Here is a 72089-nt window from a genome sequence, read left to right on the forward strand (position 1 = left end):
TTAAGAGGGCGCATGGCCTGTCACCTCCAACTGCTCCTGCCACGCTTGGTGTCAGTCCCTGCCACATTCTGGCAGAAGGGAGTGGGGACATTTAATGCACGGGTCCCATCCCGCGTCATCCGGCGCGCCTCAGGATAGCATCGCAAGGCCCGAGGCGCCTCGCCTGCCGCCCTGCTGTGTCAGATGAACAAGACCGGGCGGGCACGCTGGGCTGCTCTACGGCTGCCCGGTGGGCCCTCTCCACGGCGCCCGTTTCCAGCACCATCATGACAACCGAAGACAGGGTGGGGGCGCGTTTTCAACCCTCCATCACTTCGCGCAGAGACCATGATGAATGTCTTTCCATTTGTGGCGCCTTGGAACTCGTGCCCTCCCTTTCGGGGCACGCTACCGTCGGCGAGTATTTAAAGGAGCCGGCAGGCACGGACAAAGACAACCCTTTAACGGAGGAACGCTCGAACTCTCAGACGACGCTCGAACAGAGGAACTTTTAGAGAACTCAGAGACACTTGCTCAGAGACCGAAGAACACCTTCGTACAAGCATAGAAGCCGAGACCACCGAAGAACAAGGAGCCCGAAGCTCTAGGATAGACAAACATTCTTGTAACCGGCAACATTCCTAAGAGACATCCTCAGGGTATTTATAGCATCCACACAGGAGTAAGGTATTACGCTCAGTGCGGCCCGAACCTGTCTAAAAATTCCTCCAGTGCATTTACTCCTTTCTGCATTAGATCATTCCACCCCACCTACCATTGCATTTACATCCATTTATTTCTCCCGCAAATATATTCAGAATCATCCCCCGGCCGAATCTCAAAAAAGGGGTCCCTCCGGATCCCTGCGATAGGAGTTCACCCTTCGACAATAGCCATTTACGTCATATCCTTGGAATATGAGGATTGAAGTTGATGATCCATGTGCCAACACGTTCAACTGAGCACACTCTATCTACTTATCCATCACTTGTCTACGTAACCAGGCACCAAAATGATATCGTTGCTCTTGCGTGATCCAAACATCGGACTTCCATGGGTTTCTAGTGTATAGCATCTTCTAGTGTTCTTCGACATACGGGTCCACTACAACTGATTGTTGCAGAACTGTGAAATATATTTGTGTGAATGAAACAGGGTCGTTAGTGTGGAATGAGTTTGTACCTATCATTCCTTTCCCCTGTAACCTCCCCTCATGGCGAGATACAGGCACACCAATCAATTTGAGATTCATGTAGTCGATGCAGAAATCAATGATCTCCTTAGTTCTCCAGCCCTCAGCCATACAGCCTTCCAACCGGTTTCGGTTATGAAAATATTTCTTCAGAACTCTGATAAACCTCTCAAAAGGGTACATCTGATGGAGAAACACGGGGCCAAGAATCCGTATCTCTTTCACAATGTGAACAATGGGATGCACCATGATATCAAAAAATGATGGAGGGAACAATACCTCAAGCTGGGATAGAGTCTCAACCACTTCTTCCTGCAGCTTATCTAGCTTGGTTGGATCGATGACCTTCTGTGATATCGCGTTAAAGAATGAACATAGCTTTATGATTGGGTTTTGGACCTTCGACGGCAGAATACCTCTAATTGTAATTAGAAGCATCTGTGTCATCATCACATGACAATCTTGAGACTTCATGCCAGTTAATTTTAAATCTTTCATGTTTACTAGTCTCTTTATGTTGGCGGAGTAACCGCATAGAACTTTGATTCCATGTAAGCACTCACACATTGCAATTTTCTCTGCCTTGCTCAGACTGTAGCTAGCGAGACCAAGATATTTGTCGCATTCTTTCGTGTCTGTGGGATGTAGATCATGTCTGAGTTTCAAACATTTTAGGTCCTTTCATGCTTGGAGTGTATCCTTTGTTTTGCTAGGTATGTCTAGTAACGTACCAATCAAGCTATCACACACGCTCTAAGATTAGATTTCGGAACCAGTGTACTCCCGCGTCCCTTTCCAAGGATAACCCTATGTCTCTTTACCATCTCATGTACTTGTCTCCCCGTGCGATGCTTACGAGAGATCGAGTTTCAACTTTCCCATCAAAAGCTCTCCTATTGCTACGATATGGGTGATCCTTGCAAAGAAATTTTTGATGACCTAGGTACACCATTTTTTGGCTATTATTCAGCCACAAGCTCTCTATTTCATTCAAGAAATACACACATGCACAATAGCCTTTTACAGTCTAGCCCGATAGTGCCAAGGGCTGGCTAATCCTGAATTGCTATGAACAGCATTCCGTGTAGGGTGAAGTTCACTCGTTTGTATGCATCCCATACCTGCACACCATCGTTCTATGGTACTACAAGATCATCCATTAATAGTTTTAGGTAGACATCGATATCATTGCAAGGTTGCTTCGGCTTTGGTATCAGCATCAACATCATAATATACTTTTGCTTCATACACAACCAAGGAGGAAGGTTGTAGATACATAGAGTCACAGGCCAAGTGCTATGACTATTGCTCATGTTGCCGAATGGATTCACCCCATCCGTACTCAACCTAAATCTTATATTCCTCACATCTTCTACAAAGAGCTCCTTGTATTTCCTATCAATGTTTCTCCACTGCGTAGAATTAGTAGGGTGTCTTAGCATTCCATCATCCTTGCACTCCATGGTGTGCTATCACATCAATTCAGCATGTCTTTTGTTCATGAATAAACGCTCCAAATGGGGGACTATAGGAAAATATCGCATCACCTAGACGAGAAGCCTTTTCTTCTTTCTTCACCATCAATATCATGACCGTCGTGCTTGTACCATGCTGCACCATAGATGAGACACGCTTCCAAGTCTACATGCCCTCTACGATACAACATGCAATTGTTTGGACATGCATGTATTTTCTGCACTTCCAACCCCAATAGGCACACAACCTGCTTGGCCTGATACATGTTTTCTGGCAGCACATTTTCCTTTGAAAGCAATTTCTTCAAGAACAGTAATAACTCTATGAAGCTTTTATCATACCACCTATTGCTTGCCTTAAATTGTAGCAGTAATAGCACGGTACGTAACTTTGTATGCTCTTTTTGTAGCCTGGGAACAACATTGTTTTAGAGTCCTCTACATATACTGGAACTTTTGAAACTATTTTTCATTGGTGAAGTTTCCCTCCCCATCGCCCAACATCTGCTCTAGATTATCGACGTTAGCATCGGCCAACATCTTCTCTAGATCATCATCGACCAACGTATCTCTATCAGGTGGCATATCGGTGCATTCGTCGGTCGACTATCGGTGCACAAGTCTTCATCTTCTCTGCCAATGTATTTCCCTTCCTATATGATCCCAGCTTCACCGTGCTCGGTTCAACGGGTATAGCTAGGCATAAAGCCCATTGGCATCAAGTGAGAATGTATCTGCTGGGTGGTGGAAAATCGCTTCTTGTTTTCGTAATCGACGCATGGACAACATATATATTAAGACTGTGTGTTTGACTTGTATGCCGTGATTGCTACTAGGAAACACTTCAAGCCATTCTTGTACTCTGCGCTCAGACGGCTTGATAGGGGAAAACCCGTGGGTTGGCCCGATCTTCACGGCAGTAGGTACGACAAGAGATAACTTGCTGAAAAATGCAGTGGGATAACTAGCTTTATACCTGACAAAGGTTGGAATGTGGCCAAGTAACGAGGAGAGAGGCACCGAATCCTTGGACTCGACTTGATCTCCATGAACTCAAGAACACAAACCGGGTAGCTTTAGACCTGGTCAAGGTTGGTTGCGACCAAGCGACGGGGTGAGAGGCACTGAAACCTTGATGGATTTTGACTCGATCTCCGAACGACCGCAGAACCACAAACCGGGACTAATCCACACAAAACGGTGCAGCCTAACTGGAAACCGTAGAGCACGAATTAGGGGGTCCCAGAGGAACCTTCACATATATACCGGTGAATCAGTCTCTCACAAGTCGATGAAGAACTCAGCAAGAAATTTGGGGTAAGTCACTCAACAGCTCTTGGCTGGAAACACCATATGGTGGATTTTTCTTAATTCATAATCGTGCCCCCTTTGGCTTAGATATAGTAGGTATTTATACTAGGAACACCCCTCCTAGCTAGGTGTGAAAGTTCTATAAGTTTCCACAAAAATAAAGGGAGATGAAAAGGTGAAAACATGGGTTCCCGAGAAGCCTCGCGTGATCTTCAGCCTCCCTGGCAGTCTTCACTTAAATGGTCATTACTCCTTAATGGGAAGTCTAAAAGATGAGCCGTTTGTTGGAGGTGAAAGTAGACTTGATTATCTTTCTGTCCATGTGCATTATGCATGGTGAATCTTGACCAGTTTGTACGTGTGTCTCTTGGAACATGGCTCTGATGTCAGGAGTCAGTGTGATGGTTCAGCTTCTGCGTAACTCGTCTCCTTCTCAGTGTAACTTGTCTCCTTTGGTCCAGCAGCAGCTCCAATATGCGTAAACCTTATCAATACAAAAGTAGAACATTTAGGTAGTATAAAATTCTCATTTGTATTGTAATCAAACTTAGTAAAGAGAGAGTTCACCTCTTGCTGCAGTTTCCTTGCACGACTCCGTGTGATGGGTCCTTGTATTGGTGTAATTGGTGCTTGACTTGTTTCAGCTGGTCCATGGCTTGGCACATTTGCTGGGAGGTCCTCATCATCCTCCCCCTCTTGAAAAGGAGTCGTCCTCGACTCTTCAATTCCGAAGAACGGAGAGATATCAGCAACGTTGAAGGTTATGCTCACACCGTACTTGCTTGGAAGATCAATCTCATATGCATTATCATTGATTCGCTGGAGCACTTTGAAAGGACCATCTGCTCATGGCTGCAACTTGTACTTGCGTTGCTCGAGAAACCGTTCCTTGCGTAGATGGACCCAAACAAGTTGTCCAGGTTCACCGTTCCTTGCGTAGATGGACCCAAACAAGTTGTCCAGGTTCAAATACAATCTTTTTGCGACCTTTGTTGGCATGCTTCTCATATGTCTTTGTCATCTTCTCAATGTTGGTTCGAGCTTGTTCATGAATCTTCTTAACGAGGTCAGCACGCTTGCTAGCATCTTCGTTGACACGCTCCTGCACAGGCAAAGGCAAAAGATCGATGGGAGCAGCGGGATTGAACCCATATACAATTTGAAACGGAGAAAATTTTGTGGTCGAATGTACCGCCCTGTTATATGCAAATTCTACGTGAGGTAGACTTTCTTCCCACATCTTTAAATTCTTCTTGAGTATAGCACGCAGCAACATGGATAATGTGCGGTTTACCACTTCAGTTTGGCCGTCCGTCTGTGGGTGGCATGTTGTAGAAAAGAGCAATTGTGTGCCCAGCTTGCCCCACAATGTTTTCCAAAAGTAGCTCAAAAATTTGGCATCACGATCTGAAACAATGGTTCGTGGTACACCATGTAGTCGTACAATTTCCCTGAAAAACAATTCAGCAATATGTGAAGCATCATCGCTCTTATGACAAGGAATAAAATGAGCCATTTTGCTAAAACGATCAACCACAACAAAAATTGAGTCCCTTCCCCTTTTAGTTCGAGGTAAACCAAGAACAAAATCCACTGAAATATCCTCCCAAGGTACACTAGTAATAGGAAGAGGGGTATATAAACCATGAGGGTTCAAACGGGACTTAGCTTTGTGGCATGTTGCACATCGTTGAACATGTCTCTCAACATCGCGTCTCATCTTTGGCCAAAAGAAATGGTCGGCCAATACTTGCTCAGTCTTTTTGGCACCAAAATGCCCCATAAGACCACCGGAATGTGCTTCCTGCAAAAGCATAATGCGAAGAGAACAGTCTGGAATGCAAAGTTTGTTAGCCCGAAATAGAAATCCATCATGTAAATGGAATTTTTCCCAGCCCTTTCCATGAGAACATTTGGAGTATGGTTCAACAAAATATGAGTCATGAGCATACAATTCTTTGATACTCTCAAACCCAAGAACTTTAGCATCAAGTTCAGCAAGCAAAACATGTCGTCGTGACAAAGCATCAGCTACCACATTATCTTTACCTTTCTTGTACTTGACAATGTAAGGAAAAGATTCAATGAATTCACTCCATTTAGCATGTCTACGGTTCAGTTTAAGTTGACCCTTAAGATGTTTCAAAGATTCATGGTCTGAATGTATCACAAATTCTTTCAACAAAAGGTAATGTTGCCATGTCTTCAAACATCGCACAAGAGCATAGAGTTCTTTATCATAAACAGAGTAATTCAGAGTTGGACCACTTAGCTTTTCACTAAAGTAAGCAATTGGTCGTCCTTCTTGCATGAGCACTCCTCCAATCCCTACACCACTTGCGTCACATTCAATTTCAAATGTCTTACCAAAATCTGGAAGTGCAAGGAGTGGTGCTGTTGTTAACTTCATTTTCAGGTCTTCAAATGCTCGTTCTTGTGTTTCTCCCCAATGGAATGGCACTTCTTTCTTTGTTAACTCATTGATTGGAGCTGCAATGGTGCTGAAATTTTTAACAAATCGCCGGTAGAAACCAGCAAGCCCGAGGAAGCTCCTCACTTGGCTCACATTTTGAGGTGGTAACCACTCACGAATAGTTTTGATCTTTTCTTCATCCACCTCCACACCTTGACCTGAAACAACAAAGCCAAGAAAAACTACCTTGTCGGTGCAAAAAGTGCACTTGGCAAGGTTAGCATACAACTTTTCTTCCCTCAAGACAACAAGCACACAAGCAATATGTTCAATATGTTCTTCAAGGGATTTGCTGTAAATCAAAATATCATCAAAGTAAACAACAACAAACTTGCCAATGAAAGCTCTAAGCACACGATTCATCAAGCGCATAAAAGTACTAGGTGCATTTGTTAAACCGAAAGACATGACTAACCATTCATACAAGCCAAATTTTGTTTTGAATGCAGTTTTCCACTCATCACCCTCGTTCATTCGAATTTGGTGATAACCACTTCTCAAATCATTTTTTGTTAAAATGATAGCACCACTAAGCTCATCAAGCATGTCATCAAGACGAGGTATTGGATGTCTATACCTCACATTTATGTTGTTAATAGCTCAGCAGTCAACACACATACGCCATGAACCATCTTTCTTTGGAACTAAAAGAACCAGAACAGCACAAGGTGAGAGACTTTCTTCTACATATCCTTTGTCAACGAGTTCTTGCACTTGGCGCTGAATTTCCTTCGTCTCCTCAGGATTTGTTCGGTACGGTGGCCGGTTTGGGAGTGGAGCTCCTGGTACAAGATCAATTTGATGTTCAATGCCTCTTTTTGGTGGCAGTCCAAGTGGTACTTCATCGGGAAATACATCTTCGTACTCCTGCAAAATATCAAAAACAGCACTAGGCAAAGTAGATGGTAAGTCAGTAGTTGTCAAAAGATTGTCCTTGCACAAGAGCACAAAGAACATGGCATGAGGTTCTCTCAAAATTTTCAAATCCCCCTTCCCAGCCATCATCACTAATCCCTCTTTTCCCATTGTTTTGGATCTTTGTGGCTGTGGAGTTTTATTTGGCTTTGGACTCTCTTTCTCACTTGCTTTGTTGGATTCACTCAAGTGTTTTTCACTCTCTCGTTGTTTTCTTTTGAGATCATCATTCATTATTTCCTCCGGAGTCAAAGGAAGCAAAGAGATGCGCTCCCCTTTATACATGAAAACAACCTTATTAGAATGACCACAGATTTGAGCATCACGATCATACAACCAAGGTCTTCCCAAAAGCAATTGGCATGCTTGCATTGGAACCACATCGCAGTCCACTTGATCATGGTACTTCCCAATAGAGAATTGCACGGTCACCATATTGCTTACACGCATAGCACCACAATCGGTAAGCCATTGCATTTTGTATGGAGAAGGGTGACGCCTCTGTTTTAATCCCATTCTTTCAACCAATTCTTGACTTGCAATGTTGTTGCAGCTGCCATTATCAACAATGATTCGACACAACTTGTCTTTGATTATACCTCGAGTGTGGAAAAGGTTGTGTCGCTGCCCATTTTCCTCTTTGCCAACATTCACACTAAGCACTCGACGAGAAATGAAGCAATTATTGTCATCTACATCAGCTTGGATCTCATTCTCATCACTATTCAGTGCTTCTTCAGGATACTCATCATATTCAGGTTCGCTTGCAGATTCCCATTCATTATTCTCATTCACAATCATGGTTCTTCGACTAGGACATTCAGCGGCAACATGTCCACGCCCTTGGCACTTGTGGCACTTAATATCTCGACTGTGAGATGTGGATGCAGCAGATGTTGCCCCTGTGGTTGCAGCTGGACGCTTGTTCTCATTGCGCGGTGCAGGTGAAGAAGCCGAAGATGGTGCAGCCTTTGTAATTGGATTAGAGGGAGAACTCCGAGCTGCAGCACCTTGAGAGCGTCCACCGGCAAATGAGGTACCGGGTTGTTGACGACGCCATGGTACAGCAGAGAATGAGCGCCCACGTCCTTCTTGCTGAATCTTCCTCTCCGTGCGCATAGCTTGGTCAACAAGGTTTTGGAGAGTGTTGTAAGGAAACATTTCCACAAAACCTGAAATTTCAGCATTAAGACCATGCAAAAATCTTGCCATTTTTTATTCAGCATCCTCTCTAATTCCAAAGCGCACCAAGAGTAATTCCATTTCTTTATAATACTCATCCACCGATTTGGTTCCTTGCCTCAAATTCTGCAACCTATTGCGAAGATCACGTTGATAACTTGATGGCACAAAGCGTCTTCTCATCACTTGCTTCATCTCAGCCCAAGTATCAATATGAGCACGCCCCAATACAAGCTAATTCTCTTGAATTTGATTCCACCAAATGAGTGCATATCCTGAAAACTCGACGAAAGCAAGGTTTACACGCCTCCAATCAGAGAGATCATGCACCCTGAAAATTTGATCACATTGTTCCTCCCATTCAAGGTATGCATCAGGGTCTTCTCGTCCTGTAAACTTGGGAACACTCAACTTGATTCGAGCAAGATTGTCCGGTTCAGCTCTATGACGATTATGAGGCAATTCACGACCACCATAAGCAGCACCTCGACGATGGTCATGGTGCTGTCCAAACAGCCCACGATTGGCGAATGGGTTCTCATTGTCATCATATTCCATCTCATGATCAGAATTATCGTGAAAATCTTCATCATCAAAGGGCACACAGGGGCGAAAACCACGCCCACGAGCACCTCCTCCATGCTGTCCACCATGGCCAAAGTGACCACCACGACCTTTGCGATGGCCAAAGTAGTAGTCTTCAGCTCTTCCCACTGAATTTTCATCATCAACCTCACCATGAGAATTGGCAGGGCTATGTTGTGGCACCCTTCCACCCGCTGGAGGGAAACGTTCATTGAGCATCCTCTCCATGGCCTCCAATAGCGAGTTTCCAAGTTGACGTAACTCAGCCCATGCAACTGGGGGTTCTTCTTCTCCTCCAATATTACCACCGCGAACACTTGAAGGGGAGCCTGCCATGTTAGAGCAATACAAGATATAGTGCAATAGGTAATATTTGTGGAACCTCACCTCTTACTCACCAAAGTTCTTACGCGTTCTCAAAGACTGTGAGTGTGCTAGTGCAGCAGTACCATGGCTTGTGATTAAGCGGTTGAACGGTTTACGAGTCGAGAGGTCCGATTACGGTATATGGTGGAGCTTGGATGGCTGAACAAGGAAGGCTTGTAGCACTGAAAATCTAGTGTCGTAAACCACACAAAAGATGTGTAAATGTTGCTAGCACCAATCTGAAATTTTGCAATGCTAAGAACAAGTATGCAACCCTTCTTGATGTTCCTCTTGTTTTCTTTTCTCTCTTTCTTTTTTTTTACACTCTTTTTTCTGATTTCTTCTTTCTTTTTTTTTAACACAACACTAGGGTGCAGAAATACATAACAATGTGTAAACGGAGATGGTGACCAACAACAAAATGACGTAAACGACACAAGACCAGCAGTACTACACAAAGGTTCGGGTGTTTTTTTGTGGCTTTTTTGTGGACTATGGGATATGACGAATAACACAAGAGGGGGAACAGTAAAAAGGTGATAAACTAATGGATGATATGGGGATGGTACCTACCGTGGTAACCTGAAATCTGATACCAAATGATAGGGGAAAACCCGTGGGTTGGCCCGATCTTCACGGCAGTAGGTACGACAAGAGATAACTTCCTGAAAAATGCAGCGGGATAACTAGCTTTATACCTGACAAAGGTTGGAATGTGGCCAAGTAACGAGGAGAGAGGCACCGAATCCTTGGACTCGACTCAATCTCCACGAACTCAAGAACACAACCCGGGTAGCTTTAGACCCGGTCAAGGTTGGCTGCGACCAAGCGACGGGGAGAGAGGCACCGAAACCTTGATGGATTTCGACTCGATCTCCGAACGACCGCAGAACCACAAACCGGGACTAATCCACACAAAACGGTGCAGCCTAACTGGAAACCGTAGAGCACGAATTAGGGGGTCCCAGAGGAACCTTCACATATATACCAGTGAATCGGTCTCTCACAAGTTGATGAAGAACTCGCAAGAAATTTGGGGTAAGTCACTCAACAGCTCTTGGCTGGAAACACCATATGGTGGATTTTTCTTAATTCATAATCGTGCCCCCTTTGGCTTAGATACAGTAGGTATTTATACTAGGAACACCCCTCCTAGCTAGGTGTGAAAGTTCTATAAGTTTCCACAAAAATAAAGGGAGATGAAAAGGTGAAAACATGGGTTCCCGAGAAGCCTCGCGTGATCTTCAGCCTCCCTGGCAGTCTTCACTTAAATGGTCATTACTCCTTAATGGGAAGTCGAAAAGACGAGCCGTTTGTTGGAGGTGAAAGTAGACTTGATTATCTTTCTGTCTATGTGCATTATGCATGGTGAATCTTGACCAGTTTGTGCGTGTGTCTCTTGGAACATGGCTCTGATGTCAGGAGTCAGTGTGATGGTTCAGCTTCTGCGTAACTCGTCTCCTTCTCGGTGTAATTTGTCTCCTTTGGTCCAGCAGCAGCTCCAATATGCGTAAACCTTAGCAATACAAAAGTAGAACATTTAGGTAGTATAAAATTCTCATTTGTATTGTAATTAAATTTAGTAAGGAGAGAGTTCACCTCTTGCTGCAGTTTCCTTGCACGACTCCGTGTGATGGGTCCTTGTATTGGTGTAATTGGTGCTTGACTTGTTTCAGCTGGTCCATGGCTTGGCACATTTGCTGGGAGGTCCTCATCACGACTCGCATCATATGTTCATCTTCTGTCTATCTACGATTATATCATTATTGTAAATCCAAATTCATAACATCTACAAGATTTTGCAACATTCAAGAAATAAATTACCTTACCATCTTCTACTGGCAATTGGCCCGGGTTGGAGGAGCTGTATTTTGTATGCTTTCATGTCTGCTTCTGATGATTGTTTGTTGGTGTCATCTCTAGAAATTTTCATTATTATTCAACCCTTATGTAGAACCAATTAAGTAAAAATGAAAAATAAATACGCTCATACATAAAGTTTCTATGTTGGAGCTTGCTAATTAAATAAAATATAAAAAATATAATTGTATCTTGCTACATACCTAAATACCATGGCGAAATTTTCTAATTCATTAAAAATCAAAATAAATACGCTCATACCTAAAATTTTCATACTGGAGCATGATAATTAATTAAAATATAAAAATATAATTAGAGCTTGCTACATACCTAAATATCATGGCTAATTTTTTAATTCATTAAAAATCAACCATAAATATGTTCATACCTAAAGTTCCTATATTGGAGCTTGCTAATTAATTAAAATATAATAATATAATTGGAGTTTGCTATATACCTTAATATCATGGCTAAATTTTCTAATTCATTAAAAAACAAAAATAAATATGCTCATACATATAGCTAATGTAAATAAATAAATAAAGACACTTTCCACTATAAGCTACTAATTGAAGCTTCCATATGATAAATGAGGTATAATTGCATCTATGTTGTCTCAAAACATCATAGCCATAGGTTCATGTCCATCATTTCAAAATCTAGATCAATTTTGCAAATAAAATTCAACTAGAAATGGACTGGAGATGAAGTTACGTACCTTGGAACATCTAGGGCATGAGGATTCCTCAAAATTTTGAAGCCACCAAGAACTTGATGACAAAAAATGGCCACTATCGAGCAAGAACATAGCTCCTCTCTGTTATGTTCGAGCTTGGAGAATGAGAATGCGACTTTTATATAGCCGAGATATCACTGCCAGCTCATATAACCAGCTGGTAGTGATGCCCTGTTATCACTGCCGGATAGTGGCTTAAGTCGACAGTGATGATGGAGCTGAGCATCATTGCCAGCTCAAGCCATCGGCCGAAAGTGACGATCCTTATCACTGCTGGTTCATATGCCACGATGATTGATTCTTCCTACGTGGCTTATGAACTAGCAGTAAAGCTCCATCACTATTGGCCCATTAGAATCCAACAGTGATGAGCCGACATAAAAAGCTATTTTTTAGTAGTGCTAACATTATAAAATCAAGGGGCATGCCTAAGTACGACCTTAATCTCATCATTAGTGACCTGTTAACTGCTGCCCCCTACATTTCCATCTTCAAACCATTTGGGATGGCGCTAGATTGACTTGAAGGCGAAACCGCATCTCCGAACATCTCCCCAGATCTTTGTCAAGCCATGTACAACAATCTAGAGGGGATGCCGTCGCTAAATGCAGGTTCTAACCTTCTAATTCCGTATTAATTAGTGTTATAATCATGCACCTCACTTGAGTTTTATTTCTAACAGCCTCCATAAACTTTTAGGTGTTGGCTGTTCTGTTGTTTTCTCTTTTCAAAGAAAAACTTTTTTGTTTTCAATTTGTTGTAGAGGAAAAGAAAAAAAATATATGATGTAAGGACTAATTGTACGGTTTTTCTATTTGTGACCTTTCTCCTTTAGATTGGCCAACTGGTGACTGTTTCCAATGGTTTGGTGAGAATAGGAATCTGCTAAAGTCACCAGCTATTTCACGGTGTTCTCTATAAACTCTTCTGTGTTGTTTACTGCATTTTTTTTCTATCTATTTCGTGCTGTTCTTTGAAGCAACCTGGTAAGTTGGCATGCAACCACATAATAATGCACCTTGATTCGTCATCCAATTGTAGAAAGTTGGACTGTCCGGCAAAATGGCCCGGTTCTTATGTCAACTATAGGCATGCCGTGTGAAATTGGTTGAGTATGTGTTTCATGTGAAACTGCAAGGAAGAGTGGGAAAAGGTTAGTTGTATGGTTTATTCATTTTTTTTGGTGCGATTATATTCAATTGTGGGTGTCAATGAATGAAAATAAGTTTCCGTCCCCATGAGGTGAAGGAATTTTCTGTCTGTCATCTCGGCGTAAACGCTTTGTGTTTATCCTTGTTATCTTAGGTTTTCTAATAACGTCCATTTGCTATATAGCTACTGTTTACTGAAATCTTAACTAGATTATTCGTCGAGAGTTTTGCACCTGCGCGTACCGGTGAGAACGCCGTTGCATTGTTTCTCCGCTTGCATGGGCAAAGGGACCCAGCTACGATCGTAGAAACTTGTTCAAAATCTCGCTCCGAGTCTTCATGGGAAAAGAAAAAAAATCTACACTGTTTCTTCTAGAAAAATCAGTAGCAAGACTGAACGAGTCGCCCTTGAAGAAAAGTCTTTTGCATGATTGGAGTAATCTGCTAGTGGCATTCCATTTCCTACTGTATTTTTGATTGCTTAAAGCTGGTGCAGATCAGTCATTGGCTGGTCCAGCGCCCCCACTTGGACTACCTGACATTTAAAAACAATGCGGTTTCTGAGCCATATGACGGAGACAAAACAGGCCGGTTCCCTCTTGACCGGGTCATTTCGTTTCAGCTAAGCTTGGACTGGCAAATAGTATTATTTCCGCACGTACTGATCTGATCCTGCCTAACACAAGAGCATCTGTTGCTGGTTCTTTTACATGTGTTTGATTTACCTCCATGGTTGACGCACGAGATGGTAGCATCCAGGGCTTGTTTGAGGGGGCAGGACTACGATCAGGTACAGTTTCTTTGGATCAGCTGGATGCTGAACTGAAATCCTCTGTCCATTTTGATATGCCAAGGCACCACGCAATACGTCGACTGCCATACTCAACATGCCAGCGACCCCGTGCCGGCACCGGCGGCTAGTCGGCCACCACGCCGACTCACACAGCGCCGTATCAGCCGGTTCATTCCGAAAGGGAATTACTCCACCAGCGGAGCGGTAGCTACTTGCTGCAACCTGAACCAACTGGTTCGTGATACAGCGTAATTGCAGTGGAATGTGCACTCGATATTCTTGTTTAGTTTAGTTTATTTTTCTTTTTTTTTATATTGTCATTCAATTGAGAAGCTTGGCCAAATCTGTTGTGATGATTCCATAGGATCTGGCCGGGTGCCGGAGCGGAGAAGAATCCATGTAAGCAAGCAGGTGGTCCAACCCTTCGAATTCAAAGGAAATCCCTACAATTTTGATGCCGGCATGGCTGGTCTCCGGTCCACTCTCCAGCGCCGTCCTCACTCAGTCACTCTAGCTGCTGCTGACCAGTCCTGGTTTAGTCACCAGTCACCACGGCAAGCAGATATAGATCACCACTGAGTTGGATTGACCGCACCACGAGGCCATGCTATTCTGACCAGGAATTTCAATTTCATTTTATAGTTTTTTTTTCACTGGTGAAATGATTAAAATTCACGAAATTTCACCAAAATTCTTCATCCTCTACTTATATGAGTCTCACATATAAGTGAAAAAAAATTTACAATTAGATATTTTATTCTCTTTCAAAATTTATAAAATTTCGACAAAATTCTAATCCCTAATTCTAACTCGCAGCACAACCCTAGTTACTTCTCTTTTCCCTCTTTTTTGGAGTCATAACCTTTGTTACTTAGCTTGAGTAATGCAACAGCACTCAAGAGCATAATTACACTTTGTACAGTAGCATAAATCATGTCAGGACCCCTAGAATACATCTGTCTATCGCAGTGAGTCCATGAGGTGTTGGGCCGAGTCGTATATCATATCAAGACTCCGGAGTGGAGCGATCTAATACAAAACAAGGCTATTTCTCAAACCAAACAAGTGGAAACCTGCTGCGCCGCGTCAACAGAACAAGCAAACCCTTGTCGCATCAGAAAATTAGGACGTGTTTGGATGCCTGCACGCCCGGAGCAGCACGCCGGTCTAGCTCCGCGCGTGCAGGCGCTGGCCGTTTGGTTGCCTGTATCTTCACTCGAGCCTGCATCCGTCCGTGCACCTGCACTCTCTAGCCTGGCCGGCGGGAAACGTCAGAATGACCGTTTCTCCCGAGTCAGGCCAGTCACATACAGCAAATTAGCGTTAACAATGAATAATTAGCAAATATTAGCTCATATTAGTATATTTTAAATTAGATTAAGTTTAATATGATAAATTAAGTACTATATAGTGTATTTATGCAAAATAAATATCATGTTAACACTTTTTTTTTTATTTCAATCTTATACAACATATACTCATGCGGGCAACCAAACACAATCTCTTCTCAGTCAGGTTGAGCACGTGCAGCCAACCAAACAGACTCTACTGCATCTCCCCAGCCTGTCTCAACTCAACCTGTATGACTCATACGAGTCAAGCTGAGGACATGCAGGCAACCAAACAGGCCCTAAAGGATTCTCTAGACGCACCATTTGCATGCAAATTTGTTACAACCATATATTTTAAACCATCGAAACTATTTACGAGCCATCATCTAAGCAGGGTAAACAAAAATAAAATTTATTGAAGGTCACTGATAAACATAATTTATGATATATACCGGATAGAATTGAAATAAAATTTAAAAAATCGAATAAATTCAAACAAAATACAAGTAAATATGATAATTTTTTCTACCATGGTTCACAAGTAAACCGGATATATCGGATATACCAAGAAAAAAAATTCCCTCCATCCAAGCAATTTTAACCATGTACACGAAAAAGAGAGTGTGAATCCAACCTACTCCCTCAAGTAAAAACTACATAACGTTTTTGTATTTTCAGTCTTCAAATGTCAATTTTAACCATCATTTTCTATTAGAATATAGTTATAATATCTAATAAAGATAGAATACTATGATAATATTGTTAAAGATAAACCTATACGTATGATTTTTATATTTTCAAACTAAATATTGTACGTTATTAATAATCAAATTTTTAAAGTTTAAATAATTTTTAATAAAATGATAAAGTATTAATGGTAAAAAAGTAATTCCCTTCCAAATGGGCCACCGCCACCACGCGGAGCGGTGGGTGATGGAGGCAACTGGGAAAGCGACAGCTCCGAGACCGACGTCCCCCACTGGGCCACCCACCGGCGATCGCAAGCTCTCAGCAGCTCAGCTTGACGGGTCGTCGACCAGAAGAGGGACCTCGCCTATATAAATCCTCTCCAGCTCGCCTCCGCCCAGGCCCAGCTCCGTCATTCCAATACACACCAAGCGAGACCAAGGCCAAACAAGACACCCGCCAAGCGAGATGGTGGCGGGGATCGCGGTGGCGTCGGCGGGGCTCGGGATGCTGGCGGGGGTGGCGATGGCCAGCAGGCCGTCTGCCGACAGCAGCACCACCGCGAAGCCGTGGAGGCACGCGTCGTCTTCGTCGGCGCCGAGGTGCGCGACGTGCGGCGGGACAGGAAAGGAGGAGTGCCGCCTGTGCGCGCGCTGGTCCGACGCGGGAGCCAGGGGTGGGGCCGACCGCTCCGGGTGCGGGGCATGCGCGGGCACGCGACGGACGCCGTGCCGGAGCTGCGGGGGCAGCGGGACCGGGCGTCGCGCGCCCGTGCGGATCGCCGCAGCCAGGAAAATGGCGCCGCTTCCGATCGTGCGGAACAGATGAGTCCTTTCTTTCCACCGCGGCGCCGCCTCGGCTCGGAGCGACCGCGACCGCCAGACGGATGAAGGCGCTGCGACGACCTGCCCCGGAGCATTGGAGTCACGGCGTCGAATTCTTTCCCTTTTTTTTGCTGAAAAAAGAAGAGATTTTGTAACATATGCTACTAGATTAGCGAGTTGATTAATATATATTGCATAGTAAACTTGAGATGCTTTCTTGCCATGCAATTTTCTCGCTCGCTCATCAGTCTGACGATTGAATCGAGCCTCGAATCCGTCTTACACTGTGACAGATCTTGAGTTCTTGACCGTCGTATCGCGCTCTTCTCTGCAAGTCAAGAAACGAGAAAAGAAAAATAAAGAACAGACAGCGAAATCCTCCACAAACACAGCTAATCTCCACAAAGAATAAAGAATCTTGTCGAGCGAATTCCTTTTCTTTTTCTAGAAAAAACGGAAGAGCCATGGCGAATTCCGCGTTCCAATTCCACTGATGGGAGAAGAATCTTACCTTCCGCGCCACGTTCTAAAAGGTGATGCTACAACTTCTCGGTGGTTCATAGCTAGTTTAGTCCCATGCATGTATAATATAGTCTTTACCTGATTCTCTTAGTCACCACTAACACTGAACCCATCCTTCCCCAGTAGGTGAGAAAAGAGCTGCCTAGTTGCTCGGGAAATTGCGCGGCTCATGTCCATCTATGCGTTCAGTTTAGGTCCAATGCGACTCGACGCCTACAGCCCATGTTGTGACTTTGTGCACCACATCCATGTCGATTAGGAAAGTTCTTCCCCTGCAATTAGGAATGTGCATAGATCGATCCTTGCATCCACTTAGTTTAACTTAATCAACTATTTAGTTCTAAAATATGATCAAGCGGGTGGAAAAGCCTTTTCACAGGCGTTTGGCACACCCGCCTGTGACAGAAGGCCTGTGGAAATCATTTTCACAGGCGCAAAAGTGACCGCCTGTGGAAATGGATTTCCACATGCGGTTATCTTAACGAACCGCCTGTGAAAATAGATTTTCACAGGCGGTTATCTTAACGAACCGCCTGTGGAAATAGATTTCCACAGGCGGTTAGCCGCCTGTGGAAATCTATTTCCACAGGCGGTTCGTTAAGACAACCGCCTATAGAAATGGATTTCCACAGGCGGGGTCCATATTAGCTGCCGCCTGTGATATAAAGATTTGCACAGGTAGTTCCGTAGGAGAACCGTCTGTGGTATGTGTTTATTTCTAAAAAAATAAATAGAATATATTTTATTCCATCCAGATTTCACACAGTTTCAATAACAATATGAATAACATCACATATTTCAACATTTAACATAAGTACAGCAATATTTACAAAACAGTATTTACAACATCACAAGCCTATATAGCTAAGAGTCGCTGTCCCACACACAAAGTCTCGGATGGCTAGCTAATTCGCCTTCGCGATCAAAGAATCTACCGTTCTTGTGGATGACTTCATGCATAATAAACTGGCACATGTCACGTTGGACGTTTTGGATTTCTTTATCGGTGAGAGCTTGGTTCGCACATTGAATCATCCTTGCCTGGTTTGAAACCACACTAAAAGAGTTAAAACACTACTAACAACGGAAACATAACCAAATAAGAATGTGCAGGCGCAATGGTGACTTACGTCCTCAGAGTTTGTTATGTACCTCCCGTTTATCCTAAGAAATTTGCAAACATAGTATCCACAAAGAACGGTATTGAAACCTTGCTTGTGGCACTTAAAAAAACGCAACGTATTCGTTAGTTCAATAAAACTATTCGTCATTAATAGTGGAATACAAGAATTAGAAGTTGTGTTAGTACCGAAAAATATGTACGGACTGTCATCCCATCCGGCCTGTCCGTATCGTGTATCCCACCTTTCATTACGTACCACTTGTAGGCCCTATTCGAATACCAACAAGTAATTATCAATTCATAAATAATGTATAAGAATTTTAAGTATGGGAGACTTCCTTTACCTCTGTATAATATCAATGAAATCTTGGTAGGATTTTTGTTGGAAATCGGCAGAGTCAAGGACCACGAGTCTGCTTGACTTCGGCATCAGCATTATACAAATGTAGTGATTGCTACATGAATACTTCTGTTAGATTCTTGATCAATCAACTAAGTTGAACACTTATGTTCGATTCATAACGTATCACACTTACTTAAAGTTGTAGGGAGCGAAGATGCAGTCCTTGTCCTGCATTTCAAGCATAGCCCTTCCTACGTAGGTTGACATTTCGAGCCTTTTTGTTTTGGTTGCTTCTTTTATGACCCGTGCTTTATCCTTTTTACTCTTCCCCTTAATCCTAGGGTCATCAGTCCTTATGTTCACGATCATGTTTGGCTGAAAATTCGTTGCGGATCAAGGAATCCGACAGGCCTCTTTAACTTATCTGCATCGTTAAATTGCATCCTACAGAACAAATTAATAGTCATTAGCTTCTATAACATATATTGGTACACTTATGAACGTAGAGATAGATTGTTGGCACTTACAGGCACCAGACGCTTATGAGATTGATGTCAAGTTTGTCGAAGCGGAACACAGCGTGCATGTCCTTGAAATCCAACATGAGGTAGTTGTCTCCGCTTAGATAAACGTTAGCGGGGACAGAAGCAGTGATTATGGAGAGGCCCGCGCGACATGCCCTCATGTACCATTCGTGGAATTTTCTCATCTCCCACGGACCTTCCTGGAGTTGAAATGATGGCAGAAATGGCTTGCCATGCTCATATTTTTCGGGAACATCCAGTGTAGGCACAAAATCTATATGTGACGTACTTAATGCTTTGACGATCTCTTTCGTGAGATTGCCCTTCGCTGGAGATTCCTGTGCGGATGATGCCTTTGGTTTTGATGAGGACAGAAGCCACCTCTTCATCAGATCAGGTAGCTCAATCTTCTCATACAGGGTAATCATTGTAGGAACTCTCCGATGCTCAGGTGATGGATGTGGAGGAGGCGGAGACGCCGGAGTCAGAGATGCTGGAGGCGGAGGTGCCTGAGTTGTAGACGGTGAAGCACGATGCGAAGTTGCCTGCGGCGGAGATACCGGGCGCGGGGGCGAAGGTGCCTGAGGCGGAGTGGGTTGGCACGGGGGCTGAGGTGCCTGAGGCGGAGTGGGTTGGCTCTGGGGCTGAGGTGCTTGAGGCGGAGTGGGTTGGCTCTGGGGCAGCGGTGCCTAAGGCAGAGATGCAGGGCCCTGGGACAGGCGTGACGCTGGCGATTGTGACTTCGGATAGCTTATTATGATATCCTGTCTGGGCCACAAAATGAAGTTTCAAACAGCCTCATCGAGAATCTCAATACCCTTAGGTGCGCTTATTTCGAGCTTGTACTTCCTGAAAATCGGCGGCACTGAGTCCACTTGTACCTTGGCATAACCGACCGGAATATCTTGACTGTGAAACACACGGCCTGGAATGGCTTGGCCAGTGGCAGCCTCGACAGTGAAGTCTCCCTTGCCGACCGGAACATGAAGAATGCAAGGGGTAGCCTCTTTGATTTCATCCACAGGATATCTCTGGCTATCGAAATGTGTGGACCCGACGCTGCTCCGAAATCCTGGGCTGGTTGGTTGCTCTATCAGCATTAATGCCGCCCTTTCCTTCTCCTTTTCATTCCACATCTTCATGAATTCGACCTTAACCTGTTCTTTTATCTGTTCCTCTAGGGTCTTCTTATATCTAGTTCGTGTCTTGTACTGGCCCGCATCGTTTGGAACCCATGCTTCCAGCCCACTTTTGATTCGATGCCTCGAGTGCGACCCAGGTGTTCCTTGTTCCCCAGGGCTTTGGTAAGCAGGTCATTCTCCCTGTCAGCCTCTATAGACCCTTCGTTAGCAAGCCCTTGGATGGTCTGGGTCACCTCCATGGTCTCGGGGCTATTGAAGGCTAAGTCCACAGACTCGGTTCGTTGTGATCGAGCATAGACCCAGTTCTTGCTTCGCTCGTCACAATTTTCTAAAGGGTTGGGTTTCCCAACCCGGGCAGCCTCTTCCTCTTGCCTCCTCCACTCAAGAATTTTGGGGGCGTACCCAGAAGTGCCTAGGTGATGGTGGTGCTTATTCTTCTTCGCAAGTTGCTTGAACGATTCACCCAGTTTGATGGCATCAGGTGTGGTCTTCTGCCTAACAAACTCTGCCCATTGCTCTGGTGTAATTTTTCCGTATTACCAGATTCTTCTTCACGAATTCCTTGTTGAGCTCACTCTTCCAACCCTGGAGACTTTTTCCCATAGTTTTCAATGCATTCTGTTTGGCTGCTTCCTCTGTTCCCGAGGGGAATCGGATGGTTCTCTGCAATGTTGCCCATAGAAAATCCTTCGTCTCATCCGACACCAATCGCCAATCAGTTACAGTGATTGGGACGTACTCCTTGACAAGGAATCCGCAACCGTTACGGAATTTGGCGCAGGCCTCACGAGGTGCAATAGGCTCCCCTTCAACTCCGACCTGTGTTATTGTAAAAATGCCGGACGGCAACTTGTTCCTGCTACGCTCGCCCCTTCTTCGTTTCAGCGTCGGCCTAGAGGGACCCGTAGTTTCGGGCACAGATGTAGCGGTGGGTTGTGGCGCAGATGATCGACGTGAAGATCTTGGCACCCTCACCCTCTAGAGAGAAAATAAATGAGAGTTGACATCAACAGAAGATATTCCTCCATTTAACAAGTATGAAATGCATTTCTCAACTAAATACCTCTTCGGCGGGATCGTACTCGTTGTCACTTTCCCGACGACGGATCTCCCGCTCGCACGGAACAGGGCTCGGGCTGTGATACGAGCCCGAGCTTTTGCTGCTGTCGGAGGAGGACGGTTGGTGTGGGCTTGGATCCCTATCCAACCTCTGTGCCGGGGAGGCCTCTATTGCGAGCGTCCTCTGTGCCGGGGAGACCTCTGTTGCAACATCCGACATCCTGGTTGCTTCTGGTTTCTTCGGGGTTACTGTCCTCTTCTGCCGCATAGTACTGAATCGACCGCTGGATTATTGTTGTCCAGAAAAAGCTAACAAGTATGCTAGTACGAAAAAAAAGGGGAATTTAGTAGTAGTGTAAAATGCAAAATGGAGTATCATAGAACACAAGAAAAGCATGGAAAATAGAGAGCAGAGAATGACAATATTGGATTATTCGAACGCCGCAATGTCAAAGTCTAGAAACCTGAAGTAAAGAATGAGGGTCTTCCTTCTGGTGATCACCATTGTGGTAGATTAAGCTTTTGAACAAGGATTTGCTCTATAACACGGGAAAGGAAGCTTCTACGTGAAGTTTGCAAGACGGGTGGTGCCATTTATAGAAAAGATTGTCTCCAATAGCACTTTATGCACTTAACTTTTGGCTATTCTACATGTACTTAATTACTAATACACCTGGTATCAACTATGCTTTCTACCTTAGAAACATACTCAAGCTACCGATTTATAGAATACTATCGGGCGAGAATGGAAGGAGAGCCGAGATGGACGGAATTGACAGATTACATTCCAACACTTAGCTCAGCTGATTTCTTTGTTTTTTTAACCTGTGATGGATTGCTGATTCCGTGCGCAAGTATGTCGCATAGCTGAGGGGAGGATCGAGTGGGCTGGGGTGGAAGTCAAGACAGATAGCAAGAGAAACAGGTATCCGATTTCACCTCTTAATTTTTTTCTTTCAGTTATGGTTGTAGTTTTGCAGCTTTCAGAATCTTCTTATGCAAATACCCTTCCTCTTCTCGAATCCTGATCTCAGCAGCTAACTACCTAAGAATATGCTTACTCCATTATTCTTACCATGTTGGCTGTCCCATTATAGCATCATGCTATATTGATTGGGGCATCACTTTCATTTGTTAGTATATCATTCATACAAAAAACAATTCAAATGAAAATTGATATATGCCTTGTACCAAAAGTACCTAAGATGCTCTGATTGGTCTACTATGGTCTATGGTGAAGGATAACTGAATTCTGAATTGGTACAATGTCATATACACTGAACTTATCCCTTGTACCATCCTTCACATATGCATATTTTTTAATGAGAACTTAAATCTTTGGGCAATCCATCTACATACTCCAAGATAAGGATAGATGTGAAATTGATGAACCAAGTTAAGGGTCTAACAATTTATATTTCATAAGTGATATGGTCAGGTTTAGTTAACAAACGGGGGTCACAATTATAGTGTTGTTTGTACTCCCATGTACAATGTTTATCATAGCCATGATATAGACAAACAACTTAGACCAAACAAAAGATCAAATGGAATATCTGTAGGAGTTATGTTCAGAAATTAGAAATAGAAGAATATGGTGTTCTAGCATTGAAATAACAACTCAAATGAAATCTAGCTTTTAAAAATTTCAAGAATAATGGAAGGTTTTTTGTCTTGTGAGTTGAGTGCATGTAATATTGCTTAGGCCAGAATGCTGGTTGGGTTGTTCAGTAGGTGGGGTTGCACATGAGAAGGGGAGGCTTCAGTTGCGCTGGAAGTCTAGACCTTTGATCTCTGTGTCTGTTTGGACTCCTTTAGGAAAACCTAATCACTCCATCAATGTATGACAAACAACTAGATAGTGGGAAAGGCACTATCTTACACCTCTGCGATGATGTGATTCAGCAGGAAGTAGGTCTACTCGTGTTTTATTCAGAATCAACAAAAGACATGGGAATTCAAAGCTAAGCTAACAATTCAAAGCTATATTCTGTTTCTGTATGTGTTCTTATGCAAGAGAAAATGCAAACTAAATATTCATTACAAGAGTGAGTTCTCACATGTTAGGTTCTAAAACTTTGGCACAATGGCCGGCATCACAGAGAAGGGGGGGGGGGGGAACACACGGCCGGCTGGAGAACCGACTACGACGGCTCGGCCGGGAGGGGGAAACGAAGCTACTCACCGGCGGCGCTGCACCACGGCACGATGGCCGGCATAACAGAGAAGGGGGGGGGGGGACACACGACCGATCAGAGAACCGATTACGACGGCTCGGCCGGGAGGGGGATATGGAACTACTCACCGGCGGCGGCGGCTCCTCCTCGGCGCTGTCGACCTCGGTGGCGCGGCTCCTCCTCGGCGCTGTCGAACTCGGCGGCAACGACGGCGGCGGCGGCTCCTCCTCGGCTGTGTCGAACTCGGTGGCGGCGGCGGCTCCTCCACGGCGCTCCGAACTCGGTGGCGGCGGCAGGTCCTCGGCGCGGTCGCACTCGGCGGAAAGGGAGAGTGCGGGAGGCGGACAGCCTGACGGCGAGGTCGAAGTATTCTGAAAGCACTAGGGTTTTCGGGGCCGCTCACGGTTATATAAATAGGAACGATTTCCACAGGCGGTTGACTTAAGAAACCGCCTGTGGAAATCATTTTCACAGGCGGTTCCTTAGGTGAACCGCCCTTGGAAATGGATTTTCACAGGCGGTTCACCTAAAGAACCGCCTGTGGAAATGAATCATTTTCACAGGCAGTTCCTTAGGTGAACCGCCTGTGAAAATCCATTTCCACAGGAGGTTCCTTAAGTAAACCGCCTGTGGAAACCTGTTGAATTTTTTTTTGCTAGTTTGGGAAATACTATTCTATTACATATTAAAGCATCTTAAATGTTCTATTATGTACTAAAGCATCTTAAATAATCTATTACATATTGAAGCATCTTAAATGCATACAAGTCCATAATACAAATTAAAGCTTATCCTAATTGTATACAAATTTCAGGGTTCTATCACATTAGAAAAATATGTCGCATAACATTGCACTATTTGCCTTGAACTGTTTTCCCTACACCATCCAGACACATGTACGGCATCACATATCTATCGAGGGTTGCTTCTACAAGTTTGATCTTTTCTGGATCTCCAAAAGGCGGCACGTCATCGAACTGATTGTATTCTTCCGCATCCTCCACATTCTTGACTCTGACAATTCTTTGTTTTCCGGCAATAACTACGTGCTTCTTTTCATTTGCGGGGTCGATTATATAGAAAACTTGTGCGACGTGATCAGCGAGTACCCACGGGTCATCTTTGTGGCCTACAATGCTAAGGTCGACAATTGTGAAGCCGTAGTTGTCCACCGCCATGCCATTTGGGTGTTTGACCCATTTGCACCGAAAGACGGGAATCTGTAGATTCACTCCATAGTCGAGTTCCCAGATTTCTTCTACGAATCCATAGTAGGTGACCTTTTCCCCTGTTGTGTCATAGGCTTCTGTTCGAACTCCGCTGTTTTCGGTCGTGCTCTTGTTGTCTTTTGCTTTGGTATAAAACGTGTACCCATTAATGTCATACGCTTGCCATGACGTAACTAAACTTGATGGGCCACAGGCCAACATTTTAACATTTTTTTTATCTAGAGATTCACCATCCGGAAGGTTTTGGTTCTTGAACCATGTGGTGAAGCGACGCTTGTGCTCTTTCAAGATCCAATCATACGAGCGGTCTTGATTTTTTGTGTACAGCTCCTTTCGGTGTTGCTCGACGTACGGCGCCACTAACTGGATCTGCTGCTATATGGTGAAATGTGCTTCTTCCACTGCTTTGTAATCATGATCGATGAATCTTTTCTTTCCTTTGGTCCCTCTCCCAGACAACCTCCCCTCATGTCGAGATACAGGTACACCAATGGGATTAGAATCTTTTATGTAATCGATGCAACACTCAACGACTTCCTCGGTACTGTAGCCCTCGATCATTGAACCCTCTGGGTGAGCACGATTCCATACATAGCCCTTCAGAATGCCCATGTACCACTCAAACGCATACATCTGATGTAAGAATACGGGGCCCAGCGCAATTATCTCATTCACAATGTGAACCAAGAGGTGTACCATGATATCGAAAAAGGATGGAGGGAAGCACATCTCAAGTTGGCACAGTGTCTCTACCAATGAACTATGTAGAGCACCCAGTTTTTCAGCATCGATCACCTTCTGAGCAATTGCGTTGAAGAAGTGACACAACCGTGTGATGACCTCCTTTATGTATCTCGGCTTGATACCCCTTATTGCAATAGGGAGCATCTGCGTCATCATCACATGACAATCGTGAGACTTCATGCCGATTAGCTTCAAATCTTTCATCGAGACTAGGTTCTTAATGTTGGATGAGTAGTCAGTTGGGACTCTCACCCCACGTAAGCACTTGCACAATGCCTTTTTCTCCTCAGGTGTCAGAGAGTAGCTAGCCGGCGGAAGATAATGTTTTCCATTTGGTCTGTCTTTAGGGTGTAGCTCTGGCCTAATTTCAAAATGCACCAAGTCCTTATGTGACTTGATTCCATCCTTTGTCTTGCCTGGTATGTCCAGTAAGAGGCCAATGATGCTATCACACACATTCTTCTCAACGTGCATCATATCGATGCTGTGACGGACGTCCAAGTCCTTCCAGTAGGGCAAATACTTAAAGAAAATTGGCATATTCTTCCACAGCGTGCTGGTCGGCGTCTCACTTTTCTTCTTCTTTGTACCCTTCGGCGGCTTCCCAAAAACAACCTTGATGCTATTGACCATTTCAAACACTCGTGCCCCGCTGCGAGGTTTTGGGCCAGTATCTTCCTCAACCGTGTTATCAAAATGTTTCTTCATATTGCGGTATTTGTGAGTTCTGAGTAAGAACCATCGGTGGCGGGTGTACACTACCTTCTGTGAGTACGGAAGGTACACAAATGCGGTTTCATCCAAGCACACTGCACATCCTTGCTTCCCTTTAACCTGTCCAGATAGGTTAAAAAGGGCGGGATAATCATTGATGGTAACAAAAATCATTGCTTTCAGCGTGAAGTACTGTCGTCGGAATTCATCCCATACCCGGACCCCCTCGTTCCACAGTTTTGCCATATCTTCCATCAATGGTTCCAGAAACATATCTATATCGTTGCCTGGTTGTTTCGGTCCTTGGATAAGAGTGGACAGCATAAGGTACTTCCGCTTCATGCATAGCCATGGAGGAAGGTTGTAGATGGCAAGGACCACTGGCCAAGTGCTATGTGAGGTGCTCCTGTCACCGAAAGGATTCAGTCCGTCCGTACTCAACGCGAACCTTACATTCCTTGGTTCTTCAGTGAACTCTGGATACATGGCATCGAACTTTCTCCATTGCCTAGCATCTGCGGGGTGTCGAAGCTTAGTTCCATCCTTCTTGCGCTTATCGAAATGCCAACGCATCAGTTCAGAGTCCCTAGGGTTCGAGTACAGGCGCTGCAAGCGGGATATCACTGGTAGGTACCACATCACCATCGCAGGGCTTCTTCTCTTCTTCTCCGCGTTGGAAGAAGTGTCTTCTTCATCACGACCAGCATTACTTTTCTTCTTCTTCGTGTTGGCGGAAGCAACTTCGTCCTCGCAATCATCATTCCTCTTGTACCGACTCGCATTGCACACTGGACATCTATCCAAGGCTTCGTACTCTTTACGGTACAGGATACAATGGTTCGGACACGCGTTATTTTTTGCACATCCAATGACAACGGGCAGATAAGCTTCTTCGCCAGATAAGTGGTGGTGGGCAAGGAGTTAGGCTTCGGAAGCATGTTTGCCAAGAGACTCAACAGATCCGAGAAACTCTTGTCGGACCATCCATTGCTGGCCTTCAACCTTAGAAGTTCAAGGACCGAATGCAACACCGTGAACTCCTTATCACAGCCCTTCGATTCCTCATGTAAAAGTTCGTTCGATGCCTTTTTTAATGCCTCGAAATTATCTAAACCTCTCGTGTCCCTTAAAACATGCGGTTCAATGTGGCGCAGCATTTCCTTCAGATCAAAGTCAGCATCATCATCCAGATCAACATCGGGTTCATCATCCATCATAAAATCATTGTCGGCTCCTACTGCTCTCTCATCATCACCATCTACTTGATCAGCAGCGATGTCCTGGTTTGATTTGCTTGTACATTGTTCGCCGTGATTGGGCCAACATTTGTAATTCTCAACAAAACCTCTCAAGATCAAGTGCGATTTGATTACACTTGATTTGTCTCTTAATTTCTGGTTTTTGCAGTCAGAACATGGACAGTACATTTCCTTTGTCTTCTTAATTAAAGCGTCCTTCTCTGCGGCTTCAATAAAAATAGAGAGTCCTTTGATGTATATTTCTCCATGTCTTGGCGCATCCATACATCCATGCTCTGTCCATCTTTAACTTCAACCACAAAATTAGGTACATCAATTAATTAAATAATTTATTTGAAAATCATAATTAAAAAGATTATTATGATTATAATATGTCTACGCAATTGAATCTACATTAACGTAAATTTATGACTCAAAATAATATGAATTCATTACTCTCTCTCTCTCCCTCTCCCTCTCCCCTAGATCTAGATCTAGATCTAAATCTAGATCTAGAGAAAATATCCTCATTCATGCATGATGAAACCTCCTAAGGCTAAACATCACATTCTAGCTACAATTTTAAAATATAATACTAGAATCATGTGAATCTACACAATTAAATCAATATTGCAACAAATTTGAGCTAATTTGCTGCAGACCAGCGGTGGAGCCACTGCGGGCAGCATGTGTCGCACCGGAGGAGGAGGCACCGCTGACAGCGGAGCGGCGGCGGCGCCGGAGGACCGGGGGAAGCGCCCCCGGCTCTTCATTCCCGTGTCGGAGTCCCCGCCGTCGCCATCGGCAGCGGCAGCGTTCCTAGTCTTGGAGCCGCGCCTTGTTCGGATGGGGCCCGATCTGGCGCCCGGAGACCACGCGGCGGCCCCGCCGAGCCCCCGGCGGAAGAGGATGAGGGAGGACTCCGAGCCGGCGCTATCGGGCCCGGAGTTCAGGATCCCGGCGGCCAAATGGCAATACCGAGGGACCAAGACCTCGTAAGTTTCGTCCTTAACTCTTTCTTGGGCATGCTTCGCCCGAACTAAGCTTCGGTTTTGATCTTCGTCTTTCTCCTGCAGGCCGCCTGCGGGCGCCGCTGAGGGCCAGGGGCAGCCGAAGGCGCCGAGGCCGGCGCCAGCCCCCGAGCCGAGCGCGCCGGCAGAGCCAGAGCTGGCAAGCGCGGCGGCCGGGCCGAGGCCAACGGACCTGGCGGTGGAGACGGGGAAGACGGACGCGGCGGCCGTGCCAGAACTAGCGGACGCAGCGGCAGAGCCGAAAACGGTGGGCACAACGTCCTTGTTGGGACCGACGGATGCGGCGGCCGAGAGGGTGCCAGCAGACGCGACGGCCGAGGCGAAGACACAGCCGTCCCCCGAGCAATCGGCGCCAGTCGAACCTACCCCGGGCGTGCCGAGCCCGGGGCGGATGATGGTGTTGCAACCTTCGGGGACCCCGAACCCCCCGGAGGAGGCTCGCGGGGAACCCAGCGCCCAACCGGCGCCCGGCCAGCCTGCCGAACCCCTCCCGATCGCGATCGAGAGCGTCCGGGTGGCGGTCGAGCGGCTGGGCGTGGCGGTGGACTGGGAGGTGGCGCAGCTTGAGGCGGAGCGCGCCACGCTGGCCACGCTCCTGCACCTGCCGAGGCCCTTGCCAGGGAGAGGCAGGTGTAGGAGCGGGAGGAGGCGGTCGCGAGCCGCGAGAGGGCGGTGGAGGCCCTCCAGGCTGACCTGACCCGTCGGGAGGGCGAGCCCGACCGGGCTCGCGCCGATTTCCAGCGTTGGGCAAAGGAGCTGCAGAACGCCGAATGGGATCTCTTACGCTGGGAGGAGGACGTCGCTGTCCGGGAGTTCGACACCGAGATCACGGCGGTGGACCTGGGCGCCCGAGAGGACTTGCTGACCCGCCGGGAGGGTGAGGCTGCCGAGGCGGCAGCGGCCGCCGCTGCCAGGGAGGAGCAGATCGCTAAGCATGAGGCGGAGCTGACCGCCCGCGAGCGGGTTCTGTCCGAGCTGGTGGCGCAGGTGAAGCAAGCCGCCGACCATGCGCTCGACACCGGCTTCTCTGGCGTGGCCGGGGGCCAGGGTCTCGAGGAGCAGCTGCGGATCACGAAGGAGAAGCTCGAGGCTGCCTTTGTCGCGCGGTTCAACTTGCTGCAGATGTTGGAGGACACACTCCGGCGGATGCGGCGGTCCGTGGTGAGCGCCGGCCTTGGGCGACTCGTCATGGAGACGAAGGGCGACGCCCCCGGCCGATTCGTCCTGGGACTCCAGCAGGTCTGCGAGCGCCTCGAGGCGCTGCCCTGGGCCGTCCAGGAGCTTGCCGCCCGGGAAGGGCGCGGCTTGGCCCAAGCGGTGGCCGAGCACGTCCTGGCCTGCTACCGGAGCAGAGACTCAAACTTCCCACTGGAGCCAGCTCGGGAAGGAGTAGTCGAAGCCGAGAAAGAGGCCGCCCGGGAAGCAGTTCGGAGCACCACTGCTGAGGTGGCGGCCGGCTTCAAGCGTGAAGTGCCGCCACCGCCAGCCCCCGGGGGTGGCTGTGATGACTCCGACTCCGACGCCGACTCTGATTAGGCTTTTTGTAGTTTCTTCTTCTTTCATTTTTCTTTGACTCGATGTAAATACGGGAGTGATCCCTTAGAAATGCTTGTATTCCCTTTGTAAATATAATGGAAGCTTTTCTTTGGGCTCGCAGCTCCGGTATTCTTGAGTACTTAGCGCTTCTTCTGATGTTTTGCCTTGATGCCCCGGGGAGTACTTAGTCGGTTTGATCCGACCTTTCCATCCCCGAGAACGAAGTCGTCCTGACCGTCCTTCTCGGTGCGTTCAGCCCCCGAGCCCTCGCGAGTCCGCATTGGCTAAGTCAAAAGACAAAGACACGAACTTCCTTGCTCGGGAGATAGATCGATCCAGCATGGAGCACGCCATGACCGGTGAACACTTTTCCATCTTGCGACCACTCAGTCAGCAGACCAGAGACACGTGCGGGTGGGAATACGACCAAGAGTCCCAATGGTTCGGTGGTGCCTGGGCTTAGGACGGACCAAACCGAGCACCGACAACCCACCCCTAAGGCTTAGGCTCCGGACTACTCGAGCGGCTCGAGCGATAGGATTACCTAGGGCGCCCAGGGACTCGGTAGTGCTCGGGGCCCTTAAAAGCGGACCGAACACCACGACCACCATGAAAGACTTCAATCAGACATTACCGCACATACGGTACACCTTTCTACGGACAGTTCTGTCGTTCTAGGAAAAAGTGGACACACGGTAGGGTTTTGTGCGCGTGGAGACCATCTCACCGGGAAGATTAGAATACGAGGGCCCCCGAGGACGACTCGGGAACAAAATATTATTTAATATAAATTCGTCTAAATTTAACCACTCACCGGATAGCTGTCGGCCTTTCGGCCAACTAATCCAGGAGGGGCGTGCGCTCTAAGGTCGGGGTGCCCGGGGGCTTGGTTCCCTCAGCCGGGGCACTCGAGCATCAAGGGGCGCGTGAGGAGCCCGGGGTCGAGTGATCTCGACCACTCATGCTTAAGCGGTAGGACCACCCGGAGACCCTTGGGACCGAGCAGCGACCTAGGCATCGAGGCCCTCGCGGTCGAGCTGCTTTTGCTTTGACTGTCGATCTGTGACTTAAGAGAAAATAGAGAAAAATTCCTTGTTTGGTGCGCTCTGTTAGTGCGGTACTTGTTATAGACTGCTCTCATTTTCGACCCGAGACCTCTCGAATACCCAGACCAGCGGACAAGAGCGGACAGAGGCATAACCCAGAGGTCCTATGGTTCGGTGGCGCCCGGGTATGACAGACCAGACCGAGCACCGACAGCCCGCCCCTGGGGCCTGGGCTTCGGACTACTCGAGTAGCTCGAGCGATAGGATTACCCAGAGCGCCCAGGGACTCGGTAGTGCCCGGAGACCTGCCATGACACCGAACACCACAGCCTACCACATCGGACGTAAGTCAGCAGCAACTGCCCGCGCGCATACCGGTCGGGATTCTTTTATCAGGGGGGAAATGAGAGAGCGAACTTTTCTCGCATAATCGAGCATCTCACCAGACAGATTAAACACATGGAATCCAGAAAAACGAAATTGACATACGATTGTATTTCAACATTCATACTGAATTGACAATTTTTTACAAGGTTGGGTGACTTACCCAGCTAGTGGTAGCCCCCGGTCAACTTGGGTAGGAGGGAGGCCCCCGGCCTGGTTGACCTGAGCCGCGAGCATGGCCATCTATGGGTATAACTTGCGCAGGTGCTCGATGTTCCACGGGTTGGGGAGCGGTTGCCTGTCTTCTGCAGCCAGCCTAAAAGAACCTTCTCGCGGGACCCCGATCATGGTGAAGGGACCTTCCCACATAGGGGACATCTTATTCTTCCCTTCACGTGACTAGGTCCCCCACCTCAAGAGACCGGGCCTGGACATGGCGCTGATGGTAGCGCCGCAGACTTTGCTGGTAACGAGCTGCCCGGACAGCGGCACGCCGCCAGTGCTCCTCCAAGTAGTCGACGCCGTCGCGTCTCTGCTGCTCCTGTTCCCCTTCAGAATAGGCGTGCACCCGAGGGGAACCTAGAGTGAGCTCGAAGGGGAGGACCACCTCAGCACCGTACACAAGGAAGAATGGAGTCTCTCCGGTGGCGCGGCTTGGCGTGGTCCGATTAGCCCATAGCACGGTGGGCAACTCGTCCACCCATCCCTTCCCGTGCTTTGCGAGCACGTCATAGGTCCGGGTTTTGAGGCCCCTCAGTATCTCCGCGTTGCCGCGCTCAACTTGCCTGTTACTCCGAGGATGAGCGACGGAGGCGAAGCAGAGCTTGATGCCGAGGTCTTCGCAGTAGTCCCCGAACAGGGTACTTGTGAACTGGGTGCCGTTGTCGGTGATGATCCGGTTCGGGACACCAAAGCGACTGGTGATGCCGCGGATAAACTGGAGCACTGTGTTGTTGGTCACCTTGATGACTGGGACCACCTCCGGCCACTTGGTGAATTTGTCGATGGCAACGTAGAGGTACTCATAGCCCCCGATTGCTCGGGGGAATGGACCCAGAATGTCCAGCCCCCAGACCGCGAAAGGCCATGACAGGGGGATGGTGTGAAGAGCCTGAGCTGGCTGGTGGATCTGCTTTGCGTGGAACTGGCACGCTCTGCAGCGCCGAACCAGCTTGGAAGCATCATGGAGGGCTGTAGGCCAGTAAAAACCTTACCGGAAGGCCTTCCCGACCAGCGTGCGGAACGATGCATGGCCACCGCACTCGCCCTCATGGATCTCAGCGAGAAGCTCGCCGCCTTCTGCCCAGAGATGCATTTCAGGAGAATACTGCCTGCACTACGCCGGTAGAGATCCCCATCTACTATGGCATAGCGTTTGGACTGCCGAGCAACTCTTTCGGTACACGCCTCATCCCCGGGAAGGAACTTTTCCTTCAAGTACCCTCGGATGTCGTCCATTCACGAGGCATCTTGAGAACATTCAGCAAGTGCAGCGCACTCGCCGGACGGCGGCACCCTGACGGGGCTTCCCACTGAGGGCACCGCCGAGGTCCCTTGAATTGAGTTCGAGGTTTCCCCTTCATCCTGTTCGGTAGGTAGAACGGAAGGCCGTGTGAGTCTTTCTTCAAAGACTCCGGCAGGGACGCGCGCACGGGAGGAGGCCAGGCGGGAGAGCTCGTCGACCAGAGCGTTGTCTTGGCGAGGGATGTGCCGCAGCTCCAGGCCATCGAAGCGCTTCTCCAGCTTCCTGACTGCTGCCACGTACGCCGCCATTTGAGGATCCGTGCACTGGTACTCTTTGGATACCTGGTTGACTACCAGCTGGGAGTCTCCCTTGACCAGGAGGCGACGAATCCCGAGGCCCACCACGGCCCGGAGGCCAGCGACGAGACCTTCATATTCCACCATGTTGTTGGATGCGCGGAACTGCAGCTGCACAACGTACCGGAGTTCTTCACCCGTTCGGGAGGTGAGAACCACTCTGGGCCCCGCGCCTTTCAGCGAGAGGGAACCATCGAAGTGCATGATCCAATACCCGGGCGCATCATGCCCGGGATATGCAGAAATCTCTTCTGGGACGACCTCGGGGACGGGTGTCCACTCTGCCACGAAGTCAGAGAGTGCCTGGCTTTTGATTGCCTGGCGACTGACAAAGTGCAGGTCGAACTCTGCCAGCTCCACCGCCCACTTGACAACACACCCAGTGCCTTCTCGGTTCTGGAGGATAGGTCCGAGTGGATACGTGGTAACCACCGAGACCTTGTGCGCTTGGAAGTAATGGCGCAGCTTTCGGGATGCGATGAACACGGCGTAGAGCAGCTTCTGAGCCTGGGGGTACCTTGTTTTGGCCTCCCGGAGGACTTCACTGACAAAGTACACTAGTCGTTGTACCCGGCGGGCCCAGACGGTGACCTCACCCGAGGGGCTGTCGCGGCCCCCAAGCTCGGCGGCGTGGTCTGGGCTGACCGGGTGCTCGGGCTCTACTCCCTGGTCGGGAGGAGCCGAGTGCTCGGGCTCGACCCCCTGCTCGGGGGGAGCCAAGTGCTCGGGCTCGACCCCCTGCTCGAGCGGAGCCGCGAGGACGTGTGAGTGCCCGGGGGCGGCCGGGAGCTGGGACCCAGCACCTGGCCCCGCGCACTCGTCGCGCTCCACCACCAGCACCATGCTTACGACCTGAGGAGTGGCCGATACGTAGAGTAGTAGTGGCTCGCCTTCGGATGGAGCCACCAGCACGGGCGGTGAGGTGAGGTACTTCTTCAGATCGCGGAAGGCCTGCTCAGCCTCCGACGTCCAGTCAAAGCGACCGGTTTTCTTCAGAAGCTTGACGAGGGGGAGCCCCCGCTCCCCAAGTTTGGAGATGAAGCGCCCGAGGGCCACCATGCAGCCGGTGAGACGCTGGAACTCCTTGAGTTGAGCCAGGGGTTGCATCTGCTCGATGGCCCGGATCTTCTCCGAATTGGCCTCGATTCCTCGGCTGGAAACCAAGAAACCGAGGAGCTTGCCCTCGGGTACCCCGAAGACACACTTCTTGGTGTTGAGCTTTAGGAGGGTAGTGCGGAGACTGTTGAAAGTCTCGGCAAGGTCGTGGAGCAGGGTGGCGCGGTCTCGGGACTTGACCACGAGATCGTCGATGTAGGCTTCGACGTTGCGGCCAACCTGCGAATCAAGGGTGATGCGAATGGCGCGCTGGAAAGAAGACCCAGCATTGCGCAAACCAAAAGGCATTGACATATAACAATAAGTCCCCACCGGGGTGGTAAAAGCAGTTTTTTCTTCATCCTCTACGGCCATGCGAATCTGGTGATATCTAGAGTTTGCATCTAAAAAACACAAAAGATCACATCCCACGGTTGCATCTACAATTTGATCTATGCGGGGCAAGGGAAAAGGATCTTGAGGGCAAGCCTTATTTAGGTCGGTGTAGTCCACGCACATGCGGAGTTTGCCGTTGGCCTTCGGGACGATAACTGGATTCGCCAGCCACTCGGGGTGGAGGACTTCTCGGATAAATCTAGCGTCAAGGAGCTTGCTGACCTGCTCCCGGATGAACTCCTGATGCTCAGGCGCCTGCCGTCGGACCTTCTGCTTCACCGGGCGTGCGTCCGGTCGCACAGCCAAGTGGTGCTCAATCACCTCCCTAGGGATCCCGGGCATGTCGAACGGTTGCCATGCAAACACGTCGGCGTTAGCCTGGAGGAAGGTGACGAGCGCGCTTTCCTATTTGCCGTCCAGGTCGCCACCGATGCGGACGACCTGGGAGGCGCCTTCGCCCACCACGACCTCCTTCGTAGGAAAAGAGGCGTCGGCGACGAGTCGGGGTTTGGATGAAGAGGGTCCCGGGCCCCCTGTGCAGCCTTCGACCTCGGCCTGGGCTGAGACCAAAGCCATGTACGACTGCTCGGCGCAGAAAACGGCACCGTTGGAGTCGGCGGTCACGGAGATGGGGCCTGCTGGGCCCGACATCTTGACCGTGAGATACGCGTAGTGCGCAGCCACCATGAATTTGGCGAGCGCCGGACGCCCGAGGATGGCGTTGTAGGGGAGGAGGACGTTTTCCGTGCGGAAGTTGTCCGGACTCCCGAAGGTTACAGGTAGCTCGACCTGCCCGAGGGGCAGGGAGTGCCTGGGTGTCACTCCGCAGAATGGAAGCGACGGCTTTAGGCGCCTGGAGGGCACTAACAGCTTCTCGAAGGCCTCCTTGGAGAGGAGGTTGAGGCCTGCGCCCCCATTGATCAGCACTCTGCCGACCTTGACATTGCAGATGGTGGGGGACACTACCAAAGGTAGTCGCCCCATGCCTGCAGTACAGGAGGGGTGGTCTGCTATACTGAACGTGATCGGAGCGTCCGACCACCTCAGGGGCCTGGTGGACTCTTTGCTCGGGGTTGCCGAGCATACCTCGTGCCGCATGGTCTTGATGCCACACCGTGAGGAAGGCGTGTAGGCGCCTCCGTTGAAGAAGGCGACGGTATGCTCGGGTTCCTGGAAGCCGAGCTCAGCGTCGCCGGGGGCGGCCTCAGCATCGCCTCCCCCGCGGGACTCATCGCGCTCCTGCTGGCGCTGCTCGATGAGGCCTTTGACCATACGACACTCTGTGAGATCATGGCATCTGGTCTGGTGGATGGGGCACCATTTGCCTGGCTCGGGCCCCGCGAGAGCGGGGGCCCTCGCTGCAGAAGGAGCCCGGGCGGGTGCCGGAGCTCTTGCGGGTGCTGGCGCCCTTGCAGGCGCCGGGGCCCACGCGGGAGCCGGAGCCCTAGGAGAGGCCCTGGCCGAGGCTCTCGCGGGTGCGGGCCGTCTGTCGGCGACCGCCCGGCGTTCTTGCCGGCGGTCGGGCTCTTGGGCCGTCCTATGGGCGGGACCCTGGGCCAGTTCGACAGGAGCGGCTTCGCGCTTTCTTCTCTTTTTCTTTTCCCGCCTGTCGGAGCGGGAAGAACTTGGCTGGTCGACGGCGGGGCGCGGAGCATGCCAAGCCCGGGCCTCCGCCGCCTTGGCGCACTTGTCGGCCAGTGCAAAGAGTTCCGTAGTGGTTTCGATTTCGTGCGTACCTAGCTTCTCGAGCATCCGCTTGTCACGGATGCCATGCCGGAAGGCGACGATGACAGCGTGGGGGGCCATCCGCGGGTTGGTGTTGTGGACCTGGCTGAAGCGCTGAATGAAGCGCCGCAGCGTCTCCCCCTCCTGTTGCTTGACGGTGTAGAGATCGCACTCCAAGCCGGGGCGCGTGAACGTGCCTTGAAAATTAGCCACAAACTGGTGGCAGAGGTCATCCTAGGAGCTAATAGATCCTGGGGGTAAGTTCATGAGCCAAGAACGGGCAGAGCCCCTCAAGGCAACATCGAAATAATTTACCATCACCTTTTCACTGCCACCGGCTGTCTGGACGGCCGTAGTGTATATTTGGAGGAACTCAACGGGGTCGATGGACCCGTCGTACTTCTCTGGCAGCTCAGGGCGGAACTTGGAGGGCCATTTGACCTGTTAGAGCTCACTAGAGAAGGCACGGCAGCTGGTGCCGTACCCTGTGGCGCGGATGGTGCTCCTTGGTGGTGAACGCCGGTGAGCCGGGGAATCCTGGCGATCATGGGCCGGAAAAGAGGAAGCCTGGTCCTCAGCCTTGGCCTCCTGCCGGGTCTCCCGTTGGCGCTCGAGAGTGACGCGCGCATCCTCGTGGCCCCTCCGCTCGTTGAGACGCAAGCGGAGGTCCTGGGCTTCGGACGCGGCCAGGGGGGTGGCGCTCCGCCTGGAGGCCCCCCAGCCCGTGCAAACGTTGCCCGTTGATGGGCCGGTTCTGGCGACGCCACGCTGGGTGGTGGCGCGAGAACTCTCGGCCAGCACCTGGCGGCGAGCAGTGCCGACCAGGGCAGCGACTTCTTGGATCCAGTGGCCCTCCGGGGTTTCCAGAGTCGCCTGAACAGGCGGATGCCTGAGGAGAGCGTGCGCCGCAAGCAGCGCGCTCTCGGGGCTGGCCTCGCTGAAAGCGAGCCTACGCCGGAGAGGCACCCGGCGCTGTCCAGAGACGGACCTGGCGGCCGGAGTTTCGACAATCAGCTGGGGGTCGGATGGTGCACCAGCGGCGGCGACAGCGGCGGCGGCGGCCCTGCTAGGCCCAGCGCCTTGGTCCGCTTGGGAAGGGAACGCCGCGCGTGTAGATCGCGGCTGCTGCTGGGACGCAGCAGCGGCTAGGGCCTCCTGTTCGAGGGGTTGCATTTCCTCGCTGGAACTGGAGCCGAAACGCTGGAGGCGGTGTCCACTGGCCATTTTTTCTGTGGAAGAAAACAAACAAACAGATTCAGGGATGTTCCCCCCTACCTGGCGCGCCAGCTGTCGGAGGATTAACTCCTGTTGCAGGGATCCCGAGAGACCCCTTTTTAGAGATTCGGCCAGGGGGATGATGCTGAATAAGTTTGTCGGAGAAATGAATGAGAGTAAATGCAACGACCGGTGGTGGGGGAGATGACCTAGTGCAAAAGGAAGTAAATGAACCGGAATTTAGACAGGTTCGGGCCACACAGGGGCGTAATACCCTACTCCTGTATGGATGCAATAACTGTCCTGAGGAAGTCCCTCAAGGATGTTGCTGGTTACAAGAATATTGGCCTAACTAAGAGCTTGATGCTCCTTGTTCTTCGGCAGGGACTATCCCTTGTGCCTTGTGTTCGTCTATGGTTCGGTTCTTGATGCTTGGGTGCTTGCAATCTCTTATTGGATTGTCCGTCGATTGGGTTGTCCTCCCTTCTCTTCTGTGTACCGGCTCTTTTTGTACTCGCCGGCTGTGACATGCCCCGAACGGGAAGGAGGGGGGATACAAGTTCCAAGACGCCATGACTGGGAAATGCGTCATCATTTCTTCTGGGTGAAGTGACTGGGGGTGGAAAAAACGTCGCACGCCTGGTCACCTGTCACCATAAACGCCCTGGCAACGGGCGCCGTGGAGAGGGCCCACCGGGCAGCCGCAGAGCAACCCGGCGTGCCCGCCCTGTCTTGTTCCTCTGCCACAGCAGAGCGGTAGACGGAACGTCTTGATCCTTGCGATGTTATCCCGAGACAAGCCGGATGATACGAGACGGGACCCGTGCAATTAATAGCCCCACGTCTCTCTGCCAAAACATGGCAGGGACTGACACCGCGGTGGGAGCAGTTGGAGATGTCAGGCCACTCACGCTCATTAAATGCGGCCTCGGACCTCTGACTGATTGACACCTCATCGGCGGGCCCCTCGGGGGCCTTTCTGGGTCGTCGGGGCACCGAGTGCTCGGGGGTACTGTTCCCTTCCCCGAGCACTCTCTCCCGAGAATGCCTATCCTTGTCCTCGGGGTACCGGGTGCTCGGGGGTACTGTTCACCTCCCCGAGCACTCTTGCTCGACCCTCCAGGGAACCGAGTGCTCGAGGGCTGCCACGTGCAGCCCCGAGCACTCTCTTCCGAGAACTCTTACGCGGATCCTCGGGGAACCGAGCGCTCGAGAGCTGCCGCACGCAGCTCCGAGCACTCTCTCCCGGAACTTAGCTCTTCTAATCATCGGGGGACTAGGGTGCTCGGGGGTGACCGTGCACCTCCCCGAGCACTTTCTTCCCGGCACTTAGACTCTGTGGATCATCGGGGAACTGGGGTGCTCGGGGACCAGTGACTGTGGCCCCGAGCACTTTCTTCCCGGGACTTGAACTTTTCTCATCCTTTAGGAGGGACCTCGTGGGATGGCGCCATGTGGCGGATGGCTGGCCGGGCCTCGGGACTCAGGGACCCCCGGTTCCTGATATACCGACAGCTGCTAATCATGGCAACAAAGGATTTGAAATCCCCAGATCTACGATAATTGCGTCAGTATTTTCATAACTACTTTTGTTCATTTAATATCTGATAATAAAATGATTTTGCTCAAGCTAATTGTGTACTTTTTCTATTACTATTTTTTTAGCAGGAATTACTATTTTTTAAGTAGGAATTCAGCATATTGGATGGCAACATCGCGGAGTCCGCACTCTTTAACATTCGTGGATGGATCGTCTCGTTCATAATTATAGAACTCGTCTCTTCGAAAGGCGGGTTCCATTGTATGGAGGTGGCACACTGACTTGTGTAATTTGTTGTTGCACTTTCCACTTATGTAATTTCTAGTTATCTCGATGTACACTTGCGACTTATGTACATTATTATTTAAACTTGAATGATCTCGATGTATTACCTGATGTCAATATGGTGGATGTACTATTGTGATATGTTTGATATGTTACCTAATATCGATGTGGTTTATATGGTGCATATATATGTTTCCTGGTGTGATATGTTTGTAGGAGAAAACAACCGTCAAGTCCTAACTTTGCTTCATGATGCAGCCAGGAAACAGGTAAATCCCTTCGAAGGATGAGCACATTAGTGACAAGTGAAAACATCATCAGTGACAGGTTGTAACCGCACCCTGTCACTGGAAACAGTCATAAGTGATGGGTGCATTTACCACCCATCACTAATGACCGAGTACTAGTGATAGGGTGGAAATCTACCGGCCCATCACCAATGACAGAATCATTAGTGACGTGTGGTAAATGCACCCGTCACTAATGACTCGGTCTTTAGTGACAGGTCATAAATGCACTCGTCACTAATGACCAAAACATTAGTAACGGGTGGTAAATGCACCCATCACTGGGACTCGGTCATTAGTGACGGGTGGTAAATACACCAATCACTAATGATCATTAGTAGTTACAGGCAACAGACTTGCTCAAGCCACAGGAGATGCAGCTTAGTGACGGGTATCAACTATCACTCGTCACTGGTGACCAATATTAGTGACGGATCAGCACCCGTCACTAATGGGTCATCATTAGTGACGCGATAAGAGTGACGGGTACATGACCCATAACTAATGATGGTTATCACTTGTCACTAATGATATGCTCTGGTGTAGTGAGCCCTATGTCCTATTGATCTTGTATTAATCTCTGAGAAAGTTTATAAGGGGGTGCTTGGCTAGCCTAGATAGTTATAAACCTAGTCCAAAGGCTCTCTTGTATGTAGTCATGGAGACAAGCTAATACAGATCTATGTTGTAGAGGGCTCAAGGGTGTAGAGCTTCCTAAGGCTTGAATGGTGTCAATGGAGTTGTGTTGACTTCTAATAGTTTGTCCTACACAGGGTCCCCTAGCTCTGTATATATAGGGGTCGTCGTATGACTCCTGGAGTCTTACTTTCCTTATCATTCTTGAAGATAAACTTCATTGTTTATGAGATATGCAGGGTATCTACAAGTAATTTCCATACATCTAGGGATTCTTTTCCTGGGGATAGAAATATACCCCGAGAATGTAAGGAAACCTATGGTGTTTATATGGTAGTTTTATACTACCCATCATGGTTATCGCTGTCAGTTCGTAACTCCAACCGACGGTGATAGCCAATATCACTGTTGATTATTAATGGCATGACTTTTTATGTGCTGGTACCATTGCCGGTTCTTGCTATGAACTAGCATTGATATATCAGTACTGGTTTGTAGCAAGAACTGGCAATGATAGTGATTATCACGGTCGGTTCTTGATGGCTTGGATTTTTATGTGTTGTTTGAGCTTATGAATTGGTAGTGATGGTTTATCACTCCAAGCCATTATTGCTGGTTATAATCGAATCAGTAGTGATAATAGGACACGAATGACTCTTTCAGTGTCTTCACTCCCGATTCTCTTGTAGCAGCGGTGAGCGTCCAAGTCCCCTCCAGTCCAATGACTTGGATGCTAGTGAAGGAGGCATCGGCACCGACGCTGGAACTTGATCACCTCGCGGCGCTCAGCTTGGATGTGGAGACCACGGAGGTGGGACAAGGTAAAGGCAGTGGCCGTGGAGGCGCCCTCACACACCAAATTCTACACCTCTCAGTCCAAGGCTATCTAACTTAGGTAGAATTCCGTTCAATTCTCAGTCAAATTTCATCGAGGGGAAAATAATCATACCTGTCTGAAATGCTTGAACGAGACTCGGTCCAAAATCACCGAATTAATTATGTACCAAGCACGCAGATTGACAAGGATGTCCAAATTTCTTTTCTAGAATTATTGTAGTGATAACCACCTTATGCATTTGGTCTACTATATGCTGTTTGCTTTTGAGTCTATTACAGGTTGGTCATTCCATTAAAGGAGCTTAGAATGAATTAAAATAAAGTATATGATATTGCTGCTGATATGACAGTACATTGTGTGGGACCAGCGTGGTTTCATTCTTCATGCCTCTTCTGTCTAGCAAGACCCTGAAAATTATTCGAAGACAGTATTCTACACGCTACTACCTTTTTTTTTTATAAACGAAGCTTTATTTACTGTTAACGTTATATCGAGTGATATAAACACATAAGACTTTACTTCTTATTTCTGCATAGCACAGATGCACATAGCCACAAAAAGATCAAAACAAAAAGAAAGTAGCCAAAAAAAAATAGCCAGCTCGTGAACTATGGTAAAGCTTTAATCCGAAGTCCATACCATCTAAACCGAGTAAAGATCTCCTTAGACATCCACTCCATAAGAATATATGCTGACACCATCATATGCTGGTACTCCTGCTACTGCAACATAGCCTATGAACAAAGCAACCGCGTATATATATATATATAGATAACTTACAAAGGAGAGTTAATTTTTCTTTTATTAAAAACCATATTATTTCTGTATAGCCATAACAACCAACAAGGCACTGTTGCCACTACCATTATTTTGTCTTTCTATTGCTTACTAATCCCATGAAGCCAGTTGCTAAACAAATTTGGAATACTTCTAAATGGGTAAATGTTGGAAGCCACTTGAATGATAAACCATGCAAATCTTACAAAATAGCAATAAAAAAGAGATGATTAATCTCATTTCTATGACAGAAGCAACACTTTTGATTACCTTGCCATTGTCTCTTGATTAGGTTATTCTTTGTTAGAAGAACTCCTATGCGAATGTACCAAAAATAGATTTTTATCTGTAGTGGTATTTTTATTTTTCAAAGTTCCTTGTTCCTTTTAGGTTCTTCATTATTTATGAGAGCCCGGTAAAGAGATTGTACTGAGAAATTTCTAGATTTGTTCAAATTCCACCAGAATTCGTCGGGTTCTTGTGAAAGATTGATATTGATGAGGCGATGGAGCATCTCATTCCACGCTATCAATTTGGGTCCGCTCAGGTCTCGGCAGAAAGCAATATTTGGTGAAAAGGATTGAAGAATGTTTGTTATGTCTTATTTATTTCGAGCTATGTTGTACATGTTAAGATATTGGCAGCTCAAAGGCGCATTACTAATACCTGCCTTACTGATATATATATGTCAGTTTTAATCCTCACTGCAACTACAGGTACTGGAGACAGACAGAATATATGTTTGATTGTGCCATTAGCTTCCTTTTCCTTCCCCTTGTTCCTTACTCCTTACATACACCCCCTATTGTTGTTTTGTTTTCCAGGATCGAATTAGTCGGTCGATGAGCAGTCGCTTTAGCGAAGCCCATATCCCTGTGGGTTGTGGCTTACTGGCTTCCACTATGCTTTGGTCTGCAGTTTGAATGGCACAGCCAACATTATCACAGGTCAGAACCCTATCACTTTACAGTGCCATCTTTGCTACCAGTAGTAGTTGATCAATCGCCCTCATGAAACTAGTATCAATTCATGGGACGATTCACAGCTGGTTTGTTTGCTTCCATTCCATGCTGCTCCTTTCGCCTTCGTCCTTGAAAGTTAAGGTTCTGTTCCTGAATAATCCTGCAGGTTAATCAGTGAATAGAATTAAGGTGATTGGTTCAGCACTCACGTCCATGTGTTTGCTTGGCTCCATGTTGTTAGCCTTTCCGAGTTCGAACAGCGCTCTGTGGCACTGGTGGCCTGCATTGCACATGCATGTGTGGCCCCCGGCCCTGGGCCGGCATATGGTTTTGGTACAAAGCTTACATTGCACATGCAGCACCTCACATGCAAGGCAGGACCCGTCGGCTAGCTATGTTCATTGTCGTGAACTCCTCCACCCCACCTCACCATACTAGCTGCGTCGCCATTTCGCTCTCACGAGCAGCGTATGCTGCAATTTTTCTCTTCTTTTTGTTGGTTTGGACATGTCTCCATGAGCTTATCTTAAATCTCTCCGTCGGTAATGACTTCTGCGAGAAGCTTCATTCATCATTATTTCATCCGATGTGTCCATCTTGGGTAACAGCCTTGGTTTTTCAAAGATTTTGTTCTGCAAGGTTGCTTCTGAGTAATTCAGTTCTTCACATGTGCTCCAATTGTCTCTCCGAAGCACATATATCTTGATTCAGTGAGTCTTGCACTTGAATGAAGTTTCAAGTTATCTTGCCATCTATATTGTAATCTCTACAACTAACAATGTAGGCAGCTGCTGCTGCTGCAAAATGGAATAATACATCTCTCCCAGTCAATCTTAGTTCAGGCTATCGGCTTCTTTTTTGTTTCATTCGTTTGTCTGTTTGAGGGGAAAGCTACGTGCTATTTAATCACCTGTTAGTTCCTGTTGGAAATTCCTAGTTTTGGATGATAGCTGTTGTCTATAGCTTCTAGATTTACATGTAATGACTAACGTGGAGAATCAATATAATATATTCTTTTGCAGTAGCATAAACGCAGAATTCCAAGATTTAGTAGCTGATAGTGATCACTGAATGCTGACAGATTTTTCCACTCCAAGCTTGATAAAAGGATAGCATTAAGGCGATATCTTTTCGTCGAAACTTTTCATGTTTTTTTACTGCTTTTTTCACAACTGGACATGGAACATGGGTGTCAGTAGGACATATATTTAGTTGTAGTACCACGTTGTTGTTTCCTGGTAGCTTGAATCAATTTTGCACCAGCTGTTAAAATAAGTTCTGAACTCTACAGCTCAGTTTTATCTTGTGCATCCTTTAAGAAATCTTCTGCACTCCACATGTCAGACTTGTTAGGGAGACAGTGGAGTGTAGGTTGTCTGGTTCCTAAATGTTGTTACCTAACCTTGGTGAAGGAACTTGCATCAATTATAGGGGCAAACGCACAAAGGTTTAAGACAGTGACTCCCTGTCACCCATATGTCACCCATACTTTTTAATATTGTAGAAGATATACTTGCAATATTAATATCAAGAGCCAAAATAGGTGGACAAATAACAGGTTTGGTTCTACTTTGGTAGATAACGGTCTGTCTATTCTACAATATACGGATGATACCATCATTTTTATGGACCATAATTGGAGCATGATAAGATTATCAAACTCATCATTTGTGTGTTTGAGCAGCTCTTGGGGTTGAAAATAAACTTCCACAAAAGTGAGCTATTTTGCTGTGGTGAGGCAAAGGAATGTGAAGACCAATATACTCATTTATTTGGGTGTAATACTAATACATACCCTTTTAAATACCTCGGCATTCCAATGCATCACCGCAAATTAAGAAAAAGTTATTGGAAGGAGGTTGAAAATAGATCCGAATGGAAATTTAGAAGTTGGAAATGGAAGATGATGTCAGTTGGAGGTCGATTAGTGCTCCTAATTCGGTCCTTAGTAGCCTCCCAATTTTCATGATGTCTTTCTTTGAGATCCATTGGGGAGTCCTCAAAAGGCTAGATTATCTACGATTCAGGTTTTTCTAGCAAGGAGACAGTCATAACAAAAAATATAGACTAACACATTGGGATATTTTTTGCCTACCCAAGGACAAAGGGGGTTTGGGAATTACCAACCTTTCGATCAAGAATATCTGCCTCCTAAGCAAATGGCTTTTTAAGCTGCTTAATGAGGATGGGGTTTGGCAATAACTGCTCAGGAATAAGTATCTTGGCTCTAATACGCTCACACAAGTCCAAGGACGGTCAGGAGATTCACATTTCTGAACTGGTCTTATGAAAATTAAAAATGAATTCCTCAAATGGAGGTCTTTTCATGTACAGAATGGGAAGCAAACTCAATTCTGGAATGATATTTGGCTAGGTAAAAGCTCACTAAGCCAACTTTACCCCTTGTTGTACCAGGTTGTGAGACATAAACATGTCACAGTAGCGGAAGTAATGAGAAGCATACCTCTTAATTTATCCTTCTGCCGACTGATCACCGGGAATAAACTAATTGAATGGCAACAATTGACATTGCAACTTGTTCATATTCAGCTCTCTAATAATAGAGACATTTACAATTGGGATCTGAATGGGAAAAGATAATTTACTGTCCAGTCGATGTACAAACAAATGCTGAACCAACCCACAGTATCCCAAACAAGTGGCTTTGGCAACTAAAGCTCATGTTAAAAATAAAAATTTTCTTATGGTACATAGATCGTGGGGTGATTTTGATCAAAGATAACATGGCCAAAAGAAATAGGAAGGGCAGCCTCAAGTGTGCTTTTTTAATCATAATGAATCTATCCAACACCTCTTTTTGAATGTTCTTTAGCTAAGACTATCTGGTATATAATCAGAATAGCCTTAGGGATAAAGAAATCGAGGAACATGTCGCATATAATTGATACTTGGTTATGGGAGATAGGGGTTAAGAAAAAGAGAAGAATCTTAGTTGGGATATCGGCAATATTTTGGGCTATTTACCTCTGGCTTAATGATATAGTGTTTTATTAAAAAAAAACTATTATATCATTCATGCAGGCACTTTTCAAAAGTACTTACTAGCTAAGATTCTGGAGGCTGCTTCATAGGGTGGATCAGAGGGAAGAGTTTTAATCTGTTTATCATATGCTGGAGGTGGTGGCAATGGAGCTCTTCGCCAAGCACGGGTTGTCATGTAGTTACAGATTGCAAGCTTCATGACGCTTTATTTTTTAATTTCTTTTCCTCCCCATGTGATGTTGGCTACTTATGCAGAGATATTGTAATAATCAAATGTTGGCTATATGCATCTAAGGATGCAAAAAACCGGATGTTTATCCATTTTCTAAAAAAAATCAATCATAGGGGCAATAATGATGTAAAGCTTGGGAGCATGCATGCATGATTTAGCCAATCTTTGTAGAAAAAAGATGAGGAGTTGAAAAAAGGTGAATTTGCATCATGGATGTGATTTTTGCAGTAGCATCATGATGGTACCTTCTGATGGAAGGCAATTGACTTGTGTTTTTGGGAGTCAGGCTTGTAGGGAAGTAATGCAATGAGAAATAAGGTGACTTTTGTCTGGAGCTCCTTTTGTGGTAATGCTTGTGGAGCACATTGGTCCCAGGTGATGACAAGGATGACAACAGATGCGTTGAGAGGTCAGTCAGATACCTAGTAATGCTTTGAATTTTTACTCACAGGTGTAGCTCTGGTAGAGTTTTTTCAATTTCTCCTGCAAGCCATTGCAAGATGCTGATGCTGGTATGATGGAATGGCTGTAAGCTGACCTAGGTGAGTGAGGAGAGGGGTACTGGAAATGCACATGGGCACCCTGTCCTGTGTTTTCAGTTTTCAGTCCCTCATAGCAGATAGTACCGGTACTGTGTGTGATTGTTCTTTTCCTCCCTGTTCGATCCTTTGATCATTGTTCTTTTCGCTGTTTGGTCCTTTGATCAAAAGGCCGGCTGCCGGCACATGATCAAAGCCAGAAACCACCTGTTCCTGAATGCCGAATTCACCCTGATCTCGCCCATGATTCGTTCACCTCAATTATTTCCTACTGCCTGCATGCAGATACAGGAGATGCATGCATGCACCTGTATTCAGAATTCATGCATGCACTCGGAAATCGTGACCTCATTTATGCATGGTGTCACCGTACCAGTATTCGGTAGTACTAGTACTACTGCAGACCAGTATTTATCGATCGATGTCTGAACGTCTCCTGAGTCAGTGTAACATTTCAGGCAGGACATGTACCCGGTCGCCTCTGCACTTTAGGAGCCAGGATTGTACAAGTATAAATATGCCTCTTGCCATAGTGTGTAGTTGTTGCTTTGCTTGTGGCAGTTTTGGTCATCTGAAGTATTGTACATACATCTGTACATGTTTCCTTTGTGTTCTCAATTCTGAACCCTTCAGTTCAAAGCATGCATGGAAGAAACTGTTCTACTACAGAAGTATATGCATATACATAAGTACTTTCTGTGGACACGATATAGTTTTTCTCGGATAAACACAAGATCTTTAAGTTCATATACTGTTTATTGTGACTGAATAATAACCATGGAGAAGTACATTATGGTTGACTGAAATTAGCAACGTGGAAAGCATGTAAGTAGTCTGACTTCTTGTCTGGTTTTCTTGCTCACCCAAAACTTCATGAGCCAAATAGTAATTTTAGTCAGCCTGCACTCTTCAGTACAGGGGCACCACTCTCGGTCTAGCAAAGAGGAAAATAAAATCTATATCCATATCTTTTAACAAAATATATTTTTGATAAATTCACATTTTAACAAGTTTTTCAAACACTTCATTATAGCTCTGTACAACTAGTTTTTTTTTCGAGGGCCAGATGTTTTCCTTTCTTAAATGGAGGCTGTAAATTAAGGATGTAATACAACAGAAAGAGTGGTTAAGAGAAGCATTTCCTTATGCATGCATCAACCATGAACAAGACGATGATCATCTCAAGCTGAACATGTCATGGCATTCACCGGAGCTGAAAACTATGAAGAAAAAGTTACAGGAATGGTGATGGCCATGGGCCACCACGCTATGCGCATCGCATCGATCCATCTCCCCTGCGGTACGGTGCTACGGGTGGAAGTGCTGCATGCAGGCATGGCAGGTGATCTCCAGCGCCGCAGCAGACGACGCCGAGCCGACGAGCTGACGAGCCGCGATCTGCTTCATGCGCTCCACCCGCTCCACCTCCTCGCGGGCGCGCTCCCAGATCGCCCTGGCGCGCGCGAACTCTCTCTCGGCGAGCTCCAGCTCACGCCGTGCCAGCTCCCGGACGCGCTCCGCGTAGGCGCGCTCGGCCGACGCCATCCGGGCCTGCTCCGCCGCGTGCTGCTTCACCGCACGCACGTCGGCCACCGCCTGCTGATGCTGCTGCCTCGCGCCGGCCGCCGCCGCCCTCCTGTTCTCGTTTGCGGGTGGCGACGGCGACGGAACCGGCACCGGCGGCGCCTGCCGTGGTGTCGGCAGGTGCCTCGGCCCGATGCTCATGGACAGGTCGAGGTCCAGCTGCGGGTGGTCCGCGGCGCTTGCGAGCGCGGCCGGCACGTCGCGGAGGACTCGGGCCGCGGGCACGGGGAGCAGGAGCTGGAGCTGGAGCTCCCTCTCTCCTCGCTTCTCCATGGAAGAAATTAAGAAATGAGAAGAAGTAATTAAGAACGAGGTATTTCTTGCTTGCTTTCTTGCTAATAAGTAGGTTGTGTTTGTTTGCAATGCCGTGTGTTGTATGGTGTTTATATGTATCCTCCGAGAGTACTAGTGAGTAGATCGCATGTGATTTTACCGGAATGCCCTTGATATTATCTGCAAGACACTGCAGCCAGCTAGTGCCTTTGTACTATATGTTAAAGCTGAAAGATGTCTTTAACTTACATGATCATTAGGTCTAACATCAGACATACCTAATTACGGAAGCATGAGCACATATCGTTGTTCGGTGACACCATCAGATAAGGATGAAGAGCGTGATCACGTTGGTGTAGGCATGGATGTTGGTGTATAATGGTGATGTAGATGATCAGTCGATGAAGAGTTGATGCTGCGTAGTCTGTCAGTGAAGCTCGGATGTAGCCAATGGCGATGGCGGTGGCGGTCTTTTGACCTGTTGACAACGCCCTTATGATCGTGGTAGGGTTTCGATATATTAGGGTTAGACAAGGCCATATGAGAACTTGTCATCATGGGCACCGGCTTCTCCCCTTTATATTCTGATGCTACACGGATCGGGACCACAATCAATTGTTGGTTGCGCCCCCGATCAAGGTACGTGGTGGGGACGAACTCCCCCTCATCCTCTCAGTTCTATTAGCCATAGCACGTTATGTGGCCCGAGATCAATACTAACATTCTCCCTTCGATAGTAAGGCAAACATCATAAGTTCACTATCAATGAAATAGCACATCAAGGCAAAGTGTTACAGCAGCTAATAAAATACCACTGAATCTCAAATATCTATAATATACCATTTCATCTCAAAATAAAACTTCATTATGTTTAATGGGAGTTGGTTTGTTTTATGATCATCTTATCCAGAATCATAGGCTTTCCAATAAACCTACGCCGGCAACATGATCACAAAAATATATGGGGTGATAAGCCTTTAGTAAGTGGATCCGCAAGCATTAACTTAGTACTTATATGCTTGACACTGATTATTTGATCATGTATTCTATCTTTTACAACATGATACTTAATGTCAATGTTTTTTATAGTACCATTTGACTTTACTTGTATAGAAAAATATGGGTTGATTATCGCAATACAATGTAATTGGCTTTGAAATGTTGTCTACTACTTGTTATCCTGGGATAAAGATCTTCAGCCATACGACCTGCCCAGTAGCCTCATAACATGCTACAAACTCAGCTTACATCATTGACGATATCATAAGTGTCTGTTTGAAGCTTTTCTATGTTATAGCTCCTCCAGCGAGGGAGAAGATATAACCTAGTGGGATTTCTTAGTATCCACATACCCCGCAAAGTCTGCATCCGAATAGCCAACAACTTCAAGATTATCAAATTTTTTAAATATGAGCATGTAGTTCCTAGTGTCCTGCAAATAGCGAAGGACTTTCTTAACGGCTTTCCAGTGGTTCGGTCCTGATTTGACTAATATCTGCCAAACATCCTAGTCACAAAAGCTAAATTGGGGCGCATACATACTTGAGCATACATAATACTTCCGATAGCTGAAGCATAAGGAACTGACTTCATCTGATCAGATTCATATTGGTTCCTCGGATATTAAAATGTCCCAAACTTATTGCCCTTAACAATAGGAGCAGGCGTGGCAATAACTTCTGCATATTGTATTTCTTCAGTACTCTATCAATATATACAATATATTGAATCTTGGTGAATCTCAATGTCAATAACGTAAGAAGCTTCATCGAGATCTTTCATATCAAAATTAGAGGAAAGAAATATGTGAGTCTCAAACAATATATCCTTATCGCTACTGGCCAATAAGATATCATCCACATAAAAAACTAAGATGGTGAATTTCTCCCTTTAAACTTTACATAATGCAGTTATCAACTTTATTTCTCTTAAAGCCAAAATTTCAAATGACTTTATTGAACTTGAGATACAACTATCTAGGCACTTGCTTTAGACCATAAATTGATTTCTTAAGGCGGCATCCCATATGTTCCTTGCATTCCAGGACACAACCTTCCGGTTGAGCCATGTAAATGTTTTCTTCCAAGTCATCATTAAGGAATGTCGTCGTTATGTCCATCTGATGCAGCTCTAAGTCATAATGAGCTACAAGTGCCATAATGATTATGAAGGAGTCATGCTTTGTTTCGTAGACACATTTACAACCTACTATTTTGGCTCCGTCAGGGATTTGTACTAGGTCCCATATATCATTATCGCTCATAGACTTTAATTCATCCTTCATGGTATTAAGCTACTCAAACGAATGCTCACTCATCATGGCCTCTTTATACAAGTTGGGATCTTCTGCCTTCCCTATATCATTAATGTCTTCATTTATGTATACGATATAGTCGCTCGGGATGGCATGTCTCCTGTCACAGTGCGATATCCTGACCGGTTCTTTAGGCATAGCGGGACCATGACTAGGTACTGCAGAGGACTATTGAGGCTCATCGTTAGGTGCATCATTAAGAGTTTTAGAGACCTCAATAGGGGGTGCATTTACGTTATTTTCTACTAAATGTGCAACCACCTGGGGCACAGGGATATAGGGCTCTTGGATCAGCGATGTAAGAACATAAACCTGTTTCTCCTCAAGATCAACTTCTCTAGGCTCCAGATCCCTATTATTAACATGTCTTGTTTCTATGAACTTAGTGATCATGTCTGGACAGTAAAAGTGATACCCCTTTGATCTTTTGGGATACCTAATAAAGTGACAACTAACTGTCTTATGATGTAATTTCCCAATATGTGGATTAATGCTTTAGCTTCAGCTGCACAACCCCACACACGTAAATATTTCAAGCTCAGTTTTCCCCTAGTCCATAATTCATCAGGACTTTTTTGGAACTGATTTAGTGGGAACCCGATTAAGAATGTGTGTGGTTGTCTTTAGAGCCTCTATCCACAGTCCAACTGGTAAATTATAATAGCTGAGCATACTTCACACTGTGTCCATAAGGTTGCGGTTGCGTCTCTCAGCTACCCCATTCTGCTGAGGTTCACCAGGTGTAGAATATTGGGGTACAATACCATTTTTCTGAAGGAATCTGGCAAAGGGACTAGGGATTTGCCCCTAAGGGGCATGTCTCCTGTAATACTCTCACCCTCAATCCGATCTCACTACTTTAATCTTTATGTTGTATTGATTTTCTACCTCAGCCTTAATATCTTAAAATTATTGAGAGACTCAGATCGATCCTTAATGGGGCAGATGTAGCCGTACTAGGAGAAATTATCAGTGAAGATAGTAAATGAATCAAAACCATCCATCAATGTCACAGGAAAAGGACTGCATATATCTGTATGAATTAATTCTAATAATCATGTGCTCCAAGTGGCCCTGTTATTTATTTTCTTAACGTATTTACCTTTAATGCAATCTATGCAGTGGTCAGAGTCAGAGAAGTCTAAGAGCTGAAGAATCTCTTCCTTAATAAGACGCTCCATTCTCCCCCTCCAAATGTAGCCTAAACGACAATGCCACAGTTTCGAAGAAGTCTCATTATCTGCCGTTCTCTTTCACTTATGATTTACATCATAGACATTCAAAGATACTAAGGGTTCATTCGGAGGAATCATGTAAAGTTTGTCTTGTCTGACAGCATGACCTACAGTACTTGAATTAAAATTAAGAATGCACTTTTTGTTTCTGAAATTGCACTCAAATCTATCATCATCTAACATCAAAACTGAAATGAGGTTCCTCCTCATAGTAGGAACAAAAACAACATTATTAAGTCGAAGAGTGAAGCCACTTTTTAGAACTAAGGGAAGTGATCCGACAGCTTCAACTTCAGCTTCCTTCCCGTTGGCCACTCCAAGACTTCACTCCCCCTTCTTTAGTGTTCTCACAACAAGGAATCCTTGCAGTGAGTTTGTAACGTGCATAGTTGCATCGGAGTCAATCCACAGGAATTAAGGGAGAAATCAGTGTAAAGAGACTCATAAATAAACATTATTAAGTCATACTTAGAAAATTTTGTGAGGTGCTTGATGCAATCAACCGTAGCGGCAATGTTGGAAGCGTTAACGACTGAATAAAAGATTTGGGCTAGACTAGAAAATCATCATAAAATAATATTTACACCAAATTAACCCTATGTTGGTCTGACTAAAGTCATGCAAAATTAAATTCCAATCTGCATCACCGTTGGGCATAAAACAAAAAAGAATTTAATTAAACACATAAATTTGTATAATTACAATCAATGTTGGTCAGAAAATAATTATGAATCTACATAAATTGACCATAAAATTCTCCAAAATAATGTTCCTGTTGGTTTCGATTTGTCTAGAGAATTAATCATAATTTTTTACCATTATATATCATTAATTTTGGGCTATTTTTCATTAGGAAATTCCAGTGCAAATGGAAAAAAATTAATAATTCACTGGAAATCTCAAAATAAAAGAAAAGGGCCCAATACTCTGGCCTTGTGGCCCTAAAAACTCTTACGCAGCCCAAAATCGCACTCCGCCCCATTTCCTCGGGTGCCCACGTGTGCGTCAGCCTAGCCGAGGGTGCAGCCCAGCTACCGCGCCTAGCCATCTTCAAAATGGCCAGCCTGAGAGTGTTTGCGCATCGTAGCCATTCATTAGGATCCGACGGCATGCCATCATTCTAGCTTAAATCAAAACTCTGGCACGGTGCCGGTCGCCCTAACCCTAGATCCCATTTCCCATCCCGTTCCGAGTTAGCCGCGATAGAAAGAGGTCGGTGGCTGTGAGAGCTCTGGCTGCGTCACTGGCGAGAAGGGAGAGAGAGAGAGACCATGAGGCAGAGAGAGAGAGAGAGAGAGAGAGAGAGAGAGAGAGAGAGAGAGAGAGAGAGAGAGAGAGAGAGGGAGAAGCAGCACTGCTGCGGTGTCACTACGGGCCTACCCACTTGAGCCACGCGTGATGACGTGCGTCTCTGTAGGTTAGACTTGTGGCGGTGCTCACATGGTTGATGCAGACGTGGCAATAGGGAAGTCCACTGGTGGATAGATGAGCGCAAGAAACTGAAAGGCGGCAACATCATGATGGCAGAGGGTCAAGAGGAAGATCCGCGCATGGTCCACACCGAGAAGATGGGTCTACTAGCGAGAAGGATTCTGATGGGTCTCCATAGCAACATAAGGCACGTAAGTACTCCCCTGTCCTTTAGTTCTAGGGTTCATGAGTTGGCGCAAGATTTTGGATCTTAATTTGGGGATTTAGGGTTTCAGGCAATTGGGGAAAAATGGGGATTTTCCTTAGGTTTCATCCAAAAATGAATCCCTTCCTTCTCTATGCTACATGAAGCTAGCCATCTCGATTTGCCCCCAAACCGAGCAAAAAAACAAAAAATGGAAAGTACACACAAACATGTACGTAAACATGATCAAACCGAAAGTAATCGACTTTAAAACATGAATGTGTGCCTAGACCGAGAGCAATTTGAGACTAATCCGAAGCAAAAGGACTTAATTCATCAACATTAATCACGAACCAAAGAAAAATTAGGCATAATTGCATATGATCTGAAACAAATTCACTTAAACTGAGAACAATTAGAGCTAATTGGCCACTAATTAACATGATTAAGTTTAATTGTTCACAAATTGGCATCATCCAACATAATTAACCTTCTTAGGGGCTAACATGGCTCTGATGCCATTGTTAAAGCTAAAGATGTCTTAACTCACATGATCATTAGCCCTAACATCAAACACACCTAATTGCGGAAGCGTGAGGACATGCCATTGTTCGGCGATGCCATCAGATAAGGATGAAGAGTGTTATCACGTTAGTGTAGACGTGGTTGTTGGTGTAGAACAACGATGTAAATGATCGGTCGGTGAAGAGCATGATGCCATGTAGTCCATAAGTGAAGCTGGATGTAGCCGACGTAGTGGTGGCCGATGGTGATGGTAGCTGCAGTATTCAACCTGTTGACAACACCCTTTTGATCATGGTAGGGTTTCGGTATGTTAGGGTTAGGCATGGCCATGCGAGAACTTTTCATCATGGGAGCCGGCTTCTCCCCCTTTATATTCTGGCGTTGCACGGATTGGGACCGCAACCAATTGTTGGTTGCGCCTCCGATCAAGGCATGTGGTGAGGATGGGCTCCCCCGCATCCTCTCAATTCTATTAGCTATAGCAAGTTAGGTGGGCCGAGATCAATTCCAACACTATCTACTATGAAGATACATGGTTGAGGCAGCTGCTAATTTGTGTGGTCCAGAAGAAAGGCTGACAACAACCTTGTGGATGCAATTGCATCCTAGTCAAATGCATAACTACTTTACTAGCTATCTATGTCGTAGTTTTGAGCCCTTTTTCCTATGCTATTCTGATACTTTGTCTATCACTGGTCAAAGTCAAGAGTGTTGGACTTAATCCTTGTCATGGGCCTCGGAGACTCATTTCATGACAGTGTGAAAGCAAGGAGTTTCTATACAGTTCGTATACGGCTATAGCATCATTCGTATGTGTACAAAGTTCGAGTTGGAGTCGGATTGTGGGATGGTATGATCGTGTTAGGATTTGGAGTTAGCAGGTCACTATAAATATGAGTTGTAATCTCTAATTTTTGTAAGCAAGACACAAAGTCGTGCAAGTCACAAGTTGAATAGAGTCTAAAATTTCCTCTAGAGAGTTTTTGCCTTGTTTTATTGTTCTCGTCAAATTTTTCCTATTTGATGATCTATTTGCTTCTCACCGAGTAGTACATGACTCAGGAGTAGCTGGGCGTTGCTGGTTGGTCGGCGTGATCGAGAGCAGCACATACACGGTGGATAGCTAAACTAGTCGTGGTCGAGCACGTACAACTAGTCGCTCAAGTTGGTCGTGACTGGTAGTCGTGAGTTAGCGTGCTCCCATCTTCTGGTCGCTCGGGTGGTTGAGAAGCCTGGTCGTTTGTGTTGTCGTGAATCCGGAGTGGTCACGCTCGTGATCTAGTGGTCGGACCCAACATCTGGTATCAGAGCTCATAGTTTGCAGCACTAACTCGTGAAGATGTCGATCGTACCTCGGGACGAGGTGGCGCGGGAGAGCGGCGGTGGGCCGTTCCTGTACCCGCAGTTGACGGTGACAAACTACACGAGCTGGGTGATTTGAGTGCAGGCGATGATGAAAGATCAAGGCGTCTAGGACGCAGTTGAGCCAGCAGCCGGTGCAGCCGTCGATGAGAAGAAGGACAAGAAGGTGAGGTCGCATTTCTTCCAAGCGCTCCCGGAGGATCTCCTTATGCAGGTGGCAAGGAAGAAAACTACGAAGGAGGTCTGGGATTATCTCAAGACAAGGTTTGTCGGTGCGGATCGTGTCAAGAACGCACGACTTCTAACATTGAAGAGCGACTTCAATGCCATGTGCATGCAGGAGGGAGAGAACCTGAACCAGTACACCGGAAGGCTCAACAGCATGTCTGTCAGGTACGCAAACCTAGGGGAGATGCTCGACGACGCTACATTGGTCAAAAAGCTGTTCGACACCGTGCCGAATCGATTCCTAAGTGTAATCACCGGGATTGAGCAGTTCTACGACCTCGATAAGATGCCGTTCGAGGAAGCCGTGGGGTGGCTTAAGGCGTTTGAAGAACGTACTCGCCCGCGTGCAACCGGCGGCAATAGCATCAGCGACAGCCAGCTCTTGTTCACTCAGGCTGAGTGGCAGGCGCGGCAGAAGAAGGATGGTTGCAACTCCTCATCAAGCAACAAGGGCAAATCCCACCTTGCTGCAGATAGCAGCAACTGTGGCCGGGGTGGTCGTGGACGCGGCAGATTCCATAGCAGAGGTGGTTGCGGCGGGATGTCGCGCAATGACGAGGAGAGCGGCTCGGGCGGCGGTTGCTGCAACAAGAGCCACATCAAGTGCTACAACTACTAAAAGATGGGGCACTACGTGAACGAGTGCAAGGCCCCGAAGAAGAAGGAAGAGGAGACACATCTCCCTTGTGCTGATGACACCAAGCCGACCCTGCTACTCGTGGTAAAAGAACCAGCATAAGAACAGCAACACCAGCAGGGAGCCGTGCTATTGAATGAGGAGAAGTTGAAGCCGAAACTGCATGACACAACGGAGGGAGGCTCCATCTCTGAGGTCTGGTACCTGGACAATGGGGCTAGTAATCACATGACCGATGACAGAGAGAAGTTCAGAGAGCTGGATGAAGGTGTCACTGGCAAGGTGAAATTAGGGGATGGCTCCACGGTGTAGATCATGGGCTTAGGGTCTGTCGTGTTTAGCTGCAAGAACGGCGACCAATGGCTGTTGTAGGAAGTCTACTACATTCCAAGATTGTGCAGCAATATCATTAGCCTTGGACAACTTACCGAAGTTGGACATAAGGTGATCATGGATGCTGAACATCTACATGTGTATGATAATGGTCCTGCATAGTTGCTAATGAAGGTAAGGCGAACTCCAAATCGCCTCTACAAGATCGAGCTGCATCAAGTGACGTCGGTGTGTCTCTTAACCAGCCTTGAAGACCCGGCGTGGCTTTGGCATGCGAGGCTCGGACATGTCAACTTCATTGCTATGAAGCTGCTCGTCGACAAGGGGATGGCGGCAGGAGTACCGCTGATCACACACCCAAATGAGTTATGTCACGGGTGTTTGCTGGCAAAGCAGGTGAGGCAGCCGTTCCTGGCAGCGGCAAATTTCAGGGCAGAGAAGCCACTAGAGCTGCTACATGCTGACCTTTGCGGCTAGATCACACCTACGACACTTGTCGGTAACAGTTACTTCATGTTAATTGTTGATGATTACTCACGGTGGATGTGGGTGTTCGTGATGAAGTCGAAGGACCAAGCTTGCTCCATGTTCAGAAAGTTCAAGTTGCAGGCCGAGAACACAAGCGGGAAACGCATCAAGACGTTGAGGACTGATAGTGGTGGGGAATTTCTCTCTGCTGAGTTCACCCAGTTATGCGAGTAGGCCGGGCTCAAACAGCACCTCACCGCGCCATACACGCCAAAACAAAACGCCATGGTGGAGCGGAGGAATAGGACCGTGATGGTGATGGTGAGGTCCCTCCTCAAGACCATGAACGTGCTTGGAAGGTTTTGGGGGGAGGCGGTGCGGCATGCGGTGTATCTGCTGGACCGCTTACCGATGAAGGCGTTGGATGAACACACCTCGTTTGAGGCTTGGAACGGAAGGAAGCCGCATCTAGCGCACCTTTGTGTGTTCGACTGCACTACAAACGCGAAGGTGACAACGCCACTTTTGAAGAAGCTCGATGACCGAAGCCAGCCGATGGTGTATCTTGGCGTCGAGGACGACTGCAAGGCGCATCGTCTCTTTGATCCAAGGTGTGGAAAAATTCATGTAAGTCATGATGTTAAATTGAATGAAAGCATGGAGTGGAGCTGGTGTACAAGAACAAGTGGCAGAGAGCCGTTTGATTTCGATGTTGAGGAGGCGATTAGCACTGAGCCGCCGGTGGGCAGTACTATGCCACTCGTGGATGGTCCAACATGTGTGCCAACGCCCACGACACATGATGATCAAGCTCCTTCATCGACTCTACTGGATGGTGAGGTGACGCTAGAAGGGCCAGTAACCAAGAGACGCGCTGCGGCATGCTCAACAGCCGCCTCTCCAACAACCCCCACCAATCTAGTGGTGTTGCCGACACCTGAATTGCCGGTGGATGATCGGGCCACACCGCTATCGAGCGGGAACAACAACATAGATGAAGGGCCTGTTCGATACAGGCACATTGATGACATCATGAGAGATGCTCCAAGGGTGGATCTCGATGAAGACTTGGAAGTAGAGGTCATGCTCGTGGAGACGGAGGAGTCGTCTTGCTACCTTGAGGCTCTCATAGCGCTGCCGGCTGATCACAAACCAATTGGGATCAAATGGGTTTACAAACTGAAAAAGAATTCAGATGGAGATGTGATCAAGCACAAGGCAAGGTTGGTCGCGAAGGGATATGTGCAGTAGCAAGGAATCGATTTTGAAGAAGTGTTTGCACCGGTGGCTACGTTGGACACCATACGTGTCATCCTTGCTGTTGCAGCCAACCGAGGTTAGCAAGTTCATCATCTGGATGTCAAATCGGAATTCTTAAATGGTGAGCTTGAAGAGGAAGTATACGTGACCCAGCTGTAAGGATTTGTAGTGAAGAACAAAGAGCATCTTGTGCTCAAACTCAGCAAGGCAATGTATGGACTCTGGCAAGCGCCATAGGCCTAGAATATCCAGCTTGATAGAAGCTTAAAGCAACTTAGATTTGTGAAGTGTGCTCAAAATCATGCCGTATACACAAGAGGAACTGGCCGACATGGAGTTATTGTTGGAGTATATGTTGATGGTCTCATTGTGATAGGAGAAAGTCCAGAGGAGATCATGGGATTCAAGCAACAGATGATGAGTGAGTTAGAGATGACCAATCTCAGATTGCTCAATTACTATCTCGGGATTGAGGTAGCGCAAGAATATGGGAGAATTACAATCAAGGAAACAGCGTAGGAGAATAAGGTTCTTGGTTAATTTGGTATGCTGGATTGCAATCCCACAAAATTCCCCATAGAACAGAGGGCGCAGCTGCATAAGAATCCAGATGGACAACTGGTTGATGCATCTGAGTATCGTTGCATCATTGGTTGCCTAAGGTATTTACTTCATACAAAACCTGACCTTTCATTTGCTGTCGAGGTGGCAAGCAGATTCATGGAAATGCCTACGGTGATGCATTACAAGGCAGTAAAGCAAATTCTTCGGTATTTGAAGGGCACTGTGCATTATGGTATTGTATATACCAAAGGAGGAGAAACAGAGGTGATCACCGGCTACACAGATAGTGATCTGGCTGGTAACATGGATGACAGGAAGAGTACTGGAGACATGGCTTTCTACATTAATGGTAGCCTGGTGTCATGGAACTCGTAGAAGCATAAAACGGTGGCTTTGTCTTCCTGCGAGGCTGTGTTTATGGCGGCAACGGCGGCGGCATACCAAGTACTGTGGCTTAGAAGTCTGTTGGGGGAGCTGACAGGAGAAGAGCCCAAAGCAGTCAAATTATTTGTTGATAACAAATCAGTGATTGCTTTGATGAAGAATCCAGTATTTCATGGCCGTAGTAAACACATTGACACCAAGTTTCATTTCATCCGTGAGTGCATTGAAGAAGGCTAGATTGAGGTTGATTTGATCTGTACGGAGGAGCAGCAAGCTGACGCTCTAACGAAGGTATTATGGGTGGTGAAGCTGGTGGTCATGCGACATCTTTTGGGAGTTCGTGATCTTGACCCACGACAATATTAAGGGGGAGTATGTTGGACTTAATCCTTGTCATGGGTCTCGGGGACTCGTTTCACGACAGTGCGGAAGCAAGGAGTTCGTATACGGTTCGTATATGACTATAGCGTGGTTCGTATGTGTACAGAGTTCGAGTAGGAGTCAGATCGTAGGATGGCACGATTCGTGTTAGGATTCGGAGTTAGCAGGTCGCTATAAATATGAGTTGTAATATCTAATTTTTGTAAGCAAGACATAGAGTTGTGCAAGTCACAAGTTGAATAGTGTCTAAAATTTCCTCCAGAGAGTTTTTGCCTTGTTTTATTGTTCTCGTCGAATTTCTGTTGTTTGACGATCCATTTGATTCTTGCTGAGTAGTACGCAACTCAGGAGTAGCTGGGCGTTGCTGGTTGATCGGCGTGATCGAGAGCAGCACGTACATGGCGGATAACCAAGCTAGTCGTGGTCGAGCACGTACGACTGGTCGCTCAAGCTGGTCGTGACTGGTGGTCGTGAGTTGGCATGCTCCCATCTTCTGGTTGCTCGGGTGTTCGAGAAGCCTGGTCGCTTGCGTTGTCGCGAATCCGGAGTGATCGCGCTCGTGATCCAGTGGTTAGACCCAACAAAGAGGTTTGTCGTTTGTGTGTCTATATATATTAGCGGTAGGAAAATTTAATGTTAGATGTGGCAGTATTTTTCACTGTAACTTTTATTTTGGTGGTGACTCTTATGCTCGAACCATTTGATATTTAACGCCGGCACTATTAGAGAAGCATTTGCTACTCTGCGGTCAGAGTACTTTTCTCTTCACTTTTAATTGTGCATGCATGTCCTTTGATGAGCTCCTCAGGAAGGAATCTGCCGACCAAATCTCCAATGGGGCACAGGGGGAGCTCAAGATGTTGTATCATGGCCGCTTTTGTTCCACATGCTGCATGTCTCGCGCGCGTTAGCTTTACGGGTTGGCAATGGCGCAATAATGCCTTGCATGCATGCACATGTTCTCCCGCGCGCGCGAGCTGGGAGAAGTTTCATGCATGCATGCTTGGGGTGCTGATCGAGAGCTTTATGGTAGGCCTAGGGTTGTCCGGCCGTCCTGTAACAAAGAAAGAAACCACACAAAGTGTGTGTGGAGGGAGAGAGAAGAAAGTATATACTATTCTGCTACAGCAATGGAGCTTCTTCTTTGGACCTTGCCTCGTTGCCGTTGCTCTTTTGCAGCTTCGATCTACTGCTTTGTGTATTGGGATCACTAATTGATATGTGGTTATTATTTGTCTCTCCTTAGTGCCAATGGATCTTATCCACTATAACTTCATGCAGGGCATGCAGACTGACAAGCTCTGTTAATATATTTCCATGATTCTTCATCGAGACACACACACACACACACACACACACACACACACACACACACACACACACACACACACACACACACACACATATATATATATATATATTCGAGATTTAAATTTTTTTTTTCGATATCTAGTACGTATAGAAACTGGTTGCCCGAAGTGGTAGAGACCGCATTGCCCCCAGCTGTTAACTCACTCTTGCATCAATCAAAGTGATCGATACTAGTAAAAAATCAAACCCTGCAGGCATAGGCAGGGTCATAAAAAGATGCATGATTCTATTTTCCCTGGGTATGTCTGCGTGCTACCTTGCTCTTGCTCTCTGCTGCAGGTTGCATGCGTTCTCCGAGATAACATACCTTAGTGGCGAGAAAAAGATGGGGGTGAGGTGACACCAAGTCAGTCACTGGCTAACGGCCGGACTGCCAGAGCCAGACACCTGCATGAAATCATCGCATGGCGTCTGCATGGGGTAAAGCAGCAGCCTCTTTTGCCAGGGAGATGACATCACCATGTGTAGGCCTTGTCGGTGATCGGATTTGGGCGGGATCCTAGTTTTAGAAACCATACAAACCTGGATCAGATGATTTGGGTGAGATCCTAGTGTTAGCAGCTATACAAACTCACTACTGTTTGGATTTTAGCGAAAGTATCACCAGATTTGATAAGCCAAGCACAAGATCAGCATATGAGACACGATATTTTTTAACTAGATCATCCAACTTGCCTATATCCTCAAGGCATAACTACTGATTGTTTCCGTCAATCTGCGATTACAACGGTGGTGGCTTCTATTTAATAGCCTCGAAATAGGAGTCCGACTATAACTCTATTCTAAGTCCCACTCAATTACAACTCAAGTCTATCTGTAACGGACCCTGTACATATATTCAACACATATTCCAGCAAACTTCACCTTGGGCGAATATGCACACCAACTTGAAGTTGTCATGTGTGAACCTCTGCGTACCCAATTTGAGTCATCCAGCTCCACTGCTCATCCCGAATAGCCTGTCGAGGATATCTTGCGCTGTCGGTGAATCAGGAACCAGGGGTCCCCGAGTCCCGAGGCCAGAACAGCAGTTTGCCACGTGGCGCCCTCCCGCGGGGATCATCTTCGTGAGGTACGGGAAGACTAAGTCCCGTGAGAGGGTGCTCGGGGCCATGAACAGTGGTCCCCGAGTACCGGGGTTCCCCGATGATCCGAGAAGACTAAGTCCCGGAAGAGGGCGCTTGGGGCCATGAACAGTGGTCCCCGAGTACCCGAGTTTCCCGATGATCCGCGAAGACCAAGTGCCAGGAAGAGAGTGCTCGGGGCCGTGAACAGTGGCCCCTGAGCACCCAAGTCCCCCGACGACCAGAAAAACTGAGTACCGGGAAGGGTGTGCTCGGGGCTGCGAACAGTGATCCCCGAGCACCCGAGTACCCCGTGGACCCAAGGAAGTTAGTTCCGAGAGAGAGTGCTCGGAGCCGTGAACAGCGGCCCCCGAGCACTCGGTTCCCCGAGGACCTGAACAGTTAATTCCGGGAGAGAGTGCTCGAGACCATGAACAGTGGCCCCCGAGCACTCGGTTCCCCGAGGACCAATAAAGGGCATATCTTGGAGAGAGTGCTTGGGGCTGTGAACAGTGACCCCCGAGCACTCGGTTCCCCGACGGCCTAAGAAGTCCTTCGTCGGTGGCCCCCACAAAGGTCCAGCGGTGAGGTGTCAACCAGTGAAAGGCTCGATGCCGCATTTAAGAGGGCGCGTGGCCTGTCACTTCCAACTGCTCCTGCCACACTCGGTGTTAGTCCCTGCCACATTCTAGTAGGAGGGCGTGGGGACATTTAATGCGCGGGTCCCATCCCGCATCATCCGGCGCGTCTCGGGATAACATTGCGAGGCCCAAGGCGCCCCACCTACCACCCTGCTGTGTCAGGCGTACAAGACCGAACGGGCACACCGGGCTGCTCGGTGGCTGCCCGGTGGGCCCTTTCCGCGGCGCCCGTTGCAGAACGACATCATGACGACCGAGAGCGGACGGGGGCACGTTTTCAACCCCCCGTCACTTCGCGCAGCAGCCCATGATGGTTGTTTTCCATTTATGACGCCTTGGAACTCGTGCCCTCCCTTTTTGGGCACGCTACCGCTGACAAGTATTTAAGAGGAGCCGGTGGACACGTAAAGAGGATCCGATCGAAGGAAGCCAAGGAACAAGACGGAGGTTCAGTACAAGCACAGAAGCTGAGATCACCGAAGAACAAGAAGCACGAAGCTCTTGGATAGACAAACATTCTTGTAACCAACAACATCCCTGAGAGACATTCTCAGTGCATTTATAGCATCCACACAGGAGTAGGGTATTACGCTTAGTGCGGCCCGAACCTGTCTAAAAACCTCCTGAGCATTTACTACATTCAGCATCCGATCATTCCATTCCACCTGTCATCGCATTTACGCCCATTTATTTCTCCCGCATGACAGATTCAGAATCATCCCCTCGGCCGAATCTCAAAGGGGGTCCCTCCGGGTCCCTGCTTTAGGAGTTCACCCTCCGACATGCGCCAGGAACAAATTCTGCAAAATTTGCAGCTCCCACCTCCTTGACTTCACCTTTCAGCATATACTGGTGAGCTCCTGTCTTCTCACCTATCATCACAGTCTTGCCATCCTTCATCACCTTCAACTTCAAGGTCTTCTTATCTGGCACTGCCTGATACAACTAACCTTATTCATGCAGAATTCCAAGCAAGATCAGATTCCTCCTAAGTTCTAGCGCATGCCGCACACCCTGAGGCAACACTTCTTGTCCATCATATATCTTCAACTTCATGTTGTCAACTCCCATAAAACGGTAACCCGTGTCATCTCCCAAGTCACCTTCAGAGTATGAAGAGAACTACTCCTTGTTAGATGTCGCATGATATGAACTTGCAATATCTAGTAGACACGCTTTCCACAATACATTTCACTAGATAGTATAAGAACAAGAGGACAATCACTCTTCGAGTCATCTTTCTTAGAAACCACAACATTTTTCATGCCCTTCTTCAGTTCTGGACAATCTCTCTTCACATGTCCCCAATCCTTCCATTAATAGCATTGTGACCCCTTCTTCTTCTTTTTCTTGTCAGTCTCATAGCCTCGATCACCCCTGACCAGCAAAGCATCTCCAGACAAACCCTCACCAACATTGTTCTTCCTCCTGTTTTCATGAGCCAACAACACTGCAAGAATACACTACTACAGAAAACCCCTTCACTACTGATTTTGGAGCCGGCAGTGGGCAACGAGCAGTGATAGTCGAGTTCTATCAGTGCCAGCTCGGTGGACCGGCAGTGAAGGGGGTTGTCACTACCGGCTGAAAGATTCAGCCGGAAGTGATACCCAAGGCATCACTGCCGGTCAAAGGATACAACCGGCAGTGATGCCTTGGGTATCACTGCATACCGAAGGTTTGAGCCAGCAATGTTTTTCCTCTCCCCCCCTCCAAAGTCCTCCTCTCTGTCCTCTCTGTACTCTCTCTCTCCTCAATCTCTCTGTCTCTCTCTCAATACATGCATACAATGATACATATATTTACTGTAAATCAATAATAAAAACACCTTCATTAATACATAGTAATGAACACATATTACAAGTCAGGCATTGACAAACACACAATATTACAAGTCACCCCCTGAAAAGTCGGTTGAGTTGAGCCAGTCCAGTATCCCTCTACCTCTCTCGCAATCAGGATCGCATCCGTGCACTGACGATTGATGGCGTGAGTATGTCCGGGGATGCCGGGGGGGGGCGATGGTGGTGGAGCAGAGGACCCAGGAACGCCTGATCGACCACAGCATCGCCTATGCTCCAGGCTCACCGGCATGTCAAAGACATCGAAGTCTGACACCTAAATGCCTCTAGGTTTTGAGCCTTAAGCCTCCTTCGTAGCACACTGACGGGCCACCCTCTCATCCTCCTCCTCCTAGGCGTGATTACGGGATACTGCTTCTTGCTCCTCCGTAGTGCACAGCTCATGGGCTAGCCTCCCATCCTCCTCCTCTTGGGCACGTTTACGAGATGCCGCTTCTTGCTCCTCCTTCACATCATCGTTGGAAGGCCATTGTGTTCAAGAGTCGTCTGACGATATCAACTTCGTATCATACATAGTAATTCATTAATAAATGAAAAATCTATGATTTACAACTGAATAAGTGCTGGTTCTATGATATGCCATCCATTGTGAGGATGACAAGTGGGACCTAGTCCCACATGTCATTGACACACCGATGGCAGATCGTAGAACAGGTAATGTCATTCATTAATATTGTGTGAATTGCGGAAATAGAATACGTTGTCCAGCCCCTTGATAGCCTTCCTCCTTGTCGCATACTCTCTACTTGAAGGTAAGGTGTCATCTGAAGGTCTCGCATGCATAGATGGTGTGATCGGTTCATGAAAATCACCATTTGGGTTGATAACATGTTCCAATAAGAACCCGGCCATCTGTTCTTGAAGGGCATGTATTTCAGCAGGTTGTAACACACTTGTGCGTAGTTTGGAGCGTTGCGTTTGAAGAATCGAAAGAATTAGTCCTTGAACACGTGTAGAAATTGAAAAGAAGGCATCGATATGTTATTTCATACCTCAAGGTCATTGAACCAAACAGCGTCTCCATCCTGGGTTGAATACGTGCATGAAAGTAAGAACATAAAACACGCAGAGATTGTTGCCGGGTGGCTGCCTTATACACTTCAAGAGGAAAGGATTCGTCAGTGGAATGAATTGACCCTTTTTATTTAGTAGGAAATGCAAGACATAAATATGTATTCTGTACCTAAAAGTCAGTTTTTACAGCGTACTCCTTCCGGAATGGAAAGTGGATAACACTCTTCTTGCGGTATCTTGTGTACACCCTGTACGTGAATATGAATATTAATTAAACTTAGATGCAATCGTCAAGAAGCTTAAATGATCAAGTTAACCTATTTAGCATGTCGATGAGGTGTTGGTAAGTCGTCTGATCTCTCTTTGCTGAGTCCAACACAATGATCTTGCTCAAGTCTGGGTGGATGACAAAGAGGATCCAATGAAAACTGCAGAATATATCACCATAGCAAATTAGTACTAAAATCGAGTTGCCCATAAAATGAGGACACCCTTGCGCGCGTACTCATAGCTGTAGGTTAAGAGTATGAATTTCTTGTATTGGTGGTGAAGCAGACACTTCAATAAGTAGGCCATGGTGAAGTCAGAATTCTTCGTTACAAGTTTCTGATTCACAAGGCTAGGATTGATGAATCCTACTTTCTTATCTAAGTCTTATTCGTATGCTTGGATCTCCATTCTACAAAAGAGAGAAGTTAGCTATGCAATTACAAGGTGCAAGATCATATAACGCGAATTATATGCATAAGTCACTTACAGAGTCCACGCTCTGACTATAGCCACATCGAGGGTATCTTCCTTGTACAGTTCATACAAGTGCAAGAATTCCAGCCAGAAGAAGCCGTCCCCGTTGAGAAAATATTCTTCTTTGTATCTCACGGAGAACGCCTGAAAACCCTACCTGGACTGCTCCAAGTACCATTGATGTAATCGACACATTTGAGTTGTAAGGTTCTTTTCTATATCTGGTTTGATCGAAGGTTTGCCCAACTCAAATGGCCATATAACATATGACTTTGATATATCTGCTCCCACAGTAAGTCATGCTAGTTCTTCTGTTGTTAATCTAGAAGAAGCCAGGAAGTCCGTAACGCTTGGAGCATACTTAATGATTGGGTCTGGTTTGCTCTTGGCCTGCATCTTGCTGATGCATTCATAGTCAGTCGGTGACTTACTTGAAGCCAACCCCGTCTGTTTAGCTTTGGCAGGCACAACAAGCTTTGGTGGAGGTGGTGTAGGATGGAAATGAGACGTGACATTGCCATCCACAATCTTTTTTGTTTTCTTAGCATTGAGTGAATAGACATCCTTGGATTCTGCCAACTTCTTAGATACCACCGACTTCTTTGATGATGCCATCTGCTTAAATGTTGCAGAACCTATTCTTATTTTTTGAGCTGATGGCTGGCTTCTTGAGCGATGGACTTCTTTGAGGCAATGGCTGAGGAGGTGGGCTTCTTTTGGGAGATGGCTGAGGAGAGGGAGATCTTTGAGGCGACAACAACCCGGGGTGTAGTGGAGAATAGAGAGTCTCGGAAGTTGTCCCTGGTGGAAACACTATGTAGACCTTCTCACATGTGATTAATGTGTGCTTGTTCTCTCCTATAGTGTTCACCCCCTCCTCTGCGGGGTAGTCCACCTCAACATGGCAGTATTGGTCAACTGCCTCATCTACTTCGACCGCAGCTTAGCCCTCCGGTACCGGACGTCCATGCAAATGTTCATGGGAGCTACGGGGATAAGCCAAGCCAGAAGCCACCTTGATGGTAATGTTCCTAGCACCAATGTGTAGTTCACACGGTGTCCGTGCTGTGATGAGGTCCACGGGATAAGTGATGGGGTCTGCTCTCGAAACTCCCGTGGATGCACAGCTACTTCGATGACCACCAGGGCTGGAGCACACAACCTTAGGAGACGTTGCCGGCCATTCCTATTGGCTCACAATGGTGCCTCGTTCACGCATGAGGGCTTGTGCTACTACTTGTGCTATTTTTTCATCTATATGTTTCCTCTCCTTTTTTTAATGCTTGTTTATTCATTTCCATCATCCTAGCATGTTCTACCTCTCATTCTACATCTTGCTCTGCTTCTCTTTCGGCTCTTGTAACTATCGACTTCGCCTGGGAATCCATATATCCAACCCATCACCCCAACACCTCGTGTGCGACCACCTTGCTCCTTGTTTCCCAAGGCCAAAGTGACATCGTCCCTATCCCTGTCTAGCTTGAAAGAGCCTTGTGCAGACTGCTCATGGGCTTCTGCCAGCTTTTTTGCAAGCGTTTGCGTCACTTCCTGGTATTTGGAGGTCGTAAAGCATAAGCTTCCACCAGATGAGTAAGAAGCAACCCTCCCAAGAAGGAAGCGCGTCGATCGATCGTTCCAGATCTCCGTCTTAGGCGTGACACCTCTCTCTCGCAGTTGATCTAGCTGTTATTGCCACTGCCGTTCTTTCCTCATGTACCCACGGCTGCTGACTTTGTGGGGGTATAGGTTCTTCTTTGAGTTCGCTTTGTTCACCACACTCAACCTCTGTGCTTCTTCCAATGACTTGTACTCCGCAAAGGCTTGCCAATAATCTTGCAGTTGTGGCCACTTGCGGAAATCTGGTGTTGTACCTTTCTGCACACATGTTCTGTTCAGTGTGCCCTTCCAGTTCTTAAATGAAAGGCCCATGATCATTAGCATCTTATGCTTAACTACTTCCATATCTTTCCCTTTAGGGAAGTTGAACTTCTCTAATATCTTGAGCCATAAGATGTCATTTTTGATCGAATCAGGAACCACATGCAGGTCGCCTCGATCGCTAGTCCACAATCTGTAGCCGATAGGCGCATGATCCTTAACAGCAACCACACAGACGAACTTGTATGGCCCCAGAACTCTCTCAGATGCAGTTGGTTCCCCTACTGGAGACCTCCATGATCACAAATTGCCTAGTAGGCATCTTTGAGGGACCTCGGACACGATGTTGCGCCTGGGATTACTCATTGTCATGACCCTCCGGAGCATCAAGCATCTGGGCAGATGCGAAAAAACTATTGGGAACCTATACGATAATATGTAGAAGAGATGCATTCATCTAATTATGAATTACCTCATCGACTCCACAGGCACCTATTTGTTCCAGGTTTAGGTAGTGGCTCGGGCTACCTTCTTCAATGTTTGACGACAGCACTACATCTCCTTCTGGCACCTGCGGCAGATCGGTGGTTTGTGGTGCCATTCCTTCGTAGAAGTTCTGCATATGATGACGACGAGCGGTTGAGTAATATACATATAGAGAGCTGAGAAAGGAGGGAGGTAGAGATAAAGCCGACGAGGGAGGGAGTGAGGCTCAGTGGCTCTAGCAAATGGCCTTATTAGGACTTAAATATTGATTACATATTATGAGAGAAAGTATTCTTCACAAGTCTGCAATTATGTGCCAGTCCTACTAGTTCAGAGAGCAGCTTCTCTCAAGATGAAATGAACAGTTTTCTTGAAGAAAATTGTTTAGGCCAACCTCAGATAGGACGTCCAGCTCATCTTGATCGAAGCTGCTCTTTGAACTAGTAGGACTAGCACATAAATGCTGACTTGAGAAGAATGCTTCCTCTCTGAACCCACAAAATCAGTACTAAAGTCCTAGAAGTAATAAAGAAATACGGCCTTGAGCCATATCATCATCGCCACTATTATTTGATTGATTCACATCAGATTATAGAGATAATTATATAGGACTATAAACTCGACTGGGATAGTGAAACGACGTGCAAGGTGCATGTGTAATAATCATCCCAGTCGAGCTTTGCAGTCATATGTGTGGTAAATAGTTATCTCCTTTCATCATTTGCGACTGCAAAATATGCTTGAGGATCACCCGAATATAAAAATCAAGAAACAAAGTAGTTCATATACACTGAACATGAACATACATGTAAGCGCCATAGGTACTGAACCAAAACCACCTCCCATCAAGCAGGATAATGAACTGAACAGCATATGGATGATTGAATAAAATTACTCTCAGATAAATATAACAATTGGCCCCAAGACTACGATATCCTGCTCCCTAATTGTCCATTTGACACATCATAAGCTGGGCTAGAAGCTAAGATCACAACTAGATGTAAAACTGAAAAAAAATATTCTCTGAAATTAAGCTTTCTTCCTGGACAACATTGCTAGACACAGCACAAGCTGGGCCATAAGGTTTTCCTGCTCTTCCAGAATTCAATCAAAACAAGATGAATTGAATGAACAAATACAACAGCTCCTAGTCCAGGAATCAAGCCTAACTGGCAATGTATAGACTACCAACAATAAGCACAGGGACATCATAATGGAATGCACCACTACTATCAGTGCAATCTGTGTCGATCCAACAACAGAGCAAACAGATTTAACACCTATTGCACTTAGACATCTAGCCTAATCTCAGTGTTCTATTTGATCATCACAGAGCATACCACCTTCAACACAAAGGATATCACCTCCAACACAGCACCTCCACCAACACAGCACCACCACCAATCGATTGCCTGAGCACCAATATTCTAAACACCACAACCGAGCTCACTCGGCTCAGTTTCAATTGACTAAACCACCCAGTGGTGAAACCAGAACTCAATTACCAAATCAACCATTAACCTCACAGCCTATCACTTCGCAGCAACCACAAACCCCGTCTGGGAGGTGGAGGGAGACGGCGGACGGTGGAGGTCGGGAGGACGAGAATGGCGTCGGGGAGGAAGATGGTAACGACAGTGGGAAGGAGGATGACAGCATCGAGGAGGACGGGAATGGCACCGAGCAGGGGGACGGCGATGACGGCGGGGAGGAGGACGACGGCGTCGAGGAGGACATGGACAGCGGGCACAGGCTGGTGGACCTCCGGCGGCGTGGGCTCCTCGGCGTCGAGAGGTGTTTCGGTGGACGGCACAGGGAATGGAAAGAATTTCTAAGTGTCAAAGGGCATAGGGCGTCGAGTTATTTTATAGGTGAGAATTTTCACTGCCGGCCCAATATGATCACAAGTAGTGAAATGGTACCTTCACTGCCAGCTCACTAGGACAACCCGGCAGTGAAACTACTTTCACTGTCGGCTCAATAAGTACACCGGCAATGAAATTAGTTTCACTGCCGGCTCAATATGTCCACTGGCAGTGAAACCCCTATCATTGCTGGTGTCGCGGAGTGCAAAAAATTTGTTTTAGCTTCACGCGTGCGCAGAGACTCGAATCCAAGCCCTACACCAAGTAAGACTGAACAAACTCCTACGCTACTTAGGTGATTTCAACTGAGTTTGTACTATCTATATTTATTAACATTAAGTTGACCTAGCAGACCTAATACATATTTATTTAAATTTGAACTTGTTATATACCAAAATTAATTTTTGTATATACCTAAAATCAAAAATCAATATGGTAAATAATAAATATATCTTCCACCATACACTACAAATTGAAGCTTATATAACAAAACTGAGGTATAATTGCATCTAAAACAAATTCATACATAGTAATTAATACAATTTAGCTACTTTGTCTTAACAATTCACCCTTCATTATGATCACGACGTACATAGGGAGGTTCGTCGATGTCTTCCAGGGGACCTAGGTCGACGTCCTCTTCGAAAGGAGGTAGCACGTCGAATTGATTGTAGTCTTCCTCGTCAACAACATTCTCCACTCTGTCAATCCTTCTTTTTCCTTGAAGAACCACGTGGCACTCCTTCTTGTTAGCCAGGTTTGGGTCCTTAACATAGAAGATCTGCATAGCATCATTCGCAAGTATAAATGGTTCTTCTCTGTATCCAACGAGTTTTTGGTCCACTGTAGTCATACCGTACTTGTCGATCTTCACATCCCTTAGGAGTCTAACCCATTGGCACCAGAAAAGAGGAACCTTTAACACTCCATAGTCGATCTCCCAGATCTCCTCTATGAATCCATAATAGGTCTCCCTAT

The 72089-nt window shown here is 47.0% G+C and overlaps 3 protein-coding genes across 3 annotated transcripts; 2 read left to right on the forward strand and 1 right to left on the reverse strand.

Moving 5' to 3' along the window:
- The first annotated feature begins 16417 nt into the window (after positions 1-16417).
- On the forward strand, positions 16418-17068 carry LOC133924084 (protein disulfide-isomerase LQY1, chloroplastic-like). Its single transcript, XM_062369458.1, has one exon. It carries the CDS (start codon positions 16505-16507, stop codon positions 16862-16864), a length of 360 nt encoding a protein of 119 aa, XP_062225442.1. The 5' UTR covers positions 16418-16504; the 3' UTR covers positions 16865-17068.
- Positions 17069-48089: 31021 nt separating this feature from the next.
- LOC133923464 (protein indeterminate-domain 16-like) lies at positions 48090-48951 on the reverse strand. Its single transcript, XM_062368756.1, has one exon. It carries the CDS (start codon positions 48878-48880, stop codon positions 48332-48334), a length of 549 nt encoding a protein of 182 aa, XP_062224740.1. The 5' UTR covers positions 48881-48951; the 3' UTR covers positions 48090-48331.
- A 6957-nt stretch (positions 48952-55908) lies between these two features.
- LOC133925439 (uncharacterized) lies at positions 55909-56778 on the forward strand. The gene is made up of 2 exons (XM_062371368.1): positions 55909-56001; positions 56146-56778. The coding sequence occupies exons 1-2, from the start codon at positions 55909-55911 to the stop codon at positions 56776-56778; spliced, it is 726 nt and encodes a 241-aa protein (XP_062227352.1).
- Positions 56779-72089: the final 15311 nt, after the last annotated feature.

Source organism: Phragmites australis, chromosome 7 (assembly GCF_958298935.1).
Source record: "Phragmites australis chromosome 7, lpPhrAust1.1, whole genome shotgun sequence".
NCBI lineage: Eukaryota > Viridiplantae > Streptophyta > Magnoliopsida > Poales > Poaceae > Phragmites > Phragmites australis.

Coding starts and splice junctions, on each gene's coding strand:
- LOC133924084 (XM_062369458.1), top strand. CDS start 16,505: ATGGTGGCGGGGATCGCGGTGGCGTCGGCGGGGCTCGGGATGCTGGCG.
- LOC133923464 (XM_062368756.1), bottom strand. CDS start 48,880: ATGGAGAAGCGAGGAGAGAGGGAGCTCCAGCTCCAGCTCCTGCTCCCC.
- LOC133925439 (XM_062371368.1), top strand. CDS start 55,909: ATGTCGATCGTACCTCGGGACGAGGTGGCGCGGGAGAGCGGCGGTGGG. Junction 56,002..56,145: donor TGACAAACTACACGAGCTGG/GTGATTTGAGTG, acceptor CTCCTTATGCAG/GTGGCAAGGAAGAAAACTAC.